This window comes from Gossypium raimondii, chromosome 12, assembly GCF_025698545.1.
Source record: "Gossypium raimondii isolate GPD5lz chromosome 12, ASM2569854v1, whole genome shotgun sequence".
In the NCBI taxonomy this organism is placed as follows: Eukaryota; Viridiplantae; Streptophyta; class Magnoliopsida; order Malvales; family Malvaceae; genus Gossypium; species Gossypium raimondii.
The window spans coordinates 49,520,562-49,590,477 of record NC_068576.1 but is presented as its reverse complement, the minus strand read 5'-3'; the positions used below and the strand labels follow the sequence as shown (position 1 = coordinate 49,590,477).

Here is a 69,916-nt window from a genome sequence, read left to right as displayed (position 1 = left end):
ATTCCATTTCACTTGGAATCACATCATGCTATTATTTCATTGCTCAAGCTTTACAATAAATGGTGAGGAGGAGTAGTGATATGGAAGGTCTGAACCTACAAGGCCAACCGAAACCCACAATATTCCATCAACTGGGTTCGATTGGACTAGATTAATATCCCAATATACGAGAGTAAAGGGGGATAAAATAGAATCAAATTCATTGACCAAAAGGGAATAGTATCACAATCATGAAACAAAAGAACAAAATTGAATCCAAAAGCATTATTTTATATTTTCCATATTTCTTTCAAACTTGAAAATATTGGTTCTCCATTTCTAAATCCGATGAAATACCTAACTAATTCATAGATCAATGACACGAGACAACTTCTGGATCCGGTTTAATAAGAAGTCACCTTGTTTAATAGTGACCTGGTAAAGAGCATTCTTCGCATCAGGGCGGTTAGTTTCGAGGACACCAGCAACCTTGTCAATCTTGCAATGAAGCTTCCCTGCTGCGATAAAACGAGATAGCTCCCTGGAATCATGAAGAAAAACCAATTAAATGAGAAGTTGCCTTAAAGAAACTCAAGCAACTCTAACTGCAATCGCAAGAAATTGTGGAAAAAGGTATGCATGCATATATGAGAGAGGTGTTATCAGACGTAATCACTTACTGATCAATGAATTCTACCGTCACCCCAAAAGCCTTTGCCATGGCTTCAATAGTAACACTCTTGTAGGATTCCAAAAATTGAGAGTAAACAACAGTCCTGATCTCTCTCATGTAAAACCGGAAATGTAGATGCAAACAGCGGTCCATTTTGATCTGCTCTGTCAGGCCAGCTGATATATACAGTTCAAACAAATCGAACGAACTGATCAGTGGATGACATTTTAGCATTTATTAAATGTGAGATAGCTCATAAATATTAGGAACATAGATAAGAAGAGATAAATATTGGGACAAACTGATGATTCTATATCTAGTTATGAGAAAAATAGCAGATCTATACATACCGAATGCTAAGAAGAATGATTTGTACTGACAATTGTAAAGAGAATTTAAAAATTCCGAAAGATGTGGAATTTTTCCAATCACAGTCAAGATTTCAGGAGCATCAACCACCTACAAAACATTTAGCCATTCAGTAACTTTAACTACCCAAAAATGTGTAATATAAGACATAGGACAGAAATGTGAGGCAAACAACAAAATAATACCTTTTGTTTCAGAGAAACTCTATCCAATGATATGATGCTTGTAAGCACAGTGTAAAATATGAATGTGTCATAAGGGAAAAGTTCGTAAGTTGTGAAGGTAGAAATGGAATCCAAAAATAGATTGGCAGCCTTCTTAAAATTTCTAGTGGACATGCAATACAAGCCTTCATACACCTTCAAACGGTTCTTTCTCTCCCAGTCACCTCCTTTCTCGAACAAGCTGGCATCCAAATAGTGGGCGGGCAATTAGTAAAAGACGTACCTCTCAAGTATTGCAAGAGTCAGAACTAATGAATATTTGTCAATCGATAGGATTATATACTTTTTCGCTGTATCAATACTCTTAGAAATAAGATCAAAATCCATATAGAAAAAGCCTATCTGCAACGAGTAGAAGACCAAGTCCATCTTTTGCCCAACAGCAACTGTCTTGTTTTCTGTCACCTTCAGTTGCTCCAATGCTTTCTCCTAGATTGAGAAGGGCATAAGTCAAGATGAGAAACATATGACTCGAAACATATATAGACAAAAGAAGACATCAACTTCGAGAGAAATAAACTATAACTCTAAATACCTTTTCACCAATCTGAATGAAATATAAGAATTTAGCTAAATGTGCTTCTCGAACTTCACTTTCACCTAAGTTTTCTTCAGCATCAGCAATCCTACAATGCCAAAAGCCAGATTTGGATTAAACATATTCAATAGATAAACAACAATTAATCTAATATGAAGATGTGCTTCTTTCCCTTTTTCTTCTTAAAAAGGGATTGGTGGTTGATGAAAACTATTGAGACGTAGTTGATGTACAAATTTTTAGAAGAAAACTAAGCCTTTTCCATGTATTATAACATTTGTCATTACTTATAGATTCTTGGTTGACAGACAACGCCATTAGTTCCAAATCCTAATTACCATGAAACTCTGAGGCAATTGAAAAGGAGTTATGATCTTGGAGGGGTGTACATCTTGTATAGAAAGAAAAAATGTTATAGATCCAAATACCTCTAACTACTTTTTGGAGGTTTTGGAAGGACAGAAACAGAAAACTTTTGATGGGTAAGAATTACCCACCTCAAAGCTCTTGACATGTGAGTTTACACGGTTTTGTTTTTGGTTTCATAACCAGGAAGTGTTAGAATAACATGATGTTATATATGTTGATGATCACTTTTTTTTTTATAAATATCAGCGTTGTACTTCAGTTGGCACTATCTTGGTGCTTTTAGGGTTTTCATTTCATCTACCAAAAGAGGGGGAACTGACAATTACCACTTCATCCCAGTTCAAAGTTTTTTACTGGTTTCAAGAACTAGAGAGTTGATTGATTCAGCAAGAACCAAAAGCCATAGGGTACCCAATCTCTGAGCAGAGATTCTAGTTGTTTCAACTCAACTAGAGAGTGGAGATAAATTGGCAGAGGCTCCCATGTAGCTTTTCAGCACAATCCATGGCCACCTACAGTCCCAGAATCTCGGCCAACCAACCACCAAGGACCATTCTACCCCTTTAATGGCTAATTACAGCTAAATCAAAAACTAATGGACCAATATCAAATAGATTAAACTGGCCCTAGCGAATAGGTCAAAGAATAACTAAAGGTCTCCAAACCTGACACCGGACTTGCAACCATTCTAATTGCTAATTTTATTTAAGCCTTGTACCAGTTAAACATAGAACACCGAACTAACATCTATCGGACTCAGCAGTATCTGATAACCAGATCCCTCTAGCATTTCATAGACATAATTCTAGTAAACATCATCACTCCAAACATGAAACCGTTCACACTGAAGCACCTCTCAAAATAACCGCTTAACACTTTCACCTCCTCCATAGGCCATAAGCCTCATCAATCACGGAGCAAATGGTTCAGTCAACATGCTTTAGTCTAAAAGTTTCACATTATATTCTTATCAATTTTAGAATTAAATGAACACTAACAATGTGAGTTTGTCACTCTTTTACGTCTCGATTGGCATTATTGCTATTGCAACATGCAAGGGGTTATGGGTAGTAGTAGGAATTTTACCAAAAACAATGTATGTTACTGGAATCTAAAATCTTATACTTCCCATTAACGATTAAGAACAGAAAACCTAAATTCTATAATAAAGTTCCAATCACTCTTTAATAAATCAAACAGGAAAAGAAATTGAAATTTCTTTTTCGAAGAACTCACTTTTCGTCGATCTTTTTAATCTCTTCCTCATTCTTTGCACGCATCGAGTCCAAAACGCTGTGGTCCAGGTCCAGCACCTTGTCCGCGACTAGGTTTTCATAATATGGAGTCATATCTAAAACCGCCACAAAGACGAGCATACACGCAAAGCAATTCGTATCAGATTTGAATAAGAATAAATTGCTGGGAAAAGGAAGGGGAGAATTGGGGGAGTTACAATTGGATTTGACGGTGTTTAGGACCTCATCCTTGAGTCGGACCTTCTCGATGTCAGGGACATCCCGGTGCTTGAGGAGGAAGACTTTGTGAGCAAGGATTAGCTGCTGTGACTGCTGAGTTCCTTCTTGCGCATCCATGAGCACTGAGTTGGAATGAAGGAGTTCTACTGCTTTTTTTCTTAAAGGAAAAACTGCTGCGTTTTTTGAGTTTGCTTGCGCAAGGAGAAATCAGCAAAAAGCCAAAAACAGAAATTTCTACCGTAAGGATCTTACCACAGTAGCTTGTAAGTCATTACAAAAAAATGGGATCAAATTACTCGTATTAGTCTTAGTATTAGAATTAGACAATTGTTCTTCCATCTAGACTTAAATTATGAACTATTTTATTTGGGTTTTTACATAAATAGGTTGAAAAAAAAAAATTACTGAAATAGGGTGTCAGAAAAAGTATTTACTAAAATGGGTTACTTTTTTCATTGGAGCCTATTAGATAGGCGCCAATGAATAAAAAAATAATAATAATTTTTTTTTGAATAAAATATTTTTTTATATTTTTTTAATAATTTTTTTAAAAAAAATACGGGTCAAAATACGGTCATCGGGTCGGGTCGGGTCGGTCGCGCCTATCGGTAGGCGCCAATGAAGGTGCCTCATAGAGAGGTGCCAATGAAGGTGCCTTATAGAGAGCGCCATTACTAGACTGTCCATGGGCGGGCAGACCTAAAAAATTTCGGCCCGACTCCTAGGCCCGGCTCAAATATGGGCCTAAAATTTTGTCCAATAAACACCGAAAAATTTTAAAAATAAAAAAAGTATTTTAAAAATAAAAATAAAAATATATTTATTGTATTCGGCCGAACCTCCTATATTTCGGCGGGCCATCGGGTAGGCAGCCCGACCATGGACAGGTCTATGGCGCCGAAGGCCTCATAAATTTAGGATTATGTTATAAATTTTGTGTTTGTAATTATTTAAAATTTAATTTATTAGTAATAAATTACTAAATTACTAATAAGTTACTAATAAATTTATAACATAATCTTAAATTACTAACAAATTAATTATAAAATAATTACAATATTCATACAAAAATTACAATATTACAATATATACCGACATTCAATATTCATACAAAATTATAATATTACAATATTCATACAAAATTACAAAATTACAATATTCATATAAAATTGCAATATTTTTTGTTATTAATTATTAATTATAAATTATCTATATTTAGTATGAATATTGTAATTTTTTGTATGAATATTGTAATATTATAATTTTGTATGAATATTGTAATTTTTTGTATGAATATTGTAATATTATAATTTTGTATGAATATTGTAATGTCGGTATATATTGTAATATTGTAATTTTTGTATGAATATTGTAATTATTTTATAATTAATTTGTTAGTAAATTAGGATTATGTTATAAATTTATTAGTAACTTATTAGTAATTTAGTAATTTATTACTAATAAATTAAATTTTAAATAATTACAAACACAAAAATTTATAACATAATCCTAAATTTATGAGGCCTTCATTGGCACCTAGACCTGTCCATGGGCCGGGCCGGGCCCAAAAAAATTTTCGGCCCGACTCCTAGGCCCGAGCTACGCCCAAAATATGGGTCTGAAATTTTGTCCAGACCCGGCCCGGGTAAAAATCATAGGCCCAAGCCCGGCCCGACTCGGCCCATTGGCGCCTCTCAGAATGGCACCACCATTGGCGCCTCCCAGGTAGGCACCACCATTGGCGCCTCCCAAATAGGCGCCAATACTATGTATTATACGGGTTCTATACTAACCCGAAAAAGTATAAAATTATATTTTATTCAAAAAAAAAATTTTATTATTATTTTATTCATTACGCCTATCTAATAGGCTCCAATGAAAAAAATAACCCATTTTGGTAAATACTTTTTCGACACCCTATTTCAGTATTTTTTTTTCAACCTATTTATATAAAAACTCATTTTATTTTATGTTAGTCTATAAATTTGACAATTAATACTATATTGGATCTGAACTTTTTCCAATAAAATATAATTAACCTGGATAAAAAAAGTTCAAATTTTGAAGTGAAAACAATTGACAACTTGAAAATTTTTTAAAATAATTACTAAATTTAGAAATTAACTTAAATAAAAAGAAGTTGAAGTCTTCGTATTATTATTCATTTTTTCTGGACTTCTAATAATAAATAGATATAGTAAATTTTATTTGAAGAATACATCAAAGAAATGGATAATTTAATCCATTAGTTATTATTATTTCATTTTGATTTAAGTAAAAATAGGTGTAAAAGATGTCACATTACCTGGATAACATAAAATTAGTTAAAGAAGAAGTGGTATTGAGTTAATCAAATATTGTAAAATATTAACATTGTTTATATAAACATATATATTTAATTTTTATTTAGTAGTTCAAAGCGGTTTCGTCTATTTTTGGTTAACATAGAATTTGGATGATGAAGGAAAAGAAAATAATAAAATCGAAATCATGATAAAAATGAAATTCTAAATTCTAAATAAATTAAATTATTAATTTTTATATTTAACTTAAATTAAATAATAAATGGTAACGGTTGAACCGTTAAAACAGTTGATTTTGGATTAAATCCAGTCTGATTTCAACAGTATTAAATTAACTTACATGTTATACTAATTCAAAATGGATTAAAAAATTACTAATTAATGAGTAAAGAAGAAAAGTGTAAAAAAATATGATTTCTAAAAATGAAGAGATACTTATATTTTTAATTTCAAAACTTTAATACATTTTTTGTTTTTATATTTTCTCAAATTACATCAAATTCAATCAATATTTTTATTATAGTGTATATATACAATGGTTCGATAGTGATAAATTATTAAAAAAAATTAAACATACTGTAAAAATAACACATCTATTGCTTTATGCTCCATTAGTTACGATATTAATTGTGTTCTGTATAAACGTATAAATGATATTAATACATGTTACAGTCTTTTAATGGAGTTGTCGGAAAATGCTTTGAGTCGAAATTTGAATTTGTCATTTTTAATTAATAATGATTCTTTTGTAAATGGAAGAAAATCATAACGTCACCTAATAACGTTGATCCATCAAACAAACTAATAAAAAAGACCTTTTCATCTTTGTGAGTATGTGCCTACCCTCTAATATGAGTTATTATGGGTTGACAGTCCAAAAATGGTTTAATCTAGCCGTTGGTTGATACTCTAATTTAACACAGCTACGGCAAATATCCACTTATCAATAGCAAACCCCTTCAAAAAAAATTATAAAAACTATATTTATTAAAACTTTATATAAAAACTAAATAACACTTTATGAAAATGGTAAAATTGAAGTTAAAAAAATTATGATTTTATATAAACATATCTTTAAAAGAGAAAAAAACCTTTGTAATAATATAACCCTGTAAAAATAATAACTTTTTATTCTCAATTGAAGTTCAACAATATAACTATTGATATAGATATCAAGTATCAACTAGACTTGGTTCGAATTAATAGAAAACACAGCTCACATCTCGATCCATATTCCTCCATCAATATAACTTTTAAATACAAAAATATTATATCCACCAAAATTTCTTCAGATTTAATACATATTTTACCATAGAAAGAACAGTTCTACGGCCATTCGTAGTGTTCGCGTGCGTGACAAACCTTAGTTTGGAGGCCATAAATTAAACCAACAAAATTTTTAAAATTTCACAGCTTACCCAAACTCTGAAAGTATTGCAAATGCTGGGTGCTAAATTCTTAAACTCTCTTTTTCCCTCTCTTTCTCGAACTTGTTTCTGGTCCTTCTGCCTCTTCAGCCTTCTGTTCTGCCTCTAATATGGCCAACTGCAGCATACAGAATGAAACCAAACTCATTAGTTCAAGAAACAAATATGATTACTTGAGCGATCCCGCAGCAGTCTGTATAAACATTGAGAAAGAAAGTGAGAACTTTACCTCGTCAAGAAGTGGTTTAAGTTCCCTATAACGAGCCTCAGCAAGATCAAAACCATCTTTACGGAGTTCCTGCACAGTCAGAGACTTCATCATGTTTTGTACCCCAAAAAGAAGAGAATGGCGCATAATGTTTACTCGGACATGAAGCTCTGATATAATTTTCCACACATCAGTTTATGTGTGTGCGGTTATTTAAAAGAGAATAGAAAAAGTAAAATAGAAAATGAGTGACGGACGGTGTTCTCCATTTAGAATAAGAAAGCACAATAATGAATGCATACACAGAAAATAGTTAGATCCATTAAATTTAAAACAAATAAATAATAAATTATATAATAAACAGACCTTGCCAGTGTGCTGAGTATGTTCATGGGCAGCCATTTGCCAGTACAAACTAGTACGTCTATAGAAATCCCTCAATGATTCTCCAGGCTGCAAAAGGAAACACATGACAATCAATAAAACTATGACTAACCTATGTAAAACTCATCAAAAATAGATTCAGACATCATTCTAGAATATTGGAAATTTAAAATGATTATTAAGGGGCTACCGTTGGTGTTCTCTGTGAATCTGAGAGGCCAAGGTTAGCTCTAATCTGCTCTATCCTGACCCGTTTCTCTTTCCTCCGCAAAGTCTTTCCCTCGCCCCTTATTAAAGCAACAGCATCTCCCATTTGAACTGATTTCGTACCATCATTTGTACCCTGCAAGGACAAGTGAACAAAAAATCATATAAATTGGTTGGTCCATATATTTCTAACATGCCAAAGAAACAAGTATCGGCCTCATAAAAAAACATTTACAAAATCTCTTTCCCATACAATTATTACATATTTTCATCTTAATTTGATTTTGAAGAAGAAATAGAATAAGAAAAGACAAAATGAATTCCAAAAGCAGACGAGATCTATGACATAATCTTCTCCCAATGATGTAACAGCAAAACCACTAGCAATTAACAATAGTATTTTGGCTTAAACAAGGAAGCAATCACCTTTGCCTCATCATCATCGTCAGTTTCCTCATCATCGCTACCACTCTCACCTTCATCTTCGCTATCATCATCATCATCATCATCTTCATCTTCATCATCTTCATCCTCTGAGGCTTCCACCCATTCACTTTCAGATGCCTATGAATTGACAGGGATAAGCAAGAAGAGAAAGAAATCAGACATGCATGCTTAATTGTAAAACAGCATTCACTACCTAATCAAGAACTCGTAAAAAAAATTGGTATTGAAAATAGATGGATGTATATTTTAAAGATTCAGCTTTCAGGATATAATCTAGAAGGTGCCCAGAGAGGGGGTCGTGGAGAGGAGAAAACTTAGTTAAATCACAATATCCATTTGTATTCTTAATGAGATCTATCTAATCCTATTGAACATATGTCAGCAAGCTGTCACAGTATTCGGATATATGATGATAATGATTTGTGCCTGTCCAATGTTTAGAAATAAATATATGGACACTTAAAGAAGAGAAGAGAAGAGAATTCAACAAACCGGTATGATGCACTTCCATTCATCAAGTTTACTAAGATTAAGAGAATATAAATCATCAAGTGTAATTTCTTGATCTTTAACCTCCATCATGCCCCCATATATATATAAAGTATCTTTACCAACAACCATACAGGAATTTATTCGTCCACAAGGCTTTACAACCTGAAAATTGATGACAGATTCATGCATCAATAAATTGGACATATTTAAAAGCAATAAACAATTATTTCAATGCAGTATGACAAACCTCAGGTGAAACAGAATCTTGAACATTGGATTTAGATTTAGATTTAGTTTGCTGAGGCTTTGAAGCAGATTTGATTGACCTTTCATCATCGATTGTCATGTTTGCTACGATGTGCTCAGACATTTCATCAATGTTGCTTTCCTCATCACCAGCTTGTTCATCATACTCCATAATTTGGTCTTTATCATCTATGCCACTAGTCTCTGCTTCAATATTTACCTCATCATTATAATCAGAACCAGATGTCTCTTGTTTAGAATCCTTTCTTGACTGCAGAACACCAATTGAAAAAGAAATTTGTATTATTAAAGTAAAAGCTAGCACAAGAGAATTACAATTATAATTGAACGATCAACAGAAAGAAATGCCTTTACAACTTGAAAAGAAGAAAAGGTAGTAGTGACAGATGTGTAACCAGAAGTTATATCCAATACTTATAGGCTTATTACTGGCAATACCTTAACCTTGGTTGACTTTTCCTTCCGTAGCTCCAAAGGATACCTAACACAAACAACACTCTCATTTAGTGAAAAGAAAAAGAACAAAAATATCACCCACTATCCCTTCTCAAAATTTGAACTAAAATGAGAGTGAAACACATTGATAGGAGGTAAAATAAAAAAGGGGACTGCGATGACTCCTTAAAAATGTAAAGTTATTGCTTCATTGACAATTATTTACTGAGCCTACAGCTACTAAGCTTTGCCTCTTTGGACAAGTTACCAGTTACTATTCCAAACCAGTTGTGAAGTGGCAAAGTTTCAGTTAATGACTATAAAAGTTCTACTCTATAGCATGGGTAGAAACTAAAGATCCTAAGTTGTTGAATAGACCAAGCTTACCATCGGTGGTTATCTAGTTGGAAGCCATAAAGTTCATTCAAGAACAAGCTCATCATTACATCACCTGCACAAATATATATAGTCAGAAACAAAGAAGATGGCAATCAACTCAGAAGCATCACTTAACAGACCATTAATCCTGTGGGTGAAGTGAATATCTTGAGAACCTCAAAAACAACATCGTTTGTTAAACTGCAATTAGGTGTGATTGTTTATAGTGATAAACCAGATATACTTTTCCCCTAAGGTATATCGCTGTCAAAGGTCATTTAAGAAAGAGAAATTTCTGCAGAAGAAGATCAGAGAGATGATAGGAAATTACCTTCCATTTCCATATCTACTACACCGCCAAATAGCATAGCACGTTTCTTATGAACACACATGGAAAACCCGGCACGAGCACTAGGAGGCATCCCACTTTTTTTAACCTATAAGACAGGATGTTGTATCATATACAAACAAACATGTTGATCCAGTCAAAAGTAGATCACAATGTGCTTTCATTTTTATCGCCATTTATTCATACTTCTTTTTTTGAAAGAACCATTTATTCATACTTATAGGAGAAAAGAAAGACCTAAAACCTTGTTCCACTCCCAAGTCTTAGGATCAAGAGACCACATGTCTGCATGAACAATTCCTTTCTCCGAGGCTGAGCTGTTCTTATCAGAAGACACTTCTTTGTAGTACCCTCCATATAAATAAATCTGAAAATCATATTTAAAGCAAAGAAATTAATGTATAAATATTACTTCTGTACGAAATGCTCTTGTTTGGAACTGGTGAGAAAAATTACAAGGCAAAATCCATTGTTAAGCTAACAGACAATATCAAGCATTAATCAGAACACAAGTTTAGATTTAAAGCATTCAAATAGATTCAGGATGCCTTTTTTGGCCAACTCACCTGATCTTGATACACGAAAAATTGGAAACCACTCCGAGCACTAGGCCACATGGAACCAAGCCTAGGCTTTATTTCTTGCCACTACACGCCAAAAGACATATCTTTAGTTCAAGGGCTGAATGAAACTTGACATGTAAAACATATAAATTAAATCAACAATAGACGCAAGAAAATGTTTACCTTGAACTCATCTAGGTCAAAGATGTGCAAATCATTATAATACCTATAGACAAGCAATTTCAGGGGGAGTCAAAGGTCAACCGTGAAAGTAAAAGGGGTAATAATTTTAAGCAAAATATTAGAATGTTATAGTTCATTGATGGAAAGGGTGAAGGGGGGAAGTGAAGAAAGTAGTACCCGTAAAGTTAATGCATGATATATCAATCTTAGCATCATTGATATATGGTTTTCGAGAATATTAAGTACTTCATATTTCAATAGCACAAGAATAAAAGAGAGGAAAAAGGAAAAGATACACAAACATAATTCCTGAAATCATAATGAATTTTGACTTAAATTCCTAAAATTTAGCAAAAGTAGAATCCCTAAAAGCTAGAAGAGAAAGGTGTTCCTTAGATGAGAATCAATCTTAAGCATCTCTGTATCGTATTTTATTGATACCACATGACATGAGGTAATTAACTCATTTTCCAAATTCCAGAGAGTTCGTTCTCATACATATCAAGAGTTAGCTATTGTAATGACAGCTATGAACAGGTAATACATTATACACCACACTGGTAATGTTGATAAGAACTAAACAGAGCTTAAAGTAGAGAAGAAAAAATTGGTTTTAGTGTAATGAAAATTTTCAATTGTGAATAAGATTATGAAACCTCTAATAGTATCTCAAAAAGACCATTAACAACCTCACTTCTCTGAGAGTATCATAGAAGCCACCAAAAACAATAATCTTATGCTTGTACAGGACCTGCAAGAAGAACAACATAATACAATAAGTTGAAGATGTAGACAAATTTTTTTCCTAAATTGACATTAAACCCTGAAGAAAATGAATATAATTTGGCTCTCTGATTCCAAATGAAAATTTCATTTTCTTAGCAATTAAATATGCAAATATGTAAAGAAAACTAAACTTACCATTCGATGACCAGACCGTGGACTTGGACAACCTTTCAAATTCAGTTGTTCCCATTGATTTGTTTTTAGATCCAACATCCAGAAGTCCTGAAAGAATGCTCAACATTAAATCTTTAACTTTGGAAGAGATGATAGAGGAGAGGTGGACGGAAGGATACAATGTAGTTTAAATCAGTTTCACCTTGTAATGATGGAACCGTTCTTGATTTGGAGATGTGAATTCACCACCTTAGAACAAAGAATACAGTATTGCATGAGATGAAGAAAAATCAAGAGTTAACATAATTGCTTATACAAAGTGAAGCAAAGTTTAGCAGTCTACCAAAGATATAGAGATAATTTTTCCAAGCAACTGCCTGATGAGCACTACGAGGAGGCGGACTGTTGGGACTTGAAACCAACTTCCATTCCATCTTTTCTACATCAAACCTGTAAAGATCACCATACACAAATGTCTGCACCAATCCAAATCAGCATCTTTTGCTACCAAACCGAAACCGCAAGCATTCACCAACTCCAAATCAATTACTCTAGAACAGTTCGTTATAGAATCTAACCTTACTGCCATTGTAGAATTCACCCCCGTATAGTATCAACTCTGTATCCTTCAGAGGATTAACTGTTAACTACACAATTAAGTAAAAACATCAATTTTTAAGGAAAAAAAGTAAAAATAAAAAATAAAAGGAAAAGATTGATAAAAATGTATTAGCAGTCATTGGCAAGGCAGTACCGAACAGTTCGATCGAGGAGATGGCGCTGGGACATTTTCATCAACATGAACGTCCTTTTTCTTTGCTTCCTCCTTTTGAATACTCAACTGTTCAAATAAAGAGTTTTAAACACAAAGTTCCAAAAATAAAATCAACCGAAATTACCTTCAAAGAAATCTTAAAACTGTATTTTCTCGAAAGCTGATTTTAAGCTTGAAACACACATACACATCTATATGAAATTAGAAAGAAGTGAAGATTTTTTAATTACCAAAATGGCGTCAATGTCATCTTCGGGAGAAAGTTTCTTGGACTCTCGACGAGCTCTCTTCTCCTCAGCTTTTGCTGTTTTCCTTTCCGTTTTCTCTTTGCCTTTGCCTGGCTTCTTCGATTTCTTCCCCATTTTTTACAAGTTTTTTTTCGACTAAACCCGCTCCTCCTTTTTAACACTAACTCAACCGAAAGCCTGCGTCTCTCCGAGTTAATACAGTACGACAAACACAGGGTTTCAAACAAGCTCAGAAGTCAGAACCCAGATATGGACACACTTTTTTTTTTCCACGTAACGGTGACGTTTCGTGATTTTTAAAACGCTAAACGTACGAAAACATCGTCGTTTTAATATCCACAATGCGGCCAAAAATATTAACGGGTCGACCTTGTGTTGAGTATGCCCGCAAACCTTGGATTTTAATAGAAAGTCCCCGAAGGCGAAAGAAAGAAAGAAAGAAAGGAGTAATTTGATCATCTTTAATCGGGTTGGTCCTAGATTTTAAATGCGGGCCAATGAAATTTGGGTTTAGGAGAAATACCCAAACAAAATAATGAAAGGTGAGTCGAATTAAAAGTGTGTCTAGAATGGAGCACATTTTATTACTAATTATCCACATTTTCAAAAAGCACCCATGGCGTAAAGATTAGTTACTTTTCCTGGCAGTGGACACTTTAGTCTCAACCAAAAAATACAGTACGTTTGGATAAATAAATTAATATTTTAAATTTAATCTATTTTAAAATATTAGTATAATTTTTTTTGGTTTGAATGAATACTTTTAAAAAGAAAATTTATGCTATTGGAATTTATTATTGAAATTAATGATAATAAAAAATACATACTTTCAAAAATACATATATGAATAAAAATATGGCATATAGATATAATTATATTTTTAAAATATGTAAATATTATTAATAATATAAAAATAATATATGCATGGGATGAAATAAGTAAAATAGAAAAAACCACTTTCTAAGGGTAATTTTGGATAAAGGATTTTTTTAAATTATCATAAATTTTAAAATTTTCATTATCTTAATAAAAGTGTGTTTGAAAACAAAAGCCATGGATTTTAAATTTTAAAAATATGTAATTACACAAAATTAAAATCCTTTTAAGAATGCAGTGATATTCCTTTAACGGTGCGACGTGCTCATAATAAATGCAAGTAATACCACCCACAATTATGGATCATCTTGAAAATGCTTCAAACAATTGGCAATTCGTTAATGGTTAGTACAAAATGCGAATCACAATAGGTTGGTAACTTTGTGGGCTAGGAACAATTAGAGCAGCAGCAAAAGGTTACAAAAATTAAAATTTTAAAAAAATATGAAAAACTTTACGAATATATACAGATAGGTTATATAAAATTTAGAGGATAATTTTGTTATTATTATAATCAAATTTAAGTATAATTGATAAAAATATATATATGAACATTCGTATTCGAAATTGTTAATAAATTTTTATAAAGATGAGTTTAACGGAAAGAAAAGATTGTATGAAACATATTTATTATCCTTTTACAATAACCGCTAATTTTTACCTAAAATTAACTTTAATAACCACTAATTTTTCAATAGATGCTGAAAAAAACTTATTTGAGTATATGTGTTGTTTTTTCTTCTTCTAAATTTATTATCTATGTTGTTTTTGGGACACTAAAAATAAAAAATTATTTTTGTTAAATGGTTAAATGTTAGTGTTTTTATCTTTGAGCCTCGGGTGATTTTTCTTGTTAGATAATAAGTTAATTGTAATTTCATTATTGAGTCCTAAGTTCGATTAATTAAAAGAGTTATTGATTATAAAATGAATTAAAAATAAAAAACTTAAAAATCTAATCAAAAGAATTAATGTGTCAAAATTGTTAATTAAAAAACATAAAACAGCATAAAATAAAAAAATACAAAATCGAATCTAAAACTGAATATACAAAAATACTATCATTTAACTGTATGAAAAAAAAAATCTAGTTTTGGTGAAAACACGCACTTGCCCTGTAACACGCTCATTTAATAATATTATTCTTACTTAAATCCTACACAGGGACTTATGATTCTCTGTTTTTCAAATTACCTTCTTTTGAATTCCAACTTAAAATATAAACTAAAATTTTCAAATTTTAATCATATTCAATCGCCTGATGTGCATTTGATAAACAAACATCAAGTGGAATCAAAGTTTTCATTCAACCATTGAAATACATCTATCTATTCCACAACCGAAACGACACAACAAGTGATATCTCTCAAGTACATAAACCAATTCAGAACACACAAAGAATTTAAGATCCCATATTCATGGCTGCCGCAGCTTCCTTTCCAGCAAAGTTTTGAACGGCGGGTTACAGAGATTCCCATCGATAAACATGTCGGCGACAACCTTATACATGGCTTCGGTGAGATGGACACCATCCCAGTTGATATATTGGGCAGGGTTGGAACAGGCGGTGACCGAAGGATTCCCGCACGTATTGAAAACCTCGAAGTTGTACGGCTCCCCTGTTCCGCAACATGCTTTGAGGCTCTCTTTGAATCCGTATTTTTCTGGGCTTTGCATCACCGTGCGATAAGCATTCCAGTAATCAGCGTAAACAATGATGGCTTGGGGAAACTGTTGTCTGAGATCCGACACCTTGGATTGGAGGACGAGGTTATGGGCGTTGCTTTGGTTGTTCACGCTTTTCACGCACCCTATGTCATCTCTGTCGTCTGAAGGAGCCAATGTCATCGCCAACGGTAAACAACCTGTCGTCGGCAGTGCTTCAACGACCACGTATTTTGCACCTTTCTTCAGCAATCCCTGCAAAATCAATTGAACCAAGTCAGTGCCATATTTTATTAACATGATAAGAAGACACAAATTTTGTTGGTTACCTGTAAAAACTCAGTAAAAGTATTTATGGCAAGCTTTCGAATGGTGTCGCCTGACACAGTTGATCCAATAGTATATGCATAATCATTGACGCCAATTTCACCAACCCAAAACAGAGCATCATCAAACGCTTCTTTGCACTGATCCGATTCTGGATCTTTACAACCTTCACTCTCCAAATACTTGTCAAACCACATCATTTGTGTTTGAATCGACTCGGGAGTGATATCAAGCGAAAGGTTGTTCTTAACAAAGAAAGCATGGTTTATCGCCGTCGAACCAGCCACCGCGAAGTTAACCCCGTAAGTTCTGTTGGCTTTTCTGTTACGGTACGGCGGCAAGAACGGCAGAGACAGTGACTGAGCCACGAAGTCGATGACGAGTCGGCCATCGGAGTAGCGGTTGGTGGGGTGGTGAAAGAAGGTGGTGCCGTAAGGTGGGTTGGAAACGCGGACAAAGCCATTGGGGCCGGAGAGGGACTCGGTGTTGCCGGTGTCGGTGAAGGAGTCGCCGAAGGCGTAGATCTTCTTAAATGGGCGGCGTTGGTCAGTCTCAGTGATTGCAGAATAGGAAGGCAGAAGAGATGATGCGAGGAATATTATGGTGAACGTAATGAGGATGTTTTGTGAGGAAGAATGAGTTGAAAAAAGGGTAGCCATGGATTGCGTACTACAGGTTTCTTCAATGTCCTTTGGGACTTCAGCATATATATCTATTGACACTGACACTATTTATTGGATGGCATCGCAATGCATGGTGGCTGTACATTTTCTGATCACACATAATCTGTTAGTTTGGGTGGAGTGAATGTAAAATTACATAATAAATATTTTATAAAATAATAAAAATAAATGAGATTTTAATTCAACTTAAAAACATTTTAAAAGTTAAGGGTGTGTTTCATAAATAGTTGAATTTTTTATTTTATTTAATATTTTAAATGTATTTAATAATTATTTTAAATTTTAATTGATATAAAATTTTCAAGAAAAAAAGGTTGAATAGAATAAGTAGGTAACTATTTAAAATCATATAAATTATTATATTAATAATATTAACATTAAAAATAAATAATTTTAAAAATCAATATTTACTTTTATCAAACCACATAACTATATTCACTACTTATATTTACTAATTTATCAAACAATTTTCTAATATAAATTTAGTAGATATAAAATTTAACGATAAAAATTCAGACTTAATTTTTCAGCACTTGAATTTACAGTTTATCAAACACACCCTTAGAGTCTCTTAAGTTCAGATCTCATATTATGTTTTTATTTAAAAGACAAAATAAAATAAAAATACGTTCAAAATAATATAATTGATTTTGTATAACAAAAAATATTGTGATTTATGTTTCATTTGGTTACTAGTATAATAACATGAGAAAAATGATTATCTAATACATGTGTTAAAATATTTTTACATAAAATAAGAAAAATTAACTAGTAAAGATTAAACTTGAAATTAGAAATATGAGTACTAAAAATAAGAGTTTTTCAAAATAAGCAAAAGAAAAAGAAAAAAAACTTCTCTTTGTAAAAATAAGTAAGATAAGCGGCTAAAAGTTACAAATTAAAATTAGTTTATTATTAACTAATATATTCAAACATGATTAAAATTAATATTTTTTTACCAAAAGTAGCATTAGAGTTCATTTTAAGATTTATAGGATTTAGGCTTCATGATTTAAGTTTTAGCGTTTAAGGTTAAGATATAAGATTTAGAATTTAATGATTTGGAGTTCAAGGTTTAAGAATTGATATTTAAAATTTTTGGGTTTAGAGTTTAAGATTTAAAATTGAAGTTAAGAAACAAGTGTAAGATTTAGGATTTTCTTCGGTTATTTAATTATGTTTATTTTTCAAATAAATTTATTAGATTTAAATTAGAGCAGATATGATCCACATTTTTTATAATTACGTATCTTTAAAATTTTATAATGTGATGTTATTTTTACTATCTAAAATAATACTTCTTAGGATCATCATAATATAAAATAAGTTAAAATATGCTCCAATCTTTGTATTCTATGTAGATTTGGAATTTAGCTATTTTAAGAATTTAATATAATATGTAATAGAAAGGACCATTTTACGCACTCAAAAAGAAACACGCCAACATTTTTTAATTTAGATTAAATTTAGATAAATAAATATATAAAAGCAAGCTTACCAATTGATAGGGGGAGGATTTGAATCTTAATATTAGACTTGAAATCACTGAAATTATTCACGTGAATTTTAGATAAATATTTTAATCTTGCTTTTATGTTGTTGTTTTAGTGAAACATTTTTTTTTTTATAACTAGAGGTAGTTTTTATTGATTTTACGATTTGAGTATAGTTCTATTCGAGCCGAAGTGATATTACTCTTTTAAAAATGTCTAGAGAGGTAGCCCACTTCGATCTCTTCCAACTAATGTTTTTAGAACCGAGATTGTGGTTGAATCGACAGATAATTAGTTTATCGGTTTGACTGGTTCAATTAAATAATTATTAAATATTTAAAAATAAAAAATATTAATATATATATAGTTCAATTGTCAGTTCAAATGTTTTTTAACCGATTTCAACAGGTCTATATCGATTCTTGACCTAATTGATTCAAAAACCATTCTTCGAACCGATACTCCGATAAATTATCAGTCTAACTGATCTGACCAACTGACCTGATTCGATTCAAATATCACTGGCACCCCATAATGAAATTCACGATTTATAAAATAATAATAATGATAATGATGATAGTGGTGGTGGTGGTGGCAAGGAGTGTTTTATTTAAATAAAGAGTAAACTATAATTAAAGTTACTAAATTATTAGTAAATTTACGTTTTGATCATTTAACTTTAAAAAATTACAAAATGGCCACTAAACTATTCAAAAATTTTCATTTAAGTCATTGGGATATTAAAATCGTTGTTGTATGGCTTTCTCTGTTCGCACCGTCTACACCAATCGAAAGCTCTTCTTCCCTTTTTCTTTTACAGTTCAATTATTTTCATGAAACAATTTTGAATGTGACAAATCTATGGACCAGAATCCAAATAACTTTTTTCTCCAATCTCTGGCACTAACCATTAAATCAACTTGAATCTAAGGTATGTTATTCTATTTGTTGATGGGTACTGATTTACCGTACTGTTCATCAATAGCCAGACTTAAAAAAAGAAAAAAACTTAACAGCCTAACGATTAAAATTTTTTTTAAATAGTTTAATGATTTAAATAGAAAATTTTAAATAATTCAACAATCATTATGTAGCTTGATGAAGTTGAATGATCAAATATAAACTTATTAACAGTTGAACATCAGTTTACCCTAAAAAGAAAGAAAGAGTAAAGAGTATTAAATGCTGTTGGAAGAAGATAGAAAAGTAGTTGAAACAAAATTTCTTTTCATGGAAGTAGTTGAAACAAAATTGGTTGGGGGCTTTAAATGTGAAAATTAAACCAATCAACTGTTTCTTCGGTGACTTGTAAGAAAATCAACAATTTATTTGGTTCGTTAAAAGAATTAGAAAATAAAAAAATATATAGCTTTTGGTTAGTGAAATAGAATAAAAATAAATAACATTAAAATGATTTGGTTGGTTAAAATTATATTAAAGAATACTTTTTTTGTTTACTTTTAACATATTTTGATATTAAATTGGATATATAATTATATATATAAAAGTTAATTTGATTCAATTATGTTTATTTTAAAAATATATTTACTTATTTTTATATTGAATAAATATAATTATTTGTAGAGGTAAAATGTAAAATAATTTATTATTAGTTGACTGTATTAAATTTAAATGGGATAAATTTGAAAATTATACATGGATTCTAATTCAACGTGCAATATGATACATGAAATTGTGTAATTCTATATATGATATTATGATTTGATTAAATTTTTGCAAATTATTAACATTGTTGTCCAAGTAGTACTATTTTACATTTGCATATTACATATATAAATAAGAGCTAATATTTAGTATATTGGTAGTGTACTTTTTTCACAAACAACTTTGAAAATTTGATATGTGTTTAATTTTAAAATATTTATTTTAATATTTTTATGAATAATTATATTTATCTTGTATAAAAATTTTGATATAAAATGTATGAATTGAATTAAAATTAAAGTTTTGATATTTATATTTAAAACAAAATAAAAACTTAATATAAAAATTATATTAAATAAAAATTTATATATCACATGCATAAATTTAATAATTCACAATTCGGAGGTGCAAATAATAAATTCAGTGTACAATCGGTAGCCAATTTCCACGACAATGATGCAACTAGCAAAACGGTGTCGAAATCTAGTATATGGGTCTAATGCTGATTCTGAAACGACAATTGGGGAAAAATGAATGATGGCATAATAAAACTAATACCGACCAACCGAAAGGAGAGAATAAACAGGGAATTTCCTAAAAAAGAGTGTGTGCCTCAGCCTCTAACCTCAACATGTGTTATATTTAACAAAACAAACATTCCTTAGTATCCTCCTATTTTTGTCTCTTTAAAAACATGTTTCTATCCATTTTTTTTCCTTTGTCCCCCTCCTCTTTGGAAATCCCCTCTCTTAGAATCATATAATCTGTCATTCATGGCGGTATGTAATTTAATCTTACACATTTCTTTTATCTCACTTTCAATCATCTTCACATTTCCTAGCCTTAATATATATATGATGTCATAAATATATATATCATCGATCTAAAGATTTTTAGATTACATTTGGCATGAGATTTTTTATTTTGGAAGCAAAAATTTTCTTATGAATTTATCCTTTGATTAATTCAATGGGATATTGTTTTCCTCTCAACTTTAGCCTCTTTAATGAGGCTGTAGACTATGTTTTTTTTTTTTGGTACAAATGAAGAAATACTACTACATCAATTAATCAAAGATTAGATTGAAACTTCTTTGCAACAAAACCGTTAGATAAACTTTCCCTCAAAAGCAAATGGTATCTCAGAAATTACGGATTGACTTTGCAAACAAGTCCATAATGATGGGGTTTATATTTAGATATTACAACATGATATACATTTTTTAGATATGAAGGTTTGTATTTCATATATAAGTGAGTGGGAATTGTACAAGAGTATTGATTGAAATTGGATGATGTGGAGCAGGAAAAAGGGAAAGCGTTGCCAAAGTTTGGGGAGTGGGACTTGAAGGATCCAGCAACGGCAGATGGATTTACGGTGATATTCAACAAAGCTAGAAATGAGAAGAAAACCAGAGCTACTGCTCCTCCTCCTCCTAGTATTGTCCCTCAAAAAGTTGATACTGTCAATAAACCTCCCCCTTCTCCTCCTAAGGTATCTATCTATCTATCTATCTCTACTCGATTTCCTAACAATTTTAACTACCACAAATTAATCTTATTATAGATTCTTATCATATCTATTCTTTTTTATATAATGCCTAAAATTACCCATAACCCCTCCCCAATCCTTAAATAGAAATATAACGTTGCACTGGCAACAATGTCAATGCCAATTGAGCTAAGACTCAATCGATAGATTATTATTTAATTAGATGAGAATTTGAATAATAATGAAAATAAAAGAATTTAAGTATAGGTTGGATTATCCAAAATCATATACCCAAAATTTTTTTAACAATTGCACAATTTCAGTTCAGCTTCCGGTACTTTATATTTATTTATTTCCTTCTAATTGTCATTTGAACCCATTTTTTCTTTTTTCTCAGACCAAATGCTTTTGCTTTGTTAGAGTTTAAAAGGTAGCATTTAGTGGAGATCGGAAATGGAGAATTGAATGATTTGGCTAGTGATGAGCAACTTGCCTTTCCCCTATATATGCATATATAATATTACACTATTCATAATTGGCTGCAATGGAATGGGACCACCTTCTACTCTTCTAATGTATCTACCTTTTCCTTTTCTTTTTTCTTTTTAAAGTATTGCGGGCTTTGTTTCGAATTTACAAATCTTGAGTCATGCTACTCATTATTATTTACAGAGGGGGACCAAGGAGATGGAAGTACAAGCACTAACGGCCACTGACGATTGTATTTCATTCCAATTTTAATATATTTTACAAAATATAAAAAAGAGGAACCTTGTTCAGGAAAATGTCTTATATGTGTATATATATATATTCTTTAAAATGCTCACTTTCATGCATTCAACATATACGGTTTAATGCGGTCTAATCGAACCAGACCCGGACTAACCGAACCAGACCCGGACCGACCAGACCAGTTACCATTTCACAAACCTGGCAAAGACAACTTACCTAGGAAAGAAGTCGAAGAAGAGGTGAAGCAGTTCACACACCATTTCAAAGGTATTGTATTAGTTTGTAGTATGACATGAAACCGAGATAATTTACATATCCTGATTTCATTTTCAGCTTCAAAAACTAGCAACACAACAGCATCCTAACTACGATATATTATATATTGCCATCCCCAAAAAGCTTGTGGCAAAGGAACAAGGGGTAGAAACAAGTTAAATGGAGTCTTGCAGTTCAGAAAATAAAATTTAGAATCCTTGCTAATGTCAGATCTAAAAAGCTAGGGAGCGTTGGCTGAAAATTCTTTTTACACAGTCTGCTGAACTGCAGTATCAGTACCACCAGCGATTCCGGTTTGTTCTGTAGCAGCAGAATGGCTGAATGGTGGAGGCTGATCCAGTCCGGCCATTGCCATTGTTGATGGAGCTTCCTGTTTTGAATGGTCAAATTTACAGGCTGGTCCAAACTTGCAAATACCATAGCGGCTATAGTGTGAGCAGATGGTTTGATCCTGGAATTCAAAAAAAATAAAAAAAAGGAGTTGAAGCATTAATTTGTTAAATGCATCAGAACTGAGAATTGAATTACTATAACCGAAACCGCAATCCACTAAAGGGCCTTTCCCCACGAGCTACATTTATGTAGAAATTCATTTGTACAACAGAATAATCATTAACTAGTTGAAGAATCAACTACCAATTTCTAAAACATGCAATTTCTATTGATTTTTCTTAAGGAACTTGTTTCAAAATAATTGGAAACATAAGGTCACAAAAAGAAATGAAGCAACGACAATTGTGAGAATATTTACTATTACATGTATTACTTTTGTTTTCATTTTATGTATGCATATACAAGCTTTGAAACAATCTATATCCATATCTGGTTTATATATGTTTCATGGGAAGAACCAAAATAAGCACAAACTTACAGGTCTGAGTGGCAATCCCTTGTCACTGAGAACACATGGAGCCATCTTTGCAACTCTATTTTTTGGATGATGATATTTGCAATTAGATTTAAACTTACAGTCCCCAGTTTTCAGGAAGTAACTACACTCAGGTTGGCCAGGCCGTGCAGGGAATTCATCAGCCACCATCTGAGGCTGGTTATGAGTATAGACAGCAGTTTCAGTTGCCGGGTTGTTCATGACATATGCTGGGGCTGGATGCAAACTCCCTTCTGGTGGGGGGTATACAGTTGTCTTGACAAGGCACGAAAAGATAAGTTATTATGCAGAAACATACTGTAATAGGAATAAAAACAATAAAAGTCTGGGAAAGACATCATTTAAGAGATTGTGGGTGAAGGTAAGAAGCATGTGATGCAAAGATCAACTCAATAGATGCTATGAACTACACAGCATGCCACGATACACCCATAGATGCTATAGACTCAAGGATAGTATACCACCATTAACACTAATAGCATAAGAGCAATGACAGTACCTGATACCCATTCCATTCTGGGTTTGGTGGCGGAACAACTTGCGGAGGTGAAAACATAATCGGTATATAGGCAGCAGTCTCATTCAATGCCCTAGGTGATGACCAGGGCAACATATTCACTTGTGATGCAGCTTGAGGTGAAACAGATCCACCATTACCATATCCGGAAGTTGGGTCACAAGCCCCAGCAGCTGTAGGATCAGGATGATTAAACCTGCAGTTGGCTCCATACTTGCAGGACCCATTACGCATGTAATAGGGGCATTCTTTCTCCCCCTGTGATGAACTAAATCTTTTCAATTCCCAGAATGATTACTATAATTAATCACTAAAACTAGATCTGATACGATTCGGCTGATAGTAGAAAGAACTCGACGAACATCAGGACTTAGTATAGAGTTCACAAATCCAATTATTCAGTAAGAGCGTAACTACCTGTCGGATAGGCAACCCAAGAAAGTTAAACTCTAAAATTGGACTCGTTGAAGATTTAGCTGTTGAGTGGTTGAACCTACAAGCATTCCCAAACTTACATCCACCAGTTCTTAGGTAGTACTGCAAAGATCTCCAGCAAATTTGTAACATCAAATAAATGTACCATCAACGAAAGCACATTTCTTAAAGACGTAGCTGAAAATATATAAAGATGAGTTCCAGAAGCATCTGAACAAACACTAAAGATATTTTACAGGCCGTAATAGATCATAGAATAAAAACAAGATGTGATAATGACCTGAAGGACCAGCTACCAAACCAAAACATAACATAAAAAGCATTCAAATCAAATAAGTAAACACTCATCAAAGTGATGTCCATTACTATCATAAAGAGTTATTGTGCAAACATAAATTAAGAATATTGACCTTACATTCTGTCTGGCTAGGTTTCTCTGTTGATTCAACTTCTTCCTTGACCTTTTCCTTAACAGCCTGCAAACATCATAATTCCAGAACACCCAGAATGACAAAAGTCAGGAGAAAAGGAATAAATATAGGTCTGTAGATAACCCCCAAAATCATCATAATTGCTATGGGATACCGGAGCGCGTACCTATGGTACTAGGCAAGGCGTAATGTATACAAAGAAAAAACTAAAAGTTGTATTTATATCGACATGAAGATACTCAAATCCCAATATTAGATTATATCTTAGCTGTTGTATGATGATCAACCACTTCAGCGAGGAAAGATGGAATTTTTTCCACCAGCTGTCTGGGACAGAAATAACCACATTTTCCTCAATAATTAAAAAAAAACTTACCTGTGATTTTTTTTTCCAAAACGTCAACACACATACCGTATAAAACAACTTAAAGAAAATAAATCAAATTAATCTTTCATAAATTGTACTACTATTATAGCGACAAAAACAAAAAGAAAGGGGGGGGGGGCATAAAAGCAGCTCTCAATCAGCTAAAGGAAAAGCACTTCAGCACATATAAAGACGATGACTAATAAGAAGGTTAGAAAAAAAAGACCTGGGTCGTCCTTCGAATAGGGTGATTAAACTTGCAATTATATCCAAACTTGCAAAGTCCAGTCTTCATATAATAAGCGCAACTCTCTGCATCCGGTCTCACCGGATAATGCGACCTCTTTCCTTCACTTTTCTTCACGTTTTCACCATCAATCTCGTTATCGTTTCTTTCTTCCTCATTCTCGTCGTCCTCGTCTTCAGCAGCGTTTCCGTCGGCATCGTTGTTGCTTTCTCTCTCTCCGTCATCTTTCCTATCAGTCTTCACTTCTTCCTCCTTCAAATCGAGATTCTGGAGCTGCTGTTGGAGACTGCTTTCTTCGTGCTCGGTTTCTACAGCGGAGTGATTAAGATCATACGGTGAGAGGTCGGGACTCGAAGTAGAACCCGGATCGGGAGATTGAAGCCCTAAGTGAGAGGTTGAATCGGTAGGCATAGCGTGAGGGACAGGAGTTTCTTCAGATTGTGACCCTAAACTTTGCAGAAGAAGAAAATAGGGAGGGAAGAAAGAGAGAGAAGGAATGTCTTTTTTTAGTGGGGAATGGAAGTGAAGCGAGTCATTGAATTTGAACCAGCGGCGAATCAAGTCCACATGGCAGAGTGAGATGTTAACAAGATTTTGAAATCCATTATTTCAAAAAATTAATGTATTTATTAATTCTTTGGATTATAATATAAATAATGTATTCTAATAATTATTTGTATTTAACAACACAAAACATTAGTTGTTTGCTTGTCTGTAAACTTTTAGTTATCATCCGACTGTGTGTTAATAATAATATCTTTTCTTCATTTAATTTGTAGCAACTAACTTGAGCATATTTAATTTTTTTATCAATCTCATATTTATTTATACTATAGTTAAAAGAGTTAGTGTTACCATTAACTAGGCTTGCTTGATAGATCAGTGAAAATATTAAATTAATAAAAATAATATTTTAATGATTTAAATTTTAAACGTGATTTATAATTTAAAATAAAACAATCTTATAGAATTTTTCTATAAAAAGTGAGAAAAATAGCAAGTAGAAGAGCTAGTTATTAGTTAATGTAGAATATTTTCAATTATTTTATTTTATTTTATTTTAATATTATATTATTCTATAAATATTTTGTGTTTAAATTTTGATTTTTGTTTAGAATAAAGTAAAATGTTTAAAATTAACATAAAATGTAGAATATTTATTTATAATTTAAAATCGCATTTATCAAACAATCTAATTATATTTAATATAATTAATTTTAAGTAATATATTAAACAATTTTATAACTTAAATTATGTATTTAAATTTATCAATACTTAATTTTCAATTTATCAAATAACACCTCAATTAAAAATTACAAAAAAACAATTTTTATAAAAATAACAAATGTTATTTTGAGGGTATAATAAGAATAATGAAATTTGAACCCAATACATCATACTCTTAACTAAACTACTTTACCATTTAAATCTTATCATATATTAAAAGATTAACTTTGTATCATCCACCTACCAAATTAGGAGTATTCATAGTTTGGTTAAAACCGAATTAACCGATTGAACAGATCTAATTCGGTTAATCGGTCGGTGACTAAATTTAGTTATGTCGGAGGTCGGTTAATGATTTTTTTGAATTTCGGTTATCGGTTTGAAATCGGGTAATTAACCGAAATATTTATCGTTTACAAGATTTATATAGTATTTGGTTGTTAACTTTCAAGACTTATGTAGTGTTTCTAATATCTTATTTGTTATTTTCACCTCCATTTAAAGTTTTTTGAACTTTAGCAATGTATTTTTTTATATGTTTTATACTTATTTTACCCAAAAGACAAAAACATATAAATTTCATTAATCGACCGAATTAACCGAAATATTTTGGTTCGGTTAATGTATTTAAAAAATTCGATTCGATTAACGGTTAAAGATTTTTACAATAATTTTTTATTATCAAAACCCATTTCTCTTAATCTATATCATGCATTAACATCCCGTTCGGTATGTCGGATGTAAAATAAAAGTGAAGTATTAAATAATACTTAAGTATTAAAAGATGGATAAATGATAGATGTTATCATATCAAGATGTTAGGTTGTAGGAAATTATGATATTTATTAATCTTCTTATCTTGTGTTTAATAAGTGTTAAAAGATAAATGTTATTTACGGATATGTCATCTTACCCTTAAAATCTTTTAGTTGTTATTAAGCGGAAGTTCATTATAATTAACCTTTCACATTTTATCTTCCTTAACTTTTCAACTTTCATATCTTTATAACTGTTTTTCTATTAATGTATTAGAAAATGAAGAGTCTAATCTCCCCATATATATATATATATATATATATAGGAGTATCCTACTTGTTATGAAGAATAATAAAATGCAATAGAAATCCCTCGATTCTCATATCCATCTCTTATCTATTATTCTTGTGTTCTTTACATTATTATTTTATAACATTAGTTTCATATTTATTTAATTGTTTTCACTGATTATTATATTTTCTTAGCAACATTATTATATTTATAAACTTAAAATATAATATATTTTAGTATAAGATAACTCAAATTGTATTTAACCAATGTAATAATTTTTATACAATGTAACAGCAATTTGACAATAAATCACAATTAAAAATATAAATAATTCAAAATAGTCCTAGCAAAAAAATTAAAAAAATAGTTATATACTCATTATAAACTAATGTTAATTAGTAAAATTACATTTACATTAAAATTCATTATCCACATTATGTTTCAAATAATCAACCTAAAATGGTAATATCTTCACATCAACAAATATTCATTCCAAGAAAAAATTAAATAAATTAATGAACTCATATGTTCATATGCTTCAATATATTGATCCAATAAATACACTATTTCACATAAAAATAGAATGTAAGTAACTTGAAAATGATTTAAAAAAATTAAAAGTGATTCATGTACTAATTAATCAGATAATATTAACTTATGCACCATATTTAATGCTAGTTTCCTAGCAAATTTGCTTAACAAAAATACATTACATCTACAAAAGATAACACAAAAGTTGGATAACAATCTTCCCACCCACATCTCTTTTTGTTCATCTAGGATAGATTAATTGGATTACTAGGGATCTTGTAGCAACAAGTTATTTTGTTCAAGATAGTCTTATAATTTTCATCTCAAAGTTGCATAGACCTCTGAGTAATCAAGTGCTCCGTCCCTAAACTCTTTGTTAATTATTTTATACCCTCAACCATTTTGCATCTCAATATCTCAACAATTCCGTAAAATTCAGCTTTATCTTTCTAGTTCCACCGACCCTTCTAATCTTGACTCTACTAGTAGATGGGGACCTTGAATGGTTATTATCTTCGAAATCCATTGACAAGCCAAGGTTTTCAGTTCCATTAAAGCCATTAAAGCCATCTTCTTCCACACATATACTATCTCCAATGTTCTTAGTTCCACCATTGTCATTCAGAACAAGTTTACCAAATGATAGGCTCAATTATACTATAACAAGAAACAAAATGAGAGAGATAAGTGACGTTTATTTCATGAAAATAAACAAATGTGTTAACATAAAAATGAACATATAGTTTATCTCAAAAAACTAACATGAATCATGGAGTTAATATATATATATATATATATATATGAGATTTTTCAAAAAAAAAAACAGTTTTTCTCATGAAAATAAACAAAAATAAAGTAAAGAAACGGGTTTCAAATTCCTTACTTTGTCTTGGATTAGATTGAAAAGAGAAGAGTAGTTAAGAAATTGTAGAGATTTCTATCATTTATGCAAAGCTCACACCAACATTTCTCATGCATTGGAGATTTTGAGTATCGGTTTAATTTAGAATTTTTGCTTAATCCGAGAGATTTTGGTAAATTTGAGAAATTTTAGAGCAAGGATAAAAGTTGTAATTTATTTAATTATATGAGGATATAATTGGAAAAAAAATAAGAATCAGCTCACAAGACACTTGTGTTAAATAAATACTACTTCTACAACTGTGATAAATATCACCCAACTTGCATCTAACAAAAAATGATGTGTTCATTTACATGTCTACCAAAACACTGACGTATTAAATAACATGATACGTGAGTATCAACCCAACCAAACGAGACATAAGGATTGGTTGAGTTGGCATCACCCATCAACTATATCCCAACTCAATAATACGATACGCGAGTATCAACCCAACCAAACGAGAATATCATTTTTTTCTATAATTTTTTTGGCTTTTTTATCATGTTTATAATTGTGTGTTATTTTTATATATTTTTGTAATTTTTTACAATTTTCTATTAATTAATAATAATTTTTTTTAAAAAAAACTATATACTTTTATTTTATTAATTTATATGTATTTGTAATTATTATGATTTTGTAATATTCTTTTAACAAATTAAAAAGAAAATATCATTTTCTTTGCGGAATGATACAATTATGCCATGTGACAAACATAACCTAAAAATTTTAAGAAATGGAACCGTTAGATTTTAATGATCAACTATTAAAATTAACAACCAAAGACGTAGTTGAATTGGGCATATTTTTTTAACTCAAGATTGTTTGATTTCTTGAATACATTCAAAGACTTTATGTACCCTTAAGCCATTAAAAATTACCAAAACTTATTTCTTTTACAGAACAACAAATATTATTCCAAGGGTACAATAAAATCACAAAATTTGAACCTAAGACATCATATTTTTACCTTTTGAACTAAAGTCATATTTGATTTTTAAAAATTTTAAAAATTATTACATAAATATTTTCACCCACATTATAATCTAATTTATTTTTTAAACAAACTAATTTATATACAATTGAAAAAGGGAATTAAATAAAAGTTTACTCGTTGTCGTTTTATTTATTTATTCGCAAAGCCTCGAGCTGCATGTCTCAACTCTTACGTTGAAGGCAAATTAAAGACAAGATTTACTAATTAAAGCATTGAAATGTTCGTCTCCAACTAAATCCACCTTTTTTTTTTTGTGATCCTAACTCCCAAGTGATCCAAACACAAATTCTTATATATACACAACAGAGTTTGGATAGATTTCTGTAATCCCAACAGCTCCAGACTGGGCATAAACAAATCTTTAATATTAAGGTGAATATTCAAAAATTTGTAGTTAATTAAATTAACAATTCCTATTTTATCATCTTAACTCAATTAAATTTTTTCGAATCGAGTGAAATTATTCGAGTTAAATTAAAAATTAAACATATCAAATTAAAATATTATTACAAGATAACTAATTTTATGTTAAAACACATAAATTTGATTTTCAAAACACAATAATAATAAAATAAGATATTTTAATGTCATAAACTTGAATAACTAATTAACTTATTTAAGTTCCAAAATTATTATTTTAATTTTTAAAATTTTAACTTTCTTTATATATTCTTTAATTTTTTAATTTTTATAATTTTAAAAATACAAATTTTGAAATTTTTATAAATATTTTGAATTTTGAAAATTATTTTGAATTATTTTGTCATTTTTGTTGAGCGAGGTCAATTTGCTCATTTTCAAAATTGACAGGGATCAAATAGATATTTACACCAATTTATTATTTGAATAATTCGAATTGTAAAATTCAAATCGGCTTGAACTCGAAACTTGAATTACTCATATTCAATTAACTAGAAATTCAATTTTTATTTTCGATATTTTTCGAATTAAATCGAGTTTTGCTGACCCTCCTCAAAACTCTCTTCATTTTAGATTAGATCCGAATCCCTTCAACTTCCTTAAATTAATCCAAATCTTAAACGACTCAACTTAGTATAATCCAAACCCAAAATGAACATGTTAACAAGAACCTAGAGGGTAAAAATGAATACTAAAATGACTAGAAAATAATACCAGAAACTACTTAAGATTCAACAACTACCGTTCAATATTACAATTAATATCATTACATGTCATTTGTCTTCTTTGCACCCCTCTGAAAGTTGCAAGGAAACAGGGCAATGGTCACTCCCATAGAAACCTGCAAATTTTCAAGATCAATGCAGGATGTCTTATGTGCCAAAAACAAAGCAAAACTCGTTAAACTAAGGTATTTAAATAATACTGAAGTTCCAATAAATTGTTTTTGGCTAAAATTCTTAAAAAAAAGCTCCCAAAATGTCATTTTCTTGAATAAGCCCCTAAACTCCATGTTATTCAGATTCAAACGCAAGTGTCCGATATGGATGTGTGAGTGTCCATCATGGGTTTGCTGAAACTTTTAAAGTTTTTTTCATTCAATTTTACCAAGGACACAAGTTCGAACCCTTGTAATGCCTCAGGCACAAGGCAGAAAAGAAGTGCTAGGCTGAGTGAAGTAAAGCACAATCCGTATATGTGTGTGTTTTTCTATGTGTCTATATATAGCATAAGATATATAATAAACTCTAACGTGGATCTATATCTATAAAACATGCAATTTTTATTGGTCAATATGCATTATTTACCTATGCTCCATGTCTGTTATTGAATACTCAAATATAGAGAGGTATATAGTTTAATACTGTCACATTTTTCCTAAAAAAAGGTATATATCTAATTTAAAAAGTGAAAAATAAAAGAAATTGAAGATACCTTCAATGAGGCGGGCCTTTTTTATGCCTATTGTCTTACAAAAAGGGAGCCTAGGCGCAGCAGGCATGCGCCTGATTAAATGGGCATCACCCGAAAGGGTTTTAGGCGCTTTGTTGTATAGTGCTAAGGTGCAAGGTGCCGGGATGCCTAGGTGTGCTTGACAACACTATTTCCATGTATTTGGAGGGTTTGAAGGATCATATCCTCATACCCTGTCCAAATACATATTGGACAAAAGTGTCGGGCAAAGCTACTTCAAGAAAAATGAAGAGTTGGAGTCACATAGTCTATACTTCTATTGTCCCCATCTAAATTAAAAGTTAGGGACTTATTTGGTTACAGGTTAAAGGTTAAAGGCTTGCACATACAAATTAAAATAGTTAGAAGCTTATTTGGGTATTGTAAAAGGATAGAACCTTACTGAGATGAAAGGGAAAAGTTCAGGGTCTTTTTTATTTTTTATTTTAGCCATTATTTTTCTATGCGTGTTAGAAAAAGAAGGCAACTCTATACTACATGATAATGGAGATATGGAATTGAAGGTTCATAGCTAGCTACCTAAAGATATTGAAGAAATGTGACCATGTGCTTGCCACTTGGCCCACACAAGCAGTCAAGCAACTCAAACTAAAAAAAATGGCTTACACTAGCTCAACGTTTGTATTGTAGCCAAAAGAAAAAAGGAAAAATTCACACCTTCTAATTCAATCCCTTTCCCATGTATTTCACATTCAGCAACTCTTTCCTTGAGCTTCTCTGAAACAATGAAATAGTCTATTCTCATTCGTTTTCCTCGATACCTGAAATAAAACCACCCATGATGCATCCCAAACAGAGATTAGTAAACTATCTCCTACAAAAATAGGTACTTAACACATTTAAATAGGTTCATAAACTCCATCCAAAAATGGTCCCAACGCCTTTGAATAATGTTAAGAAACATAGGAACAATCAATAACCACAAAATATAATATAATCATAGATATTTAAGTAGGCATAAGAACTACGTACTTCCCAATGGGGTTCCCCGACCATGAAAACCCACATTCCATGTCCTTCTCCTTGTGCAGGTATCTATACGCGTCTACTAACCTTCCCCTGAGCATAATCCACAAAATTCTTTAAAGTAGATTGAAATGAAAATCAAAGAAAAGATTATGTGATTATATCTCATTACATGCAGATAAGTGAAAGTATTAGCTCAAGCTTTTCAGGTTCGTAATCATAAGTTTCAACTTAGGTCAAATGGTCGTGTGGAGATAATATTACTGTACAGATCATGGTTTTAACTTTCAATGTGTTAACCATAGAAGAAAGGGTTTTCCAAAGAAATGACACACTCTTTCAATATTGCCCCAAAGCGCTTCCTCTCAGCTAAGGTAAATCCTGGCTGCCCACAATCCTGCGCATCATTGTGGACTATCATGTCAGTTATTCTTAGATATAGAGTACACCACAATGAACTAGTCCATATGTGGATCTTAGAGGAACTACGGCAGTTTAATGCATTCAATGTTAAGATTAAAAGTTCAAAGTTGTACATTCTTTATTGCAAGGCCTGCATCAGCAAAATTAAGTGATACTTCAACCAGCAAATTTCATTTCTAAAGTAATCCCAACCCATCAACTTCTGAACTAGATCCAATATCACTTGGTGGACCACCTAAGATGATCAATTTTGCACCACCAGTTGTGATCTAACTGCCACATGGATTTTTGTGGTTTGCCTCTATGTTACTCAAAGTCAGCTCTGAGGATTGGATACGGGTATGTGTCAAATTAGGGTATTTATATTTTGGAATATATTTGGAGGGTCCTTAGAGGATCATATGCCCACACCCATGTTCGAATATGTGTCTGATATGGGTGTTAGACATTGCTACTTCAAGCACAATGAGAATCAAAGCAACATATATTTGTCTTCTAGTTTTGATATTCATCTGTGTTGGGGATCAAGTTTAAAATGAATATATCAGCATGTAATGTGAACTAAAAAAATATCATGATAATGTTTACAAATGGTTCATATCAAATTTAACCCTCAGTGAAAAGAAAAAGAAGAAGTTGATAACCTCTTTATTTGGAGGAACATAACCATTCATCTTTGCTGCACTGAAGAATTCTGGATGACTCACATCAATATCCTCATGGCTAGATTAGAAAAGGAACTTTATAAGAACACTGTTCGTTTGTGAAAGTGATGTATTCTATGAACCTAACAAGTTTATTAGTCCACCCACCCCTTCACCACCCAAAGAACTCACCTAACATTCAAATCTCCACACCAAATAAGAGGTTTATCTGACGATTGCACAACAAACTCTAGAAGCCTTTTATCCCACTTTCTTCTCCGCTGGAAAGAATTTTCCTCATCTTTCCAACCATTGTTCGGTGCATATGTATTCAATATGCGGAGTGTCTCAAATTCAGCTAAAATAACCCGGCCATCTGGTTCATGCTTCGAAACTAACAAGGAATTTGGTAAATATATAACATCCAAAGAATTATGGAAGAACATAAGACACGAAATATCTCCTATTAATTGGTTATATAATATGGTCCCAATGTACATTCACTAGGACAACTAAAAAGGGTGTGCATATATTCATATCCACACACAAACACACAGATTACATATGGAGAGAGAATATTGAAAACTTTTTTCTCAAGTGCAGAAAAGCATAGAATAGAGGATTTTTTTTCCTTTTGAGCCTAATTCCTATGCAAAAGGTTTATAGTTTCAAATGCAGTCCTGTAGGAAAAATTTTCCCTACAGGGAATTTGAAGAATTGGTGTTTGCAAACAAATATACCTGTTCCATCAAGAGAAAAAGAAACTTTTAATGGTCGAAGACACTTCTTTACTAACAATGCAGTGCCTGCATATTTTGTGTCAGCCAGAGCCCACCAAACATGATAATTTCCAAATGGTGGACTAGAAAGAGCGCGCATCAATATCTGCATGGTTTAGAAAATTATGAGTAGATCACAAATAAACCACATGCATTACACTGATGTGAAACTGTTCTGTAACAGGCTATTTAGGCCCTTTACTTTTAAGGAAAAAACACTGCCTTTTTTGTAGCCTAGCTGAAAATGATATAACAATTTATCAGGGAGCAAAAGATAATGAAAATATGCCAAAGCATTATAAAACACTCTATGCATGCTCACATGTATGTATTACAGTGAAACCTATACTTTATAATAGGATGCAATCACATAGGATCCTCACAGGTTACACAGCATGTTTACACGCTGTAATTTGTAACTCTTGCAATTAACAAAAAACAGTGTTGTATGATTTTAAAAAAAATGTATAAAAATAATAGACTTATGCTGCTATGAAGATGATGATAAAGATTCAACAGAGTCTTTGCATTATGATTGTCAAGGACAATATAAAACACACTAGGGCAATAACCATAGAGAAGTGATGGGGCAAACACGAATTGAACAAATAGAGTTAACATTACGGTAGCATGAGAGAAAAAACTTACCTGCTTTTCTTCTCTGGAGGGGCTAGTATCATCTTTTAACTCTCCTGGCTTTTTAGGTGCACCTTTTGAACCAGCAGCTGGCATCCTTACTTCCTACCATTGACAGACTATTAGATGGTTTCTCAACAAACACAAAGAAACACAAACTGTAACACCCATAACCATAATTCAGCATAGTCATATATGAACCAATGATATAACCAATTGAAGCAATATGATTAACAACCCATATGGAACAATGTGATTAACAACAAAATACAGGAATTAACAAAGAACCTCCTAATTACCAGGTAAAACAATCTAGCACAAATAAATGAACTTTGAGAAAACAGCATTAATATCTTCAAATAGAACTCAACAAGAATCTGCCTTCTGCCCATGAAATTAATCAGATACATGATTATGTTCCTATGTTACTTGGACTCTCTTGTAGATGTCAGATAGATGCATGCATACATGCATGTATATGTTCAATTTTTCCTAGGTTAGGTTTTGCATGTATTAGGAGGATCTTTGGAAGATCATATCCCAAACTCACGTCTAAGAAATGGGAAAGACGCAAGTGTCGTACATGGAAAGTTCAAGAAAAAAGGAAGACTTGTAAAATAGTTTTGTTCACATGTTGCAACAAGAAAAAGACAGCTGCTAGGGTAGAGTACAAGCTGATTTTCAGATTGATCCAATAGGAAGTTCATAATCAGTAATCACATTGCCATTTAACTGCATTTAATCCTCTTGCAGAACAACCCTTTCGCTACCTCACAAACATTTTAAAATTGCTGAGAATGGAAACAATTAACAACAAAATAAACAAGGAGGAGGCATCATCAAATATAAAACAACTCTCCTTTAGCTCCAAATGCAGCAAAAAAGGGGGGGGGGGAAGAAGTCTGTTTCACTTAAACCAGTAAATACCCAACTCTCGCCAATAATCATCAAAGCCCCTCACAAAAACGAAAACAACAAAATATCAAGAAGGTAGGAGAAAGTAAGAGAAACAATTCACCTGTATAGCGATGACATCAGGGTCGAGATTGGAAACGAAATTGGAGAATTCGGGCCAATTGGACTTGACTCGAAGAAGCAAACTGTTAGCGTTCCATGTGAGGAACTTCAATGGCTCTTTCTTGACGTCCACTTCAGGTAGCGCATCGCCGTTTTCAGCACCATTTTTGGAAGGAGAAAGCGAGGGCTTCTTGGCAGAGCCTTCCTTCTCGATGGGTTTGAAGAATCGCTTCATCGTGTTGCTCACAGTTCAAAGTTCGTACGTTCCCAACTCTCGTTTTTTTGTCATTGAACTTGAACTGAGGAAAGAAAATTTAAAAGGTTGGATTGGAGTGGATTTATACATTACATGGGCCCTATTTGAAAATTAGATTAAGGGCCTGAGTTGTATATATAAGTTCGGTCTCCTCTCTCTGATATTCAAATACCCATCCATCCTCGTGCTGATTTTCTTTGATTATCAAGGTGACGTGGATAAATATTGCCGAGAATTTTAATTTTAAATGTAATCATGAAAAATATAAAATTTAATTTAATTTTAGTATTAATTGATGCAATTCAAAATTCATCGAAATTTTAACCAAAACGTTATAGATTATTTTGTACTGGTTTAAGACTAGAACAATATAACCTATACCTATACAACACATGCCATCATGATTACGCAAATTAACAGAGAGAGTCATATATTTAACTTTGTGTGCACATTGCCTTGTTTTTGTAGGCCTTTGGTTCTTGCCCAAAGTTGAACAGGTAGATGCTCGGATCTAACACTTGGCTATTGAGCTATTCCAGATTTTTAGGGTTATTAAATCTCATGTTTTTTAAAATTTGATGGATGAAGATGCAAAAGCTCTTATATAGGAGGAGATAAAGGTTTTCAAAATTGTCAAGTTAGTTTGTTTAATTCAATTAAATGAATTATTTAAAAACGTGATTTAATAAATTCGGCTAATTAATTAAATAAATTTACATGTGAGTAAATCTAATTTATTATTTCAGAGTGAGATTCCAATACATTGTGAAAAAAGTGGGAGGAGCGTTGATGCTGAATGAAAGAGAGTCCCTCTAAGACCTAGATGGCCTAGGCATCGAAGGCCAACCCGTTGTGGATTTGCTTGGGGTCGTTTTTGTAACTTAGATGGGCTAAATTTAGCTCAAGCATATCGAGTATTAACAGATTTGAAAGTATATTTTTATATGTTTTTAATTATGAATCATTATTTTTATAAAATTTTAAGTAAAAAATACTATATAAAATAAAATTTAAGGGAGATCAAGACAAACTCAAATATATATTAACATAAAAATCTAGTTAGGAAAGAACTATAAAATAAGAAAAGCATCTGTCTATTTGTGGTGTATTATCCGTCTATTTTTCTTTGAAATAATTTAGGTTCGAATTGTCATTATACCAAAAAACTTAACTAGTATAGTTTTCGCTTACGCTTCGTGTTGAGTTGATTATATGTTTGTATCAAGTTTCAAAGTAAAAAAATAAAATAAAAATAAAACATGCTCTAAGCCCTATACATTTTGTACAGTTGGAATTTAGTTCTTTTATTTTATTTTTAAAAATTTAGACTCTCCACTTTTTAGATTTAAATTTTTCTAGTGTGATATTTTAAAATTAAAACAAAATCACTTGGTAATCATGTAACAATAAAAACAACATTAAAAATATGAATTTTTTCTTAAAATCGCTAATTCGAACTCATCATGTTAAATATTAATTATTCAGATTGACTAATGAAATTATAAAATGGAGAGCCCAACTTATATTAAAAATAAAATAATAGATTTAATTTTAAGCAACATGGTTTAGAGTCCAAAATTAAGATTTGACCATTATCTTAAATATTAAAAGAGCATCATAAACCTAATAAAAAAAAGGAAGATACATGTTAGTTTTAAAACTTGTAGGATATATAATTATGTAATATTTTAATTGGAAAATTAAAAAATAATTAAAAAAATTATAAAAATAAAGAAGTAAAATTATGTTTAAATTAAAGTATTCAAATTAAAATTTAAATGTAAAAGAAGAAAAAGAAAAGGTATGGGTGGCCAGGTGTGAATAAAGGTATGAGGGAGTTGTGTAGATTGGATTATGAATGAGCATAGCCATAAGCCCATAACCATAGGGCTATGGTGTGGTCCGTCCTAATGGAATTCTGACGCAGGCCATGGTTTCCACAGCTCGATAAAAGATCACATAAAACTAAAATTCACGTATGTTCTATGGGAAGCGTTAATGACCAGCTATAGAAATGTAGGCGTATTAAATTCCACAACAAACTCTCCCCCCATTTCATGCCAACGAATGCTTACCTTATCTACCAATATCATCTTTCTTGCATGCTACTCTCCACTCTCCATCTAACCCTTTTAAATATCTCCATTTCTATCTTCATGAACCAACTGCTGCAATTTGTTCCATGAATGATTAGCTGTTTTTCTTTTCTTTTTTATTTCTACTACTAATAATTCCAGCACACCCACCCAATGCATATAGCTACCTAAATCAATCATACTCCACATTTTGTCCTCCACTATACGCCCAATCATCCCACGTCTAATATTTTTTTATCCAATTCTTCATGTTTACTTCTACAACTAATCAAATAATTAAGAATGATAATTCCAACACACCCACCCAATGCAAATTAATCATGCCCCACATCTTGCCCTCCACGAGACGCCCCATCATCCTACATCTAACATGCCCTTTCTCTATTTCTTCCTTATCCAATTCTATTTCACCCCCAACGGCTATTGCTGGGCTGAAAAAGACATATACATTATTTAATAAATTTCAATATTCAAAAACTTTAATGGTCGCTTTTCGGTGCCTCATCAATTTGTTTGTTTCTTTAGGACTAAAAACAATACGTTTGGATTCGGTCCCTGAATCACAGGTTTCCTTTTTCAACCTTTTTTGCTCGTCTCTTTGCCACTTTGTCCATTGTACAAAAACAACAACTATAAACATAAACCAAACCCCTCCAACAAGCGACTGCCATTTACGTCTGAGTTTTATTTTGGAGGGTCGGTTTATACTATTTTTTAAGAAAATTAATGTAAGAGGGATTTGACATTTATTTAAGTTCAAGTCTCAATTATGTGTTATTATCCAATCTCATCGTATATAGTTTTTATGTTTTATCGGATTATATTTTATTCATAAACTCTTAAAACCTAATACATTCATTCAAAAAGTGTAAAAATATTATACAAACACCGTAAACTTATTAGATAACAAATAAAATAATTATCTTTAATATGATTTAACATATATATTTATATTATATATATATTTTAGGTGAATCCAGAAGCATGCAAAGATTTTAATCCTATAAAATTATAAAATTATAAATTAATATCATCGTAAAATTATATTTTTATTCTTACAAAAAAAAACTGTTAGCTTTCCTCTATAGATTTAATATATTTAATAATTTATATCATAATTATATTCAAGAACTAATGCTGTTTTAAAAATATATTAACTATATTGATTAATTAAAAGTAAAACTTGCATGGAAAAACAATTAATCAATCAAGTCTCAACAATATGTAACCGGTTGATTAAAACAATTAAACTAATGGATTGAAAGAAAAAAAAAATGGAAAAATTAAGATGAAACAATAGAAATCAACTAAGAATTTTCAATCTTCTTCTTCTTCCGAAAAACAACCTCAGTATCGAGACCAAATGCATCAACTTTGCTCACCTCCAAAAGCTCCGATTCCTTAAACAACTCCACCAATGGTTGAACGCTATACAAATCATTGGCCGAGTACTTATCCGCCCGCCGCAGCACCGCCACGTGCAGAACACAAACCCCGCCGGGCTTCAACGTCCTTTCGATCTCCCCAACAAACTTCCACGGGTACAGCGCGTGATCGAACACGTTGGAGAACTCGAAGTCAAAGGTCTGGTTCTCGAATGGCTGTGCATGGAAATCCCCTTTCATTACAAGCGGAGGGTACGGCACCAAATCTATGCCGACCGAGTCCGACACTCCGACCAGCTTCATCGCCGCCACCTCTTGCCCGACTCTAGCTCCGATAGACAACGCCTTGGAATGGTTGGAAATGAGGTTTCTTTGCTTCAAGCTTTGGAAAAAACGGGCGAAGACCCGGATTTTCCTGTCCCAATCGCGCGTCGTCCATATCTTTCGGAGTTTTGGGTTAAGGGTTTTGTTGAGCTGACGCTCGATGTAAGCGTTGTAGGAAGAGTAACCCGGCCGTATACGGAGGCTAGCGCCGCCGTTTCCGGCTCTGGAAGGTGGGATAGTGGGGGTCTGAAGGGCGGTTCTGAGGCGGAGGAGAGGGGAGTAGGAGTGGGAGGCTAAAAAGGCTAGGAAGAAGAGGGAAAGAAAGAGAGAAAGAAGGAAAGGTTTAAGAAGGATCGGTAGCTTGGGTAAGGAGGAGGGGTTCATGGTTTGCATAAAAGAGAAGAAACAATGAAAGTGGAAGCCAAAGGAGAAGAAGAAGAAGAAAACTAAAAGAAGTATTCAGCTGATAAGGGTAAAGTTGTCAGCTGTCATGCATGGCTTCTTTTAGGGGCAAAGTGATTTTTGTTTCGGAATCTGAGTGATGGTAATCGATGAATGTCGTTCGGTTTATCTGTTTCTTCTTTTGGTCAACGTTTGGTTTAGTTAAGTGTTGATTAACATTATGGTAAAGCAGTGCATTAAGTTAGTTAATCCTCATTTCATAATTTTTTTACTTATATTCAAAATGTTTAAGATAAATAGGTAGGTAAGTCATTTTTATCAAATATTAAGTCAATTTTATCTTATTAAATAAAATGAGATATTAATAAAATTAAAATTATACCAATTATCATATCTATCTTTTATTTAAAACTATACAAAATAATATATTAATAAATAATCAATATTTACTTTTATCAAACAACATAATTATATTCCATACTTATATTTATTAATTTATCAAATATTTTTTAATATAAATAGTACATAATTTTTAACATTTAAAATTTCAATTTACAAAAATATAAAATAAATTATTTGTTTTCTCAAATATTTATTTTAAAATATAATCCTTATTATGTATGTATAAATAAAATTTTAAATATGAATTTGTGGGATAAATATAGGATGAAACTGGGCATCTTTTGGGTTATAAAAGTGGGTTAAGAAATTTCAAAATATATATTATAAATCCATTAAAATGAAAAAGCAAAATTAAAAAGTTTTGGTGAAAGTACCATAAAACTCCCTATACCATATTTTAAATTGCATTTTAACCCATTTATTAAGAAAATGAGCAAATTGTCATTTGATATTTATACGTAAAGTATAATAATAAATAATAAATTTAGTCCTCAATTTTTATAAAAAAATATTAGAATTTATAAAGAAATAATAAAAACATGGACGTTAATTTCAGGAAATATCAACCCAAACTCTCATGACTTTTCCCTGTTTTTGGGTCTTCATCAATATCCATTAATGGCGTACTCCAGACCTCGAACCAGCAACACTAACTCTAGGGATAGAGCTGCTACCACGCTATCGATTGCATGTACACCCAAAGCTTTTTCATGTTCATCACCACAACCCTTTCCCCTTATTCGACCATTCGAATTAAAGACCAACAAGATCAAGCCCACTCGTCCTCCATCGTTGATATGAGCGATCACCATATCAAGCCACGTCCGCTTCTCAACATCAATCTCAACCAACTAGCTTTTCCTGAAATCGCTTGAATTTTTGTTTTCTTTTCCATGCGTTTGTCGTACAATACAATGCAATCGTAAAATAAAAATTGTTAATTACGGCGAAAGCTTCAATAAGTGGATGTGATTGTGAAATAGTTTGATCATAAAGAAATCAACGAAGGTGGAGATATGTGAATATACTTATAGACGATAAACTCTCCCCTTTCTTGCAACGTTGAAACATTAATTTCTGTTTGTTGTTCTAAATTTTGTTCATCGATTTTACTCGTGTTCATCGAGATACAAATGCAACTGCTCATGGTCTGGCAAGATTGGGTCTTAGAACTTACTTCGTTCTGCTTTATTGAGTTATCTGCAAATGTTGGAGAAATTATTGAAGTTTTGAAGGATCCTTATTTATTTTTGGTCTAATATTTCCAAAATCTAATCCCAATTTTTTCTTTAAAATTTTCAATTTTAATGGGTGGAGATTGTTACTTTTTTGATAAAAATTTGAACTTTTTTATAACCATTTTATTATGATTTTTTTAATAATTTTTAAATTTTAAAAGGTTTAATTGAATTTTTTTAAAAAATTTGTTACTAAGGCTTTGACCATTTAGCCTTATTAATTTTAAAAGTTTCTAATTTACTTTCAATAAAAAAAAAATAGGGGCCAAATTGAATAAAGGTTTAAAAGTTGAGGACTAAATTATACCTTACATATAAAACACCAAAACAAACTTTTAACAGCACAATTATAATGGAGGAACTGTTTTGCTCATTCATCTAATGAACAGGGACTAATTTTCCTATCTTTTCAGTAGAGGGGTTAAAATGCAATCTTAGGTATAGTACAAGGGTTTTGTGATACTTTTACCAAAAGTTTTATTGGCTAGAACGGAACAAACATTCATGGTTGGTTGGACATGTGGGAGGTTTTCAAGGTCTTACATACAAAATGCGGTGACAAAATTGAATTCAACAGTTTAGCTTCACCTGATGATGACAAATCGTGAGAGCGAGCAGTTCACGAGCATGAAATAGTGGTGGGGACTGTTTTGTGGGGCTGTGGGAGGTTTAACTTTCCTTTCTTCAATCAAAGCTGCTCCTAGAATTGTGCCTCAAGCAGTGGGATCTAATTTAAAACAATTAAAAGTGACTTTAAGTCGGATCGGATTAATACTTGCAGTTAAACAATCTTTGAAAATGAAGGCAAAATCCAAACAGATTTTGTTAACGCTCAACACAAGTGTATTTACGAAATCAGAAAGAGTCCTCTTCCCAATCTCAGCTATTCAGGGCACCTTTGCTTAATCATTGTTGATACAAGCTCGAGAGCCTAATTAGATAATTTTACAACTTCGACATTCGAATTTCTAAGTTGAGAACCAAAAAGACAACTTGCTTTTTTTCAAGGAAATTAAAGATTTGAATATAAAGATACAAAGCCATGTTTTTTCACATTTCCTCTATACTTGTACATTACATATACACATATTTCAAGGATAGTTTAATTAATCTGGGATGATAAATGAGGACAAACCTGCACATAATCTAGACAAAGCCACAGTTTTAATCATGTTGGATTTGGCTGCATCAAGCAATGGATCTGACTGAAGTGCTTTGTCAAAGCAGAACTTGGCTTCTTCCCAATGACCCTCAGCAACAAATACAAGACCGAGATTATTAAATGCCGGAGCGTATCCCGGCTGGAGTTCAAGCGACTTCGTAAACATTGCCTTGGCACGATCATATTGCTTTCGTTGTCGGTAGAGATTCCCAAGGTTGGAAAATATTGCATGTGCTTGTTCAGTTGTTGCCAATGAAAGTGCTCGCTTGTATACGCATTCGGCTTGGGATGTCTCCTCGGATAATTGGAGTGAGATGCCTGGGAAAATATATGCTTACAACTGAATTTCAATCTTTAACTGTTTTATTTCAAGGATGGTTAAAGGAAATTACATACCTAGGTTCGACCAAGCAAAGCTGCTGCATTTCCGGAATCGAACCACCGCAGCCTTAAGGTACTTCTGCGCCATTTTAAAATGCTGAGAACAGAGACTGTCGAGGCCCAGCTGGTTCCATTGCACAGCATCATCTGGGTCTTCAGCGGTTGCCTGGTTAATTCCGCGGGATGATTGAAATGAAAATATCAATGGATGAAAAGCATTTCTAAGAGTAAATCAGGCCAATACATGTACAATACAGATACCTGCTATAAAGTTTTAAATCTGTCAATTACACAATAACTGTGTTAATTGGACTCGGTTGCGAGTTTCAAATACAGATATGTTAGGTTTTTCTTTCATTTTTTTCCCCTAAGGTTTTTCATGCATCTCTATACCCTGTCAAGATACATGTCAGTTACGGATGTCAGACTCCACTCCTCTTTGCTAAACAAAACAATCATTTCCTTACATGATCATAGTTTCAATGACCGGAGACAAACTCAAATATTGAAAAAGCAAGAAAGCACGTGATATTCTTTAGTAAGATACATCTCAAATTTCAACCACTAATTTTGGGATAACCGTATTCTTCAATTTCATTTTCCAGTCTCTTTTGGACGAAATATCAAGAACCTTTGTAAGATGTACACTACATCAGCAGTCTTAAAAGTACTCAACATCGCACACAAATATTATTTACACAATTGATTCACACTCTCTTTGGTTACATCTTTTAAATGGGAATATATGTAAGAAATATTTAGATGGTTGAACCATCAGACAACCCATCTTAACCATTTATAGAAAAAGGTTAACAATTAAATTTGTAGAAAAGATCAAATGAGAATCTCACCTGCTTTAAACTGAAGATAGCACGCTCTTCAACTTCGACCAACTCATTTTGATCTGTCTCAAAGGCTGCCACAATCTCATGCTGTGCCTTGTGAACCATGGCCAGTCCAGCCCATGCAATAGTAGGCTCAATTGGCACAGAATCTCCTTCTCTTAGTACTGATGCCATTTCATTGCCTGCCCAAGAAAGCTGTTCACTAGGATCTTGTGACCTTTCAACATCCTTGATCCGATGGACTGCAACGGCATATCGAGTAGACATGCAATTTGGTTCCAGTTTTGCAGCCTATTTAACAATAAACAAAAGCAATAATAAATTAAAACTTGCCCAAGACCACAGAAAGCAAGCATTAGTAAATTAATTGTGATTTTTCCATTATATGCAGACAGTATCAATGAGCCATTAGCACCTTCTCCAAGCATTTGCTGGAACTACGATGGTCACCGATCAAATAATATGCATTAGCTAGATTTGCCCATGTATGTGCTGCTTTTGGATCAGATTTTACTGCAGCTAACAAACACTCCCTCGCAACATTGATAGCTGCAAACTGATCCCCAGAAGCTCCTTCACTGGCATTTGCACCAGCACCTGAAAAGATAAAAGAATGAGCTTAAGCAACTTACTTTTAGCCTGTATATCTCATTTGCCAATTACAGTCACAAATAATTGAACACATACATTGCTGCATTTGACAGTTGTTCCAAACAACAACGCGAGAACACTAGGGAAACAAGAATTTAGACTCATCACAAGCCTACCTGCAACAATTGAACCATGTTTACAAAGAAGAATTGCAGCATAGTTCATTAAAGCCGCTGGATGGTTTTGATCTTTAACAATCAAATCTTGGAAATACTTAGCTGAAAGCTCCAAGTTTCCACTAGAAACATAGATCATCTGAGTTAGAAGGTAGATGACATGCATTGAAAACATAATCATATTAATGCATCAATGAATGTACGACTTGAATGCAGATTCATAATATCACAGTAAAACAATAGAAGAAAATATTCAGATGGTCATTAGCCATGGCTTGAGGTTCATGTGACCGTTCTAAGCTATATGTTTAATGAATTTATCAAGTACATACACATTCTCAGATATAACCACAATTAATTGAAGGGGAATTGTGAGTCTTGGAAACGAGTTATCTGACATGCGTATTGTTAAACTTTTCAAAGTTTTTTTTTATATATTTGGAGAATCCTTAGATGTCATATCCCCATATCCATGCAACAGACACAATGTTGAACATGGGTACTTTAAGAAAAATGAAGATTAGAAGCAACATTGCTTCGCATGAAGCACACATTGAAGACATGAAGCTCTTCTATTCTCGATAAAATTTAATACTAGCTAAGATCATTGACATGACCATCGTGAATAATGACAACTAGAAAAAGGTTAGACATATGAACTAATTCAGCAATACCTGTAGCCAATATGCAGGACAAATGAAAGGAAAGAAAAAGAACAGACCAGAAATGGATGAAAAAGATCAAGAAACAAAGAATCATGAGCATTTTACAATCCAACCATATGCGTATTAAAATTTTTAATAGAGTCCATATTTGATTTTCTTAGGTAGAAGACTGCTCAAAGTTATCCTCTCTTACCCTCACTTGAGATTTTATTATTGCTTTCCCATTTCTGACGAATTCTACAAGGCATGATAGCAAAGTTTGAAATAAAACCCAAAAGCCTAAAGAACACATAGTGCCATATTGAGAAAACCTTACCTCTGGAGATAAGCAATCCCAAGGTTTCCAAGGCAATCATAGTCATCAGGAGCAAGAGCCAGTAAAGACGACAAAACTGTGATAGCAGTCTATACCAAAATTAAACTCCACATCAGACCAAGTAATGAGGAAAATACTATTCAACCAAATGATAATTTCATAGTTATACCTGCAGTCGACCAGTTTTGAGAAGCATCAAGCCAAGGGTGTTCCATACACCTGCTTGTCTAATATCAGACTGCATTGACTCCTTCAATTTGGAAAGGATCTCATCGAGCTCTTCAGGTTCAAGCTCTTTGTCCAAAACGTTATCTCCTGAATTCTCTAGGAGAAGACACTGCAAATTTATCAATGCTAGATTAGAAACCATATAAATTTATGACAATATTCACTCTATCATGCTAGAAATGAGTCAAGAGAAAATGAAATTAATTTACAACTGCACCTGTGCGTGGTGAATTTGTACAAAGGAAAGCAACTCTGGCCGTGCAATCTCTGCCTCACAGCGCAGCAATATCTCTGCAGCTTTCTCATATGCCGAAATTGCCTTTAAAAAGAGGGAAAAAGGGGTATTGACTGAAATAGACGTACTGTATATTCATGAAGCTATGGTGTCTGATAAGTCAGATAAGTTCCATACCTTTTGAGGTTGACTGAGCCTTTGATACATTAGACCAAGAATAAAATGAGCATGAGCATTTTTTGGCATCTTCCTTGCAACATGTACCAAGCCCTAAAAGAACATGCAATGATTGTTAAGTAACAAACAAGCTGCAGTGTGTCAGTTTATGAATTTACTGAGTACCAAGAATATTATAACAAAAATCAAGATATCCATATAATTACTCAAACCCTTTCGCTGGCCCCTCTCAACAACATAGCTATGAAACGCTAACAGTAGCATAAAAGGGCGGAAATTATTCAAAATCCCACAAAATCAAGGAAAAGTGAAGAAGCAACTGTAGAAAGAAACAAGTCCATGGAATTAATGCTCTCCCTCCTAACCCTACACTGTTTCTCAGTTTGAGATAGTGCAAAACATATAAGAGATGATACAGCACACTCAATTTGATATCCATCGACTATAGCACCAAGCTTACAACTACATGGAGAATGGGACTAACAGTTTTAAGGCTGCTGACTTTTTCCTCACGAGACGAGGAAGCCCCTTGACTAGGCTGATCCCCATCTGCATCCACTCCACAGTCGAGTAAAGCATCAGCCTTACTTACTCTCGAACGACATTTCTTGTTTAACTTTTTAACTGCGCCTTCTATGGCATCACCGTCTTTGGAAATTAAGGTACTTTTCTCCTGACTGCTTTCATCGTTAGTTAGCCTACATCATGTAAATTGTAATAATGTTCAAACATCACCTCAACTTCTTAACTCAGAAAACACAAAACACAGTCCTTTTAAGCATACAATGATTTCATCAGAGATGTTAAAGCAAGGGTTTCAGGGTTTTTGTTTTTGAAGCAGTTTAAAACCCAAGCTTCATCAAGAAAAAGCCAAAATTAAATTAAATTGCTCTAAACTCGGCCATTTCCAGAAAATAAATAAAATGGAATTAAATATAAGGAATAAAGAAACCCAGAAAGCTCAATAATTATTCAATAATTACAGAAAACACAGAACGAATCCGAGCAAAAGGAGTAGGAACCTGGAAAGGTCGGGAGCAGGGAGAAGTAGAGAATCGTGGTCGTCGGATTCAGGAGGGTTGACGTTAAGGTCAGCCAAAACGACGACTTTGGGAGGCGGAAGAAGTGTCTTGGAGCTGTCAACGCCGCCTGCGGCGGCATCCACTTCGGGCTTTATGGAAACTTGAGGCGGCGGTTCCGACATTTCGGGTTCCATTTCAGGTAAAAACGCGAAAACACCGCAGTTCAGTACAGAATAGTGAAAGACCCCAAGAAGAAAAAGAGAAGAAAAATGGTGGATTGCGAAAAAGAGGAAGGCAGCAAAAAAAGACGAAGGCTTTATATATTTTTTGGTTGGGTTGTTAGGTTTATTTGACTTGCTTTTCTGGAAGGAGGGTCAGTAAATGGGCTTGATTCAGCTTTACCAGGCTCCAGACTGCCTTCTATTACAATCCATCTTCATAATTTTTCTATTTGTAATAAACTGAAATTGTAAGTGTCGAAAATTTTTATTTTATAATTGATGAATTTATATTAAAACATTATTTGGTAAATTAGCATTTATAGGTAAGGAATATAATCATATTGTTTGATAAAAATAAAGATTTATTTTTAAAACATTATTTGTTTTTTAATTTTAATATTATTAATACAATATTTTATATTATTTTGATAGTTTTTAAGTAAATAATCGTTTTTGAATAATTTTAGATGAAAGATAAATATATTAATTTGAGTGTCTCATTTTAAAAAAATAATTTATTTTAATTTTTTATATTTTTTACATTAGGTGATAAGCAACTATACCTATTTTATCTTATTAAGTGAAAAATTAAAGAGAAATTACTTAGTACATTGCCTGTGGACGATTGTGATTTGACTTGGTAGGATCTTACTCTCCCATAATTTTCGATCGCGAGGGTCAATGGTATTGCACTCGACCAAAGATTTCTTACCGTAAGTCTTCCCCCATGCGTTTGGAAGAATGGATATTATTGTTAAACCTTGTTCGTAAGCCTCCCCCATGTGTTTAAGAGTAAGGACATTATTGTTAAACCCCATCCGTAAGCCTACCCCTATGCGTTTGGGAGTGGAGATATTATCATTAAACCTTGCCCGTAAGCCTCCCTCGTGCATCAAGGAGTAGAGATATTATTATTATTAAACCCGTCTGTAAGCTTCCCCCATGCTTCTGAAAGCAAAGATGTCATTAAACCCCATCCACAAGCCTTATGCATTTGAGAGTAGGGCCACATTATCACCTTCTGTAAGCCTCCCCCATACGTCTGGGAGTAGGGCCAATTTATTGCTTTCCATAAGCCTTCCCTCATGTGTTTGGAAGCAAGGTCACTTTATTACCTTCAGTAAGCCTCCCCCCATAAGTCTAGGAGTAGGTCCGGTTTATTGCTTTCCATAAGCCTTCCCCCATATGCTAGGGAGCAAGGTCACTTTATTACCTTCCGTAAGCCTTTCTCCATGCGTCTGGGAGTAAGGTCATTTTATTATTTATTGCAAACCTTCGTGAACCTTTAGGGCTCTCGGCGGAGGTGAGACATATTTTCAACATTCAGGCCCCACATGAACCCTTTAGGTTCTCAATAGAGGTGAGATATATCTTCAATATTCGGGTTCCTCCGTGAACCCTTCAGGCTCTCGATGAAGGTGAGGCATATCATCTTCATAAAAATCAAAGTTAGGTTAATGAAAAAATTATAACTATGAGCAAAAGCACTTTATCTCTCCAGATCAACAATTATTTTCAAATTAGGATTACAGTACCACATTTTGTAAGCACTTATTCAATTTTAATTTACTCGTCAAAAACTCAAGCCAAAAGCTACATTCGTTACCATTATTTATAACAAAGGATAATCTTCTCGCTCATATTTTAACGGGCCTTATGCATTTCTTATGTATTATATCGCCAACGAATGAAACACATTTCTTATGTTTTCTATTACCAACAGACAGTACACATTTCTTACATTTTATATCGCCAACAAATAATATACAATTCTTATGTTTCATACTACCACCAATTGGGTCGTGTCTCTTACATTTTATATTGCCAACAGATGGCTTGAATGTCCTCTTTTTACATTTCCAATCATCACATCCACAATATGCATACATGTCTCCATTGTAGAAATATGGATCATCTAACTGACAACTGCATCACTCGGGTCTACATTAAACATTTTTGGATTGTCAAGCCAATGGGTATACCACTTGCTAAATCACAAAGCGAAATTTATATGAGTCAACCATAAACCAAAATATCATCCGCAAACACATTATCAAAAAGGGTACACATTAATTTCAATAGCCTTGTAAAGCATCAGATGTTCCCGGGTCATCCAACCAATAAATTGTACCCTTCGTCTCGTTCCTTTATTTGCAACAACTATCATCCACGAGAGTAACTTGTGGATAGTCTCGAGGTAAGGTCACTTAATAACCTACCTCTTGATTAGGGGGACTATTATTATAACCCTACTTCAAATTGGACCCAGTTGGACCCTCTATTAGGCCATCCAAGGCCCATTGACCCATTAAGTGGCATAATTGGGTAGGAACCGTCACTCTCCTATAAATATCCAAATGTATCAACATTATAAGGTGACTCCTCTCCACTCAAAACCCTAATACACTAAGCATTCATCCTGAGTCTTTCTATATTTTCAACTCTTGATCCTAAAATGATGAATCGACCTTTTTTGACATTGCCTCTTGTCCTCTTCCTCCATCTTTGTTGATATAGTATGTATCAACAATATGAGCAATTCCAAATTAAATGTTAAGTATAGTAATTGTAATAATAACACATCATAAAAAAATATTTCAAGTTAACATCCAATATTTGAGGGGGTTTTTTTGCCTTTATGTCTATTAATGTAGTAATTGTTTTTTTTTTGAACATAATGCAATACTTCTTTAGTTTGTTGATTAAAAATTGTAAATTGAAATGGAAATTTCAAACTAATCCAAAATTTTCATGTTTTTAATAATTTGAGTCATTTTCGACCAAAACCTTTTCACATGCACTAACTGGACAAGTTTATAATATTACAAGCAGACACTTCATACAACATACTCAAACTCTCGACCACATAATTCAAGCTAAAATTCTATGTAATCCCAAAACGTTGCTAAATTTCTATTAAATAAAAAAAATCTATAGCTAGCCAAGAAAAACATCTCACAACCACATAATTTCCACCCATACGGATCGAACAATTTAGCTTACTGCCCTCATCTCACCCACTGAAGCTAGCTAGCCAGAAAAAAAAAAAAAGACAACTCACAAGGACATAATTTCAACTCATAAGGATCAAAAGGTTTGACTCACTGGACTATTTTTACAGACACCAAGTTCTTAATTTCCATAGAAGCTCAATATAATCTGAAGGTTTTCAATGCATGAGCAGTTCTGCCCATTGTTTCCTTCAGCTCCTCCTCTCTCTTTCTCTTGGGTAGAGACAGCGACGACATAGCTTTGGCCGAGCAGACCTTCTTCACAAGCAGCTTCCACTTCGCATCCTCCCTCATTTTCTGTTTGCTTTCCATTTGAATTGCCTGTCAACGCTAACAGTCTTAATATATTGATTCAGCCGGTTAATTCGAACAGTTAGCAACTTTATATTCAGTTATAAGTTTGAAAACTATATGAAAAAGTTGTAAAAATTAAATTTATCTGTGACAAATAGATATTTTAGTTTATGGTCATTCATGGTTAAATTGAAAGGGAAGAAAAAAGGGACCCAATTAATGAAGAAAATGACAAAGATGGGGGGACTTGTTAATAAATAGCCGACGGGATGAATGATATTTTAAGAGCAGGACAAGAAGTCAGTGTGTTATTTTTCTGATAACAAAACAAGCTACCAGCCTACCAACACCATCAATAATAATTATATTTGCCAGTTGTAAGAATTGACAAATTTTCAGTCGGCTGTCCAAAGGATTGGTTCATCGAAAACCCAAAATCTTGACAATAAAAATGTGCTGTCTAATTAAATGATGAATATAATAAAACCATAACAAGTGAAATAATAATGGAAATAACCTGCAAAGTGGAACCCTGCAAGAATCAGGGTGATCACAGATGGAGGAATGGAGTCTAAGGAGCTGCCACATGCGGTTGCAGCGACAGCAGCCTACGCCACTTGCCCTTCTCTTACACAAAACCAAATGCTTTATCAACATCTGGACACCTTGGCACGTCGCGTACTTGTCGCAGGGGCTCGGTTTCTTTGCCGTCTCGACGTCGTACGGCCCCACCGTTGTGCACCCTTCCCTGCAAATGTGCTCCAAACACTCGAGTCCGTCGCTTAGTTGTAAATACAAGCGCTGTTCTTTCCTCTGACGCCACCTTCTCTTTTTTCTCTGCCAAAACAATGTTCACAAACCATTCGTAACCAATACACTCCAAACTTTGGTTAATATTTTAAAGCATTTGAATAGAAATATTAAGTGGTTTGGATGAAAATTAAAATTCAGTTAAAAGATATTACAGACTTAAATTTAAGAGTTGAGCTAGATTAGACTTACTAATTTTTTACTTATTTATATCACATAAAAATTAAATATATGATATTATAATATAAATATTATTTAAAAATTCAAAAAATTATACAAAATTAAAACGTACTAAATAAAAATATTATTTCTAAAAATGAAAAAAATCTAATAAGTTAACTATTTATAAATATAGATATATCAATTAACAAGAGATATTGTATTTTAAGGAAATATAAATCATAAAACGGAAAAATATTTGATAGATGAAATGAGATTCAACTAGATATCTCTAATCTAATCATGTTGGGATTATAATTTAAATTCTTAATTTGGGTAATATTATGATAAATATTTGTTTTTAAAATTTACCGATTCAGCTTCGTCCATAAATCAGAGAATGTGGAGCTCCAGCCAGGGATCATGTTCCTGCATGAATTTCCAGCCTTCGGTTTGCTCGACAGCTTTGAAACGGGCGGTGACCTGCTTCAAGCACTTGAGGTAAAGGTCGGGTACGTCGCAGAGCCCGGTGAGTTGGAGCACGTCCACCACATTCTCCACCGTCAGCCGCTGACTCACTCCCCTGCTGCACCGCTGCTTCAGCTGTGGCACCAAATAAACGTGTGATAATACTAGCAGGTGAATTCCATATTTCTCCATTTGCTCCTCCGTGCACCTATCGCATTCGCAACACCAGGGGTCATTTCCAATATAATACACGCACCTTGATATATTTACATTTATAAGTATATGCTATCTTAACGTCATTATGATTAGAAGAATTAGAGGAGGGTGAAAACCGGAAAAGCTTAAGCAACTATTTACTAACATGGAATTATAGAGGTATTTAATAAAAGCGGTAACGGCGTCGCATGGAACGCCGAGAATGGGGATAACTCTCTCAGAGCTCCCATGCTCAACTGGCCTTTCCATTATGTTGTCCAGCACTGGCGACACCATTGCCTATTTTAAAATTAAAAAAGAAATAAAAGTCATGAAAAGAAAAAATAAAATCGTTAAAAAGTGAAAAGAGAGTATTTAGAGTCCTTGCCAAGATGCTGGAGTGAGCGGGGATGCGGACGCCGCTGGAAGTAAGGATCTGGACATCTGGTTCGGGTAATTCAGAGGCGGAGGACATGGCGGAGGTGGAGGTTGAGTTATGATTGTTGTCTTACATGAAAGAAAAGAGAAAAGAACAGAGTATGTCGCTGCTACTAGTTCAATGATGTCCAAATTGGCTGTCTTGAACTTTATAGACAGCATAAGGAAGAGAGAAAAAAATACTTTAAAACGTAAAAAGCGTAGCAATGAAATCTGATGTGTCGTGACATGTGTGACACATGGCCTTTACTTCTCCTACGCGCTTCCTTTATATCTTTCCTTGCACGTCTCCCAAAAATGTTAAAAACTAGAGCTACCAAAAGAAAACCAAAAAAATAGGAATGCATGATAACGAGGCCTTGAGGTTTGGCAAACTCTGAGCACTTAAAAGGCGTGAATTTCATGTGCAAATTTTAAATCTAAAATTTATTTTGATTTAAATATCACACATATTTATTTAAATTCAAATATATTGAAATTACTAATTCATCCATGGCATTAGTTTAATTTTATATTAATTATAATTGTAATTTGGTAGTTATATGAATGCGTATTAGTTATAATTAGGAATTGCACTTGTAGAGTAAGAAAATGGATTCATGATACATGAGTGGGTTGATTTATATACGGGTTGGGTGAAAAGAAATTTTGAAATGCGCGTGGGGGAGACACGCCACTAACAAACTTAATCATTCCTATTCCAAATTTATCCTCCGCATTTCCTTAAAATTTCACATTCCACTGTAAACAAATATCTATTATTAACTGGACGACCTTTTCGAGCTGACTTGGAAAGTAACAAACGACGAGAGTCAGTTTTAAAGAGTCGATTTTGTAAATAAACGACTTTCGGTGAGCTGAAGGGGTCTGCTTCTGTCTGACGTGGCACTTGTTCTCATCCATTCAGCATTTTAAAAAACCCAAACAAAACACTTTTTCTGCAATTTGCCATGTCTTTTTCCACGTGTCCATAACCCACCGGCTAAGACTTGTGTAACGATAAAAACCGGTGGGTGACAAACATTTGGAAGGAATTGATTGGCGGGGAATGATTGTGGGACCAATCAAAATTCGTGTCGAAACCGGCTTGGGTTTTGAAAGCCATGCAGGCAGCGGTGGTGCGCCGCGGTGGCAGATAACAGTACTGCCGCGAAATGGATATGGTTAAACTCATTTGATTAATGAATTAAATTTTCAATAAAAAAGACATAGAGTTGAAATAAGAAATATTAGAAATCGAAATAGAGTTGGTTGGTTGGTTGGTTTTAGTAATTGACGAAACGTGAAGGCGATTTGTTATTGGATGATAAAATATTATTCAAGTTGGATTTGATTATTTTTGTGTGACAAGTTGAAATTTGGATAAGATCTGTTTTTCCAAGCCAATGTTGTTTTTAAGCTTAAAAGTTTGGGTGGACTTGCAAAAAAGTTAATTAAATTAGAGTTTTTTTTTGAGAAATAATGAAGAAAATGTTTTTAGGGTCAGTATAATAATACAAGGACTCAAACAAATTAAATTGGAGAAAAGTTTATACGAGTTATGATTGGAATTTCAAATTTTAAAAATGTAAAAATTAAGTTTTATTAATTCAAAAGTATATAGATTAAAACTAATTAAAATAGAATATAAAAAGTAAATTTATAATTTATTCATAAAAAAGATTAACAATAGAATTTGGCCATAATTATTTAACAACGTGTCTTAAAGGGCACATAAATACTTTTACATATATACAAAGAGAAAATATTTGTTACACAATTGATGGAGCTTAAAACTTCATAAGTAGAGTTAAAGTGATGATAAGTAGATATATCAACAAGTGTAGGGTGTAATGGTAATGCATATTACATTCTTAAGGGAGAAGGTAGGTTTAAATATTAGAAATGACATTATTGAGAGGAACAACCACAAACTTCGAACAAAAACTTTAAAACCAACATGTAAAATAGCCCAAAAAAAGACAAGTATATACCAATCTTTATATAAATAACTAATAAATATTATATAAATACCGAAATAGATGTTTTAGGTCCACTTAGATCTTCGGAAGGTTTTATAGTTGTCATTCGGAAATGGGAAATGTTGGTCAAAGGGGGCAAGAGATATAGTGAAAATTGTGCTTAAATCTTTGCTTGAGAGGGATGTTTGAGAGACTTGCAGGTTGGGAATTTGATTTTCCAAACACACTAATGTGGGTGTTGGGAAAGGAAGGTGAAAGTGAAGGAAGTTTCAATAAAGATATCCAGTGAATGGGTATTTTGACATGATGTGATCACACTTGTTGCCTATTCAATGTTTAATATTCAGTGGTGCCTTTGGCGTGAACATGACCGTAGGACATTTGATTAATATTTCTGTTACTTTCGCTACTTAGTTGAGGAGACAAAGTTATATTGAAAAAAGATGCAAGTTTATGAGTAGAAGTTTTAGATCAGCTTGGATATCAAATTTGAAAATTAAAAGAAATTAGATTTGATCGGAGAAAATTTTTTGATAGTCACTTCTACTCTTATAAAAGCGATAAGATCAACAATAGCTCAGGTATTTGAAAATTAAACCATAATGGAATCTGCCAAGAGCAAGAAAACAAAAGGAAAATTGCTAAAATCTGCTTTTTACTCTGTTTGCTTCAATCTAAACACCAACTGTTAGGGCCCTGCATCACACCTAAGTAAAATTTTCATGTATCCAACATTTGCTGTTAGGGTCTTGAATCTTATTTGTAATCATACTTTCAGTGTATATATATATGCTTTTCCTTAAATTCCTTTGAAGAGATTAAAGTGGGACCTCTCAACTGAAGCAAAATCTGAGATCCATGGCAAACAAATATTCAGGATATACATTAAAGTTATGGACTAAGTTTAAAATTGGAAAAAAGAAAAGTTATTTAAAGAAAAAATAAAGTATAATTAAACTGAAGATTGAGTCTTCCTAGTTTTCTCTGAAACTGTGGAAGTCTTAGACTTGATTATTTCAAGCATATCTCCTAGAGTTTGTTTCTGCGACTTCTGGACTTTTGGTTGTTGTTGTTTTTTCCCTTTTCGTTTCGTGTAGTATGGAATCTGTCTCTTTTGTTTGGTACCTCTCAAGTGGGTATACAAATGGATGAAGTTCTTCTTGGGGTTTGGAAAGGCTTGAGATTGATTGAGAAGGAGGGTGTTGTTGAGGTGGATGAGTCTAATAGTGTGCTCTCGGTGGAGGTGACTGCACGCCGGTGTATAAACATTGAGCACAAAATTAAGACAAAATATAGAGATTTAAAAGTGCCTTTAACTGCAAGTGTGATAGGTCTATTGTAATATTTGTAAGTGTACAATGAAACACTTAGAGCATGTCAAGGATCAAACTCAAAAGAGATCGGGTCATATGGCGAATGGACAACAATTAAGCATGCAATTAGAAAGTCTAGCTAGCTAATGGTTGATATGTTCACTGCATTCCTTTAAATCTTTTAATAGGGATAGCATGTTGGAGCCTATAAAATCAATTTGGCGATTATCTCGATCTACTAGTTTTGTTATTGTGTATGAACTACTTATGCTCATAAAATTTGGTTCCATAAAGGATAAGCAATAAGTACCGAATGTTAGAGTATACTTACTAGTCAACAAATTGTTGATATTCTAACGAAACCTCTAACAATAGGATTGTTCTCTTGGTTTAGAAGTAAGCTTGGGGTTTGTTCAATCAAAGAATTGTTAGGAGAAAAAGAATTCGAAAAGAATGTTAGAGTATTAACAACTAAGCTTAGCTATTTACAAAACATAATTTAACATCTTAGTTGCTCTAACACTGGATGGTTGCCCATGGTTTTTTAACAAGAAGTTACTTTTTTTTTCAAGAATATAATGGTGAATTTCGACCAACAAACTATGCTTTTGGATTATTTTTCCTAAGGTATCCTTTAAAGGAAACAAAAGCAAAAGTTTGAATCATTTTTCCCAGAATTCATCCCAATACTCTTTTACCCTTATCTATACCTGCTGTAGATGACACTGCAGGACAAGGAAGAAGAGGAGGAATGCTGACCTTAGTGGAACATATCCTTGGTGCAGCTAAAAATTACAAAAATAATAATTTAATAACATTCTACACAAGTCAAACTAAAACAATACACATATACAAATTTATTTAAATTTTGATTAACTTCACATACCAGAAGTTATGCATTAAATAAGAAGTTGAGGTATAACAATAATTGTGGGTTTCACACCAATGCTAAGCGTAGCAGCAATGGTTGAGGAAATCACCTTCAATGGTTCAGCTTTAACTATTATTGTACTACGGGCACCCTTTGTGGTACTAATAATAAGTGGTAGAGAAGAGCTTAACCAAGAGAGTTTGAGACCTCTTGCAAAGGAATTCCCTTCCCAACAATTAATTTTAGTTTCTTCTTAGGATTTTTCTTCTTCGAAATTGATGAAGATCTTTGTTGTTTGGCCCTTTTTACTAACTGAATTCTAAATAAACTTAAATTTGATACTAAATTTGAGCTTGTAGCAACAATTACGGACGTCGTAACAACACTAGCAGCAACGATAATGGTAGCAACAATCGTAGGTATGATACTAGGATCATTGACAATGACCACCTCCTCGTCATCTGCTACACTTTTGGGAGTAATTGTTGTTGGCTTTTCTCTACAAACACCTTCATTGCTATTAGTACCACAAATTGTTGCCATTTCTTCTTGCTCTTCTTGAAGATTACCACCTGAAAAACCAAAAAAAAGTGTTGATATATATATATATATATATATATATATATATATATAACAAGTAAAGAAATATCATAAGACTTTACACATATCAGAACTTGTGTTAGATGAAAAGTTAGTATAAAAGGGTAGCAACTCACCTAGATGTTCAACAATCCATATGTAAACATTCAGAGGTTGAACTTTTATCGTTGAAGGATTAGTCATTCTTTGCGTTGATAGCGTCTCACCTTCGCAATATCAAATTTTTCCATAAAAAAGCACATAACCTACACAAGCAAGGCATTTAATCAGAACAAAATTGTAGAATACCACCAACAATTGAATCAATGTTGGAACTTGCATGAGATCTAGCATCCCCGGATGAGCCTTTTCCATACTTATATGCCTATCTTTTTCTTTTAGGTTGACTCGTAGGCTCCTCTCCTTCCTCTACACCTACCAAATTCTTATTTTGATATTCCCACTTCTGTTTCGCACAATGGGCATAACTAATTGGAAAATCCTTGGGTTCACTTTCCACACCCAAAAAAATTTTCCTAATTGCATCCTTCGCATTATGTGCCTAAGCTTTACTACAGGGCATCATTCTCTTCAGCTTCCCACTCTCCATAACGTTTACATCAATCTCATCCCAACCATTTGGACTTTTCCCCATCAAACAATACCTCCAAATGTTGTGTAAGCTATGAGTATCCTCAACCTTTAATGGTGAACTTTTGGATAAATGGAGATATTGGTCAAGCTCCGCATTGGTGTCTAAGATGCGAATTCAGAGTACTCCGGTCATTCAAGGGTATACACTAGGATATTGGATGTAATGCCCCAACACTTGATCTAGTCACTAGATCTGAATTTGTGATTTCACATTATGTTGCCAAAGCAACTCAGGTTAACTTACTACTTAATCACATCATTCAATGAAAAATGGTCATAACAATCCATTTATTCATCTAATATATTATTAGACATTCATTATTTATGTATAAAATCTTAATTTATCAAGTTACGGGGTTATGCTAAGTCAATTTGAGAGTTAGGACTCAAATTCAAACTCAATTACCAAATTCATTGTTGTGAGGAAGGCCTTAGTTTATTTTTGAGAATTTTAGTTTTGATGTTCACATGTCTCGAGACACTAGAAGTTGTGTCTCGAGGCAAAGTCCCACATGTCTTGAGATTGGGTCTCGAGACAAACCTCCCCTATTTTCTTATTTTAACTTTGAGGTTCTTGTCTTGAAGCTCGGAATACGACAAAACTAATTTAGTTTCGATGTGCCTCTGTCTCAAGATAGAGATGAAATTGTCTTTAGACCTAATGAGAGTGGTCTCAAGACCAAGATTGATAAAACATCTTGGATCGTAAAATTTGTTCTTAGAGCCTCGAGGCATGTTCTTGTCCTAAGACTCAATGGATGTTAGCCTAAATTGAACATTTCAAAGTGACCAAATCATAACCAAAACTTATTCAACTTACCTAAACATTATAGAAATTCAATTCAACCAATTAGCACATGCAAAACACAATTATACTTCATCAAACAATAGCCTTCAACACATCAAAGCATAGCCAACCCTTTTTTCATATCCACACATACAGAAATATTAGCTACCAATTAAAGGATGAAGTTCAACTTTTAAAATCTTATAGGTCAAATTTTAAATAGCCAAAACATTAATTTAAACACCAAACCACGACAACTTAGTTACACGCCATATAACCAAAACACACACACACACACACACATTTACATGCAAAAGAGATAATTAAATGATTTCCAAGTTAAGTTGTTGAGTTGGATGCTTAACCACTTCAAACTATGGAAATCCTTGTTTGAAACCTGTGCTAAAAAATAAATATAATCATACACTGAGTATTGAATATTAAGTGATGCTAGTATAATTCAAGTTCAAGTTATATTAGGATTAAATTAAAGTGAGTATTGAATACTAAGTGATGCTGGTATAATTCAAGCTCAATTTATATTAAGATTAAATTAAAGTAAATACATAAACATGACTTTAACTCCAATACTTTACATTATCACATGATCGATAATCATATAATTCCCAAACTTTCTCATTCAATGCTTATTTCAATATTTCAATATTTCATATCATGATGTAATCAATGATTTAATATGTCATTCGATATTCTTTTTAATGCTTACTTTTTTCGGCCCCTATTTTATAATTGAGCCTACTCACGACCCTCTAAGAATTGGAGCTAATAAACCACTTATATCAGTGACCCTATGACATACCAGCTATACTCAAACTACGTCTAACATCGTTTAACAAGACATGATCATTATTACCATCATTATAACACGATTCAACATGGTAACAAGATTCAAATGCTTATATCCATATCCATGTCAAGTGTATATGTTCATACATATATAAAGCACGATTCAAGAATTCCTACTTAATTTAATAATCACAATGTCAAAATCATCATCTCATAGCTTTTGGGAAAGATAAGATTACCTCGACATTTATTTCATATTTGTTTATAACAACTAACTAGTCTACAAATGAGTTATTGAAAGTGAATTATAAAAGCACAAACCGCAGTATTTAATCGATATTTGTCTTTTGCTTTCCCTTTGCCTTGGATTTGTCAATGTCGTCTTTCACTATGTTCGATAATACAATTTCAAAACGATATCAGTTTCTCAATCAAATGCACATATTAATAATAATTAAACATGAATACATTTTATTCATTTTAGTCCCTATAAACCCGATATCCGAAATGCTCGTAACTTTTGATTTACTTTATTGGATTGAAAATCGATTTCATATTTCTTTACTAGGGACCTTAAGCTTTCAATTCATGACAATATTTTCTTCGCTACTAAATATTATAAGCAATGCATTTATATTGGAAAATTGTTTGAAAAATTAGTAAAATATAAGTACTAAATAGAATTATTTTATGTTGTTTAATAAAAGTAAATATAAATTTTAAAATTTAGTTATTTCTTAGTTTTAATCTTATTAATATAATATTTTATATTATTTTGAATAATTTTAGATAAAAGTTAAATATGATAATTTTGAATATCCATTTTTAATAAAAGGATAATTTATTTGAGATATTTTAATAAAATAAAATAAACTTAATATTTTCAACAGTAAGTGATAAGTAACTACTTATCTATTTATCTTATTCAACACTTTTTTTTGTTGTTGAAAATTTTATATTAAATAAAAATTGAAATGATTATCAAACACATTTAAAATATTAGATGTTAAAAATTTCACTTTTAATAGTTCATCAAACACATCCTAAGAGTTTCATTTGTCCAAATTTCAACTGTGCAACATTTAATTGTCTTATTATTTGCTTTAAATAATATATATGATATTATGCATGTATCACTCTAACTTTGCGCACGAAATGCGTAGGTATAAATGTTAAATGTGAATTGCTTGGGCTTGCCCAAAATATTGCCCCAATGAAAAGATGCAATCAAACCCAAAGGCTGTGGCCCAAATATAAAGTACCTTCTCTACTAAATCCATCTATTACAATTTTTTTAATAATTTCATTATAAATTTTGATTGTATCTAATTTTTTAGTACAATACTTAGGAATTATCCATAATCTCTTTCAAACCCGTAAATAAGAAGATAATCCCTTTCACGTCCTCCTACATTGCTAACAGTGCCCATACCAATGGAGTCAATAATCAAATTTTGAAAATTGATATTTAGATATAATGTTATTATTTTGAAAAATAAGTTAATTTAAATAATATTTTAAAATTTTAATATTATGATATATGAAATGTATAATTTAAATAATTAATAAAATATAATGTGAATATATAAATTATATATTAGATATTAAGTCACATAAGCATAACTTTTATAAATTAATAAAATTTTTACAAGTGATGAAATAATTGATTCAAATGTAAAATATCTTTATTATTTTATTTTGATATTAATAATTATGAAATATGAATTTTAAATATTTTAATCAATCAATAAATTATTTATAAAATCTAATTTGAGTATATAATTATGATTTATAATTTATAGTTAATATAAAAGAGAGGTAAATTTATGATGTAATGCGCAAACTAATTTTTGAAAATTCAAAACCAAAGTTTTAGCTTGAATGCGGATTTAGTAACACCTCCAATTGCTGTTTACATAGAAAAATATTAGGAATTAACTTATACTAACATCATCTTAAAATATATAATTTTAGACTGTCACATCATCAACTTTTAAAGGCACATAAATATTATTATACACTCATCCATATATAATATGTTTTCTACCTTACTTAAAATTAATAAATTTACAAATGTTAAAATCAATAATTAAAAATAAAAAAACTAATAAAAAATCATAAGCAGAGAACTGAAAATAAAAATTGAAATAAATAACTAAAACTTAAGAAAATTAAAAAAATTAGCAAAAAAAGTTGAAAATTGAAAACTATTTTGTGGTGTTATCAAACTTTGGTATTTGATTAAAATTTTAAAATTAGAAAATTAGTTGCAGGAAATAAAAGACTGATAAAATAAAATAAAAACTAAAATGACTAAAATATTATAAAAGAAGAATATATGTTTATTTTATAAATTTTTAATTATTTTAAGTTAGAAAATATATCATATATGAATAGATTTATAATAATATTTATATGCCTTTAAAATTTGATGATATGATATTATTCTATTGATGCCTAAAAATTATATATTTTAGGTTGATTAAGATATAAGTTATTCTCTAGTATTATTTTTTATTTAAATTTTAGATATAAAAATCTAAATAATAATATAAAATTTAAATATTATTTATATAGTAAAAGAACTTGTGATTTCATTTGGACCTACCAAAGAGCCAACTTTTGATAAAAACAATTCTTAAATTAGAATTTGGTTCAACTTGATCCCATGAAGAAACACTATGCATGTAGATTTATTATTTAAATGCAACTTTATATTTTTATTTATTTTTGAGCTAAATTTAATTATTAAATTTTTAAAAAGAGTCAAATGGTTTTTCTTTAATGGAAATATTACCTAAAATATTATTTTTAATAATATTGGTAAGACAATTTGTGTGACGGTCTCACGTGCCTCAGTATGTTGACATGACATTATTTGTATGATATGTTACATCAACAAATAATTTAAAATTTATAAAATATCCAAAAAAGGTAAAATACATCTAAAGTCACTAAACTATTACTAAGTTTACATTTTAGTCACTCAACTTCAAAATGTTATAAAATAGTTATTGAACTATTCGAAAGTTTTCAATTAAGTCATTAAACTATTTGAAAGTTATTTTTTTTATTTAAGTCACTAGGCTAACAAGGTTTTTTTAAAGTCTGGCTAACAAGCTCCAAGCGACAATTTGATAATCAATAGGATGAAACAATACCCATCGATGAATAGAGGAACATACCTTAGATCCAAGTTGATTTGTAAGTCAGTGTCAGAGATCGAAGAAGAAAGTTGTTTAGATTTTGGTTCACAAACTCGTGGCATTGAAAAATTTTTCGTGACAAAAAAACTGAACAATAGAAGAGAAAAGAAATGAGAGTTTTCGATCGGTGTAAGTGGTATGAATAGAGAAAGCCATACAACAATGATTTTAACAACCTAGTGGCTTAGATGAAAACTTTCAAATAGTTCAGTGACTATTGTGTGACTTTTTGAAGTGACTAAAACGGAAACTTACTAATAATTTAGTGACCTTGAAGTGACCAAAAGTTACAAAATGGTCATTGAACAATTCAAAAATTTTCATTAAGTCACTGAACTATTTGAAATTTTTTATTTGAGTCACTAGGTTGCTGAGTTTTTTTATTATTAAAAAAGTTAGATTAGAGAGCTCCAAGCGATGATTTGACAATCAGTACAGTGGACCAGCACCTATCGATGAGCAAAAAAAACATACATTAGATCTAAGTTGATCTAATGATCAGTGTCAAAGAAAACTGTTTCAATTTTGGTTAGTAGATTTGTGGCGTTCAAAGTTGTTTCATAAAAAAATTGAACTATAGAAGAGAGGGAGAATGTGAGCTTTTGATTGGTGCAAGCGGTGCGAACAAAGGAGCCATACAATAATGATTTTAACTACTCAATGACTTAAATGAAAACTTTCGAATAGTTCAGTGACTATTTTGTAACTTTTTGAAGTTGAGTGACTAAAACATAAACTTACTAATAGTTCAGTAATAGTTTAGTGACCTTGGGTGTAGTTTACCCTTAAAAATTTAACGTTTTAGTCAGTATTTTTGTTAAAATAATATCAAATTGCCTCTTTTTAAAAGGCTGATGGTCAAATTCAACTTTGTTTAAAAAGTCAAATTTAACTAAAAAAGAGATCAAATTAACAAAAAAAAATGTAAATGTTAAGGGTTAAATTTATCATTATGCCTATTTTAATTTTATAAATAAAAACTCTAGCTGCTCAATTTTTTCAAACCAAATCATTGCTTTGCTGGTGGGGGAGCCAACCTTCAAACTAGCTGTTGGTTGCAACTTCTTCGACAATATTCTTTGATTTTTAATTTTAATTCACATTATCATGGTTTTTGTTTTGTCCACTCTATTTTATTTAAAAGTAATAGTAGTTTAATTTTAATTTTTAGTTTTTGGTTATATTCCCACAAATATATAAGATTTGTCAAAGTAAGAGTATAGTCATTTGTCGAAAATCGTTTTTGGAGTTCATTGTCAGGTTGGTATAATGATGACAGGGTTGGGATACGATTTTCAATAGTTTTGATGAAGGTAATGATGCATCCTTGATTTGTTTTTAAATAATTTCAGTGTTGTAATTATTGCCCGTTTATTTTTTTTCTTTTTTAAGATTTTTCTTGAAACATTGCATTTATGCTTAAGTTACAAATTATTTTATTTTTTGTACTTTTGTACTATCTGTCGTATCTTTATATTTTTATTATTAATGGTAACATTTCCTTAAAAGTCCGAATAATCTCCCAATCAAGCGTATAGCACATGGCAATGAGCTAGTTTTGTTGTTTCTTTTACCCCAAATGTTAGAAAAGCCATATTCTGTACCAAAATCGTAGACCTTGATAGTTGGGCAGGGGGAGGCCTTGATCGTCGCCGTGATCTCGGTTAGACGGCTGCCTTAGGTGGGGTCAACCTTGCGGCTGCCACTGCCAAGTCTTGTGAATGGAGGCCAGGGAACGTAAGCCTTTCCATTATATCTACTCATTCGAATCTTAGAAAATCTATGGCAATGTCACCCAATTTTGATTCCACCCCCTACAAGGAATTTTTTATGGTCCAAAAATGCTCTATTTGATGTCTCGTCTCTTCTCTTCTTTTTCTTTTTCTTTTATTTTGGATACAAATTGACGTGTCATCTTTGATAGGCTAATTGTAGTCGCCATCCATTTAGACTCCCCTACGCACTAATCTTCTCCCACATGGTCGGGTCCATAACTTGTGCATCACCAAAATAATCCTTTAATATTCAACACCAAACCTAATCTGAATAATGGCATATTATTACGTAAAAATAATGGCATATTATTACGTAAAAGGGTGAGGCAGAAAATTTTTTGAGGATTAAAATTAAATTTTAATTTTTATGATAGTAAATATGCAACTTCACCATATGAATCGTCTATAATTTTTATCGTTTTTAAAGAAGGTTAAAGTGTAATTTTACTTTTGTTAATTTAAAATTTTTAAAAAAAATTAAAGGACCTAAATGAAAAATTTTCTATTTTAGGCTTGATTACGTGTATATATATTTATCCAAATTAATCACAAATCCAACTTGGAAGATTTTCTTCTAATAAACCTCTAAACCGAATCTGAATTTTTTTCAAGCTGGTCAAATGATATAAACATCCCTCCTAACACTTGTCACGTTAACATATTATGCACTTTCTTTTTTCCTTTTTGGTATATTCACGTGCTATGTTTGATGATCATAAAGTGAAGTTACATACATTATTTTACATTTTTAAAAAATTGTTGGTAAGCATCGGACATGAATGAGTAATGGTGAAATACCATACTTTCTGGAGAGAAAAGATGGTCCTGGTTTTGGTTAGGAAGGTGATGTCTATATGCAACATCATGCTGCTGTCTGTATTTAGCACAGAAAGAGACCCATTGTGGGGAAAGCAGTTCCAATCCATGTCCCTGCTTGAGAACCACTCACCTTGTTAATATTGTTGGAAATACTCTTCTCACCCAATTGGACCAAAGGGGTCCCATTTCTTTCAAGTTTCAAGGCAGCCATGGCTCTGTTTTTTTGCATCATATTTACTCTCGCTACATCTATATTATCTGATACATAGAGAATACGATCCCTAGCCGACCAAATGAGAATCTGAAAGTGTGATCTGACAGCAGGGCCAAATGTACCCTAGAGCCCTTCCATATTTGAACACTTGATCATATATACACGTATGATATCCTATACGATGTATGCATGGCAAGGAGAGGCCGGTTCGACTGTTCACCATTCAAGGTCTGCATGTGCAAGGGCTAGTGTATGATGGAACCCGGGAGTTGGGGTGTCTAAGCTCCTCATTAATAAAGAAAATGACGTGTTGAACTTGGAAAGCTTAGTCACTTTTGTCAAACATCTCCATTATAACTTATTACCAATTTCAAGCTTTGAACAAGTGAGCCGCATATTGTTTTGACTTGAAAAAGTCGAATTTAGATACAAATACTTAATTCAAGTAGTTTACAATTGAATGTGTTTTACTTGATAAATGAGTTTAATCCGAATTAGCTGAAACAAGTGATATCTATTCTGTATTGAATTTAAACTCAAGAAAAATATATTTATATAATCTCAATTCTCAACGATTATACCGTGATTTATGCAGGGGTGAATGAGGACTAATTGCCGACGAATTGTGTGGATTTATGTGGATGGCTTTGAGTGGAATCCCATGTTTGAAAATTTTGTTTTACTTTGTAAAGAACCGATGATGATTTAGTGCTGTGGTGGAGCCAATTTAACTATACTTTTTATACGAGTGGTCGTTCAACTTTCCTTCTCACTCAAATTTAATCCTTCAATGTACCCTTTCAATTCTTCGTTTCATTATTTTTAAGCTCAGTTCGTAATTATGATAAAGGGATTGAAAAGAGATGTTAATGGAAAATAAATAAACGTAAACTTGGAATTTTAGTATACATATATCAACACATCTACACTTGCTTTCTCAAAGTTCATCAAGACTCTATAACAGAATCCCTAGATGTTCTAAGAGAAACAGGCCGAGGTTGTAATAATCATCACAGATTCACTGTTGAATGAACAAACAAAGGAAAAAAAAAAAAAAAAAAGAGGGGAGGGAGGGGGAAAAGCCGATTAAATTAATCCTATTGGTAGACTTTTCTTCACCTTCACCTTCTTCATTTTCTTTTTCCTTCTAAAAACTGAATTTAATTTGCAGTCAAACACCATTTTCGACCACTTGGTAATTAACGAAGTGTCGTACGTTTTGGATCATATATGTCTCAATCAGCAACGAGAACCTTTCTTGCAATTAAGTGAACCAGCATTAGTGGTTATGGTGGCCACCAGTGAAGATGGCCTAGCACCCAAGCTCGAAGCCTTGGAATAGCTCGACGAGGCACCGGCACCCGACGCCGTGAAAAATGCACCGTTCACCATCAGGTCGCCTTCCGATCTCCAATTCCAGCTCTTCCAGTCACTCTCTGGTGCATCTTCATGCTTGGTCACCTGCATGAAAAGTAATCAAAATTTTACTGTAAATGAAATAAATAAATAAATAAAAACTGTGTTCAGATATTGTTAATTAATGGGTTTTTACCTCTTTGCTGAATCTATCGTTTGGTGCTGTAAATCTGTTGCCTTGGCTATTAATAGTTGGGTTTGCACTTCCTCCAATGGCATACATTTCCCAATGGGTGTAGTCATTGTTAACCACATGGAAATACCCATGTCTACATCTGTAAATACAAAAACAAAAATTAGGATACTGGGATTCGAATCTTACACTTTTTGGATATTTGAGTATGAGATTGTTTACCTTGGCATTCTTTGAACAAGCCCTTCACCAAAGTGATTAAAGGCTATAGTGACTTGCATGTTCTTGTCTTGAGTATAGGAATCACTGTGCCCCAAAAGCATGACTTTATCATGGTGAGTCATGTAGTTGTTTGAGATGGTGATTGCGGTGGACCCATGAATGGCATCAACCAGACCATCATTGCAGTTGGACAAGGAGTTATGATCCACCCAAACATGGCTACCACCGAAGATAGACACACCATCCCCATCCGATATGGTTCGCCAACCGTAATGCCGTGGGGAGTCCCTCACCATAGCATTCCCTCCTTGCTTGCAGTCATGGATGTTGAGTCCATGAATGATAATGTTGGTCACATACTGAATGGTTATACAAGGACCCCCTGCAATGTGAACACTGGCACCACGCCCATCGATGGTCTTGAACGAGTTCATGATTAGTTCCTCCTTCAACCGGATGGTCATGTCCCGGGCAAAAATGATCCACAACGGTTCATCTTGAATCACGGCATGTCGTAAAGTTCCCGGTTTGGGGTTCACGGCATCATTGTCACTCGAGTCAGTGACAACATAAATCTTACCATCTCTTCCACCAATGGCATTCTTGCCGAACCCAATTGCACAGTCTGCTAGCCTCTGGCGGTTCTTCTCCCAGTTAGGGTCACATCGCCAGCAGTCATCAATGGGGTTGCCGGTGCCGCAGGATAGATATCCAAGGTTCCTCCTAGACGCATTGATGGCCCTGCCCCAACAACAACAACAGTAATAATAAAATGTTATTTCTACACAAAATGTGACAATTTAGACACCATGACATAAAAATGGGATCGCAGTTTATTTACCTATGCACATCTTCGACAACAAGTTCAGGGTCTTGAACAGGGGAAGAGGAAATGGGAGAGGGGATTAGGAGAGAAGTGAAGAGGAAGAGGAGAGAAAGGGAAGGGAGTGGCATTGTGGCTTTGAGGGTGGTGTTTTGTAATAAGAGGGAGGGAAAGGGTTTGAGCTTGAGAGGGAAGGAATGGGCGTGGGGGGGTTTTATAGAGGGGAGTAAAGCCATGCTCGATGGCGCGATTAAATTAAAAAACAAGGTAGGGCCGACTGTCGTCCATGCTTCGTGATTTCAGGTTTTACGGGATTCCAGTTGGGTAGTTTTAGCCGTTAAGCAAGGCCTTGAATAAAGCTGTCCCCAAACAATCAAAAAAGAACAACCTTGGGGGGAAAAAAAGGTTGCTCTATTGTCATATTACAAAAAATTCTCTTCTCTCCCTTCGTTTTTGGCGTTTTCCCTGATTTCTCACCCTAAACTTGA

At 32.6% G+C, this 69,916-nt stretch overlaps 10 protein-coding genes across 16 annotated transcripts; 1 reads left to right on the top strand and 9 right to left on the bottom strand.

Moving 5' to 3' along the window:
* Positions 1–179: 179 nt before the first annotated feature.
* LOC105764775 (26S proteasome non-ATPase regulatory subunit 6 homolog) lies at positions 180–3,857 on the bottom strand. The gene is made up of 8 exons (XM_012583528.2): positions 3,606–3,857; positions 3,389–3,503; positions 1,781–1,871; positions 1,529–1,674; positions 1,207–1,426; positions 1,003–1,111; positions 660–828; positions 180–520 (listed from the first exon to the last, which is right to left on the bottom strand). Exons 1-8 carry the CDS (start codon positions 3,742–3,744, stop codon positions 346–348), a joined length of 1,164 nt encoding a protein of 387 aa, XP_012438982.1. The 5' UTR covers positions 3,745–3,857; the 3' UTR covers positions 180–345.
* Positions 3,858–7,096: 3,239 nt separating this feature from the next.
* LOC105764774 (uncharacterized) lies at positions 7,097–13,438 on the bottom strand. Of its 2 annotated transcripts, XM_012583527.2 has the most exons (20): positions 13,176–13,438; positions 12,925–13,011; positions 12,749–12,817; positions 12,514–12,646; positions 12,373–12,419; positions 12,192–12,278; positions 11,960–12,021; positions 11,271–11,313; positions 11,091–11,171; positions 10,769–10,891; positions 10,507–10,612; positions 10,185–10,248; positions 9,801–9,843; positions 9,343–9,612; positions 9,096–9,257; positions 8,583–8,720; positions 8,140–8,292; positions 7,932–8,018; positions 7,587–7,655; positions 7,097–7,475 (listed from the first exon to the last, which is right to left on the bottom strand). In XM_012583527.2, the coding sequence occupies exons 1-20, from the start codon at positions 13,305–13,307 to the stop codon at positions 7,389–7,391; spliced, it is 2,043 nt and encodes a 680-aa protein (XP_012438981.1). In that variant the 5' UTR covers positions 13,308–13,438; the 3' UTR covers positions 7,097–7,388. The 2 variants fall into 2 exon arrangements, with proteins under 2 accessions (XP_012438981.1, XP_052481604.1); XM_052625644.1 differs by lacking the exon at positions 13,176–13,438 and having other exon boundaries at positions 12,749–12,810; positions 12,925–13,003.
* Positions 13,439–15,337: 1,899 nt separating this feature from the next.
* Positions 15,338–16,772, bottom strand: LOC105764773 (GDSL esterase/lipase At3g48460). The gene is made up of 2 exons (XM_012583526.2): positions 16,064–16,772; positions 15,338–15,989 (listed from the first exon to the last, which is right to left on the bottom strand). Exons 1-2 carry the CDS (start codon positions 16,718–16,720, stop codon positions 15,486–15,488), a joined length of 1,161 nt encoding a protein of 386 aa, XP_012438980.1. The 5' UTR covers positions 16,721–16,772; the 3' UTR covers positions 15,338–15,485.
* A 3,731-nt stretch (positions 16,773–20,503) lies between these two features.
* On the top strand, positions 20,504–22,231 carry LOC128035561 (protein NOI4-like). 2 transcript variants are annotated; one of them, XR_008192025.1, is made up of 4 exons: positions 20,504–20,681; positions 21,208–21,396; positions 21,791–21,968; positions 22,066–22,231. XR_008192025.1 is itself a non-coding variant. In XM_052625653.1 (3 exons), exons 1-3 carry the CDS (start codon positions 20,676–20,678, stop codon positions 21,818–21,820), a joined length of 225 nt encoding a protein of 74 aa, XP_052481613.1. In that variant the 5' UTR covers positions 20,504–20,675; the 3' UTR covers positions 21,821–22,231. The 2 variants fall into 2 exon arrangements, 1 of the variants encoding a protein (XP_052481613.1); XM_052625653.1 differs by having other exon boundaries at positions 21,791–22,231.
* A 142-nt stretch (positions 22,232–22,373) lies between these two features.
* On the bottom strand, positions 22,374–25,355 carry LOC105764772 (zinc finger CCCH domain-containing protein 43). Of its 4 annotated transcripts, none has more exons than XM_012583525.2 (6): positions 25,267–25,355; positions 24,658–24,718; positions 24,225–24,344; positions 23,790–24,075; positions 23,273–23,545; positions 22,374–22,852 (listed from the first exon to the last, which is right to left on the bottom strand). In XM_012583525.2, the coding sequence occupies exons 4-6, from the start codon at positions 24,039–24,041 to the stop codon at positions 22,649–22,651; spliced, it is 729 nt and encodes a 242-aa protein (XP_012438979.1). In that variant the 5' UTR covers positions 24,042–24,075; positions 24,225–24,344; positions 24,658–24,718; positions 25,267–25,355; the 3' UTR covers positions 22,374–22,648. The 4 variants fall into 4 exon arrangements, with proteins under 4 accessions (XP_012438979.1, XP_052481610.1, XP_052481611.1 ...); XM_052625650.1 differs by having other exon boundaries at positions 23,790–24,065; XM_052625651.1 differs by having other exon boundaries at positions 23,790–24,344.
* A 5,662-nt stretch (positions 25,356–31,017) lies between these two features.
* On the bottom strand, positions 31,018–36,664 carry LOC105764771 (DNA-(apurinic or apyrimidinic site) endonuclease). Its single transcript, XM_012583523.2, has 9 exons — positions 36,353–36,664; positions 35,347–35,439; positions 34,660–34,804; positions 34,112–34,313; positions 33,920–33,998; positions 33,188–33,249; positions 32,859–32,945; positions 32,544–32,647; positions 31,018–31,254 (listed from the first exon to the last, which is right to left on the bottom strand). Exons 1-9 carry the CDS (start codon positions 36,584–36,586, stop codon positions 31,187–31,189), a joined length of 1,074 nt encoding a protein of 357 aa, XP_012438977.1. The 5' UTR covers positions 36,587–36,664; the 3' UTR covers positions 31,018–31,186.
* A 3,179-nt stretch (positions 36,665–39,843) lies between these two features.
* On the bottom strand, positions 39,844–40,960 carry LOC105764769 (uncharacterized). The gene has a single exon (XM_012583522.2). The coding sequence runs from the start codon at positions 40,803–40,805 to the stop codon at positions 40,011–40,013; it is 795 nt and encodes a 264-aa protein (XP_012438976.1). The 5' UTR covers positions 40,806–40,960; the 3' UTR covers positions 39,844–40,010.
* A 1,841-nt stretch (positions 40,961–42,801) lies between these two features.
* Positions 42,802–48,557, bottom strand: LOC105764768 (probable UDP-N-acetylglucosamine--peptide N-acetylglucosaminyltransferase SPINDLY). 2 transcript variants are annotated; one of them, XM_052625604.1, is made up of 12 exons: positions 48,253–48,557; positions 47,715–47,928; positions 47,231–47,323; positions 47,036–47,137; positions 46,760–46,927; positions 46,591–46,679; positions 45,610–45,731; positions 45,258–45,439; positions 44,849–45,133; positions 44,013–44,163; positions 43,590–43,934; positions 42,802–43,181 (listed from the first exon to the last, which is right to left on the bottom strand). In XM_052625604.1, exons 1-12 carry the CDS (start codon positions 48,444–48,446, stop codon positions 43,168–43,170), a joined length of 1,959 nt encoding a protein of 652 aa, XP_052481564.1. In that variant the 5' UTR covers positions 48,447–48,557; the 3' UTR covers positions 42,802–43,167. The 2 variants fall into 2 exon arrangements, with proteins under 2 accessions (XP_052481564.1, XP_012438975.1); XM_012583521.2 differs by lacking the exon at positions 42,802–43,181 and having other exon boundaries at positions 43,428–43,934.
* A 2,652-nt stretch (positions 48,558–51,209) lies between these two features.
* Positions 51,210–54,007, bottom strand: LOC105764767 (BTB/POZ and TAZ domain-containing protein 1). The gene is given in 5 exon segments (XM_052624855.1): positions 51,210–51,805; positions 52,296–52,615; positions 53,120–53,423; positions 53,577–53,710; positions 53,799–54,007. Coding segments are annotated over 5 exon segments (876 nt in total). The 5' UTR covers positions 53,886–54,007; the 3' UTR covers positions 51,210–51,774.
* Positions 54,008–67,715: 13,708 nt separating this feature from the next.
* Positions 67,716–69,626, bottom strand: LOC105764766 (probable pectate lyase 5). Its single transcript, XM_012583519.2, has 4 exons — positions 69,447–69,626; positions 68,606–69,346; positions 68,387–68,525; positions 67,716–68,295 (listed from the first exon to the last, which is right to left on the bottom strand). The coding sequence occupies exons 1-4, from the start codon at positions 69,557–69,559 to the stop codon at positions 68,074–68,076; spliced, it is 1,215 nt and encodes a 404-aa protein (XP_012438973.1). The 5' UTR covers positions 69,560–69,626; the 3' UTR covers positions 67,716–68,073.
* Positions 69,627–69,916: the final 290 nt, after the last annotated feature.

Bases quoted from the DNA above. Each gene is read 5' to 3' on its own strand.
- LOC105764773 (XM_012583526.2), bottom strand. From the start codon at position 16,720: ATGGCTACCCTTTTTTCAACTCATTCTTCCTCACAAAACATCCTCATT. The intron at 15,990-16,063 runs GTAACCAACAAA...TTGATTTTGCAG, and splicing joins CTTTTACTGAGTTTTTACAG to GGATTGCTGAAGAAAGGTGC.
- LOC105764768 (XM_012583521.2), bottom strand. From the start codon at position 48,446: ATGGAACCCGAAATGTCGGAACCGCCGCCTCAAGTTTCCATAAAGCCC. The intron at 45,134-45,257 runs GTGCTAATGGCT...ATTGTTAAATAG, and splicing joins CCAGCAAATGCTTGGAGAAG to GCTGCAAAACTGGAACCAAA. The intron at 43,935-44,012 runs GTATGTAATTTC...ATATTTTCCCAG, and splicing joins CTTTGCTTGGTCGAACCTAG to GCATCTCACTCCAATTATCC.
- LOC105764772 (XM_052625651.1), bottom strand. From the start codon at position 24,041: ATGCGTAATGGGTCCTGCAAGTATGGAGCCAACTGCAGGTTTAATCAT. The intron at 23,546-23,789 runs GTACTGTCATTG...TGCCTTGTCAAG, and splicing joins CAGAATGGAATGGGTATCAG to ACAACTGTATACCCCCCACC. The intron at 22,853-23,272 runs GTAAGTTTGTGC...TTTGAATTCCAG, and splicing joins AGGGATTGCCACTCAGACCT to GATCAAACCATCTGCTCACA.
- LOC105764771 (XM_012583523.2), bottom strand. From the start codon at position 36,586: ATGAAGCGATTCTTCAAACCCATCGAGAAGGAAGGCTCTGCCAAGAAG. The intron at 33,999-34,111 runs GTGAGTTCTTTG...TTTCTAATCTAG, and splicing joins TGTGGAGATTTGAATGTTAG to CCATGAGGATATTGATGTGA. The intron at 32,946-33,187 runs GTGTGTCATTTC...GATTATGCTCAG, and splicing joins TTTGGGGCAATATTGAAAGA to GGGAAGGTTAGTAGACGCGT.
- LOC105764769 (XM_012583522.2), bottom strand. From the start codon at position 40,805: ATGCAAACCATGAACCCCTCCTCCTTACCCAAGCTACCGATCCTTCTT.
- LOC105764774 (XM_012583527.2), bottom strand. From the start codon at position 13,307: ATGGGGAAGAAATCGAAGAAGCCAGGCAAAGGCAAAGAGAAAACGGAA. The intron at 12,647-12,748 runs GTTAGATTCTAT...GGATTGGTGCAG, and splicing joins AATTCTACAATGGCAGTAAG to ACATTTGTGTATGGTGATCT. The intron at 11,172-11,270 runs GTAAACATTTTC...TTTGGCGTGTAG, and splicing joins TTGACCTAGATGAGTTCAAG to TGGCAAGAAATAAAGCCTAG.
- LOC128035561 (XM_052625653.1), top strand. The intron at 21,397-21,790 runs GTATCTATCTAT...CTTTTTTCTCAG, and splicing joins CTCCCCCTTCTCCTCCTAAG to ACCAAATGCTTTTGCTTTGT.
- LOC105764775 (XM_012583528.2), bottom strand. From the start codon at position 3,744: ATGGATGCGCAAGAAGGAACTCAGCAGTCACAGCAGCTAATCCTTGCT. The intron at 1,872-3,388 runs GTGAGTTCTTCG...TTGGCATTGTAG, and splicing joins ATTAAAAAGATCGACGAAAA to GATTGCTGATGCTGAAGAAA. The intron at 521-659 runs GTAAGTGATTAC...TCATGATTCCAG, and splicing joins ACGGTAGAATTCATTGATCA to GGAGCTATCTCGTTTTATCG.
- LOC105764766 (XM_012583519.2), bottom strand. From the start codon at position 69,559: ATGCCACTCCCTTCCCTTTCTCTCCTCTTCCTCTTCACTTCTCTCCTA. The intron at 69,347-69,446 runs GTAAATAAACTG...TTGTTGGGGCAG, and splicing joins GTTGTCGAAGATGTGCATAG to GGCCATCAATGCGTCTAGGA. The intron at 68,526-68,605 runs GTAAACAATCTC...TTGTATTTACAG, and splicing joins CTTGTTCAAAGAATGCCAAG to ATGTAGACATGGGTATTTCC.